Source organism: Ylistrum balloti, unplaced genomic scaffold (assembly GCF_031769215.1).
Source record: "Ylistrum balloti isolate Yb309-2 unplaced genomic scaffold, AGI_CSIRO_Ybal_v1 Utg369688, whole genome shotgun sequence".
NCBI lineage: Eukaryota > Metazoa > Mollusca > Bivalvia > Pectinida > Pectinidae > Ylistrum > Ylistrum balloti.
Window position 1 is genome coordinate 415,187 of NW_026781925.1, and position 68,599 is coordinate 483,785.

General features: G+C 35.5%; 2 protein-coding genes across 2 annotated transcripts; one reads left to right on the forward strand and one right to left on the reverse strand.

Annotated features, from left to right (window-relative positions):
* The first annotated feature begins 25,401 nt into the window (after nucleotides 1-25,401).
* On the forward strand, nucleotides 25,402-47,815 carry LOC132565033 (protein unc-13 homolog D-like). The gene is made up of 27 exons (XM_060229639.1): nucleotides 25,402-25,773; nucleotides 31,451-31,558; nucleotides 33,966-34,025; nucleotides 34,647-34,716; nucleotides 35,118-35,331; nucleotides 35,615-35,749; nucleotides 35,884-35,977; nucleotides 36,090-36,197; nucleotides 36,382-36,474; nucleotides 36,962-37,065; nucleotides 37,223-37,382; nucleotides 38,096-38,217; nucleotides 39,235-39,325; nucleotides 40,004-40,213; nucleotides 40,583-40,743; nucleotides 41,394-41,520; nucleotides 41,814-41,882; nucleotides 42,375-42,449; nucleotides 42,682-42,786; nucleotides 43,405-43,686; nucleotides 43,922-44,062; nucleotides 44,443-44,475; nucleotides 44,760-44,918; nucleotides 45,460-45,547; nucleotides 46,355-46,517; nucleotides 47,063-47,279; nucleotides 47,669-47,815. Exons 1-27 carry the CDS (start codon nucleotides 25,402-25,404, stop codon nucleotides 47,813-47,815), a joined length of 3,708 nt encoding a protein of 1,235 aa, XP_060085622.1.
* A 5,646-nt stretch (nucleotides 47,816-53,461) lies between these two features.
* On the reverse strand, nucleotides 53,462-59,588 carry LOC132565022 (3 beta-hydroxysteroid dehydrogenase/Delta 5-->4-isomerase-like). Its single transcript, XM_060229627.1, has 5 exons — nucleotides 59,505-59,588; nucleotides 57,781-58,009; nucleotides 57,041-57,205; nucleotides 56,589-56,810; nucleotides 53,462-54,525 (listed from the first exon to the last, which is right to left on the reverse strand). Exons 2-5 carry the CDS (start codon nucleotides 57,920-57,922, stop codon nucleotides 53,966-53,968), a joined length of 1,089 nt encoding a protein of 362 aa, XP_060085610.1. The 5' UTR covers nucleotides 57,923-58,009; nucleotides 59,505-59,588; the 3' UTR covers nucleotides 53,462-53,965.
* Between the last annotated feature and the right edge of the window lie 9,011 nt (nucleotides 59,589-68,599).

The following is a 68,599-nucleotide window of genomic DNA, read 5'->3' on the forward strand; positions in this document are numbered from 1 at the left end:
GGAGAGAACCCTTTAGACGTCTGACAACGATTTTCTGTCAAAAATAAAAATGACATTGACCTTGATCCAACAACACCGAAAACTCAAACTTGTCCATGGTGGTTGCTTGGTTGTTGACTGGTTTTCCGTGTCCGTGAGTGCCCCGTTACCGGGCATCGTCTCACCGATGAACGTCAGAGTACTGGCGACGTGAGGGGGAGGCCTAATTCCCTTCTGAGGGTGGAACCGTCTGTAGCGGTGATCGTTTGATTATGCTTGTTTTAGAAGATGGCTCCTGGGTCTGATAATGCCTTATTCTAACTCTAGCAGCTTGGAACATGTTCAGAATGGGGGCGTACATAGATTTTGGTTTAAGTTAAGGAAATTTTGATGTCTGTCAAATGCTTTGAAAAAAATGTTCAGCCTAACACTTCCTAAACCCATGGACTGGCGTAATGACGCCTGCTCTTTGTTTTTGAAAAGCCACAGAGGGATCTTTAACGTGCTAGAGTGGAAAGTCCTCACACGGACCACCATTTAACGCCCCATTCGCCGGACTATGATTATAACACTTGTGTTTTGGTTGTCCCATCTCGAATAATTTCCATTCATACCGACTAAATTACTTGATCATTTTACAAATGTTTGCTTTCTGATAATCCACTCCACTGCGACTGCCTACGTCTGTTCTTTATTCTGACTTTTTATAATTATAACTATAGAGCGCTGACAAACTTTGTCACAGATGGAAGGAGGGACAGAGAGGAAAGCTAAAGATCCCACTCCTTCTCTCCCCGACAATAACATAAGCAACCTCTCCACAAATAAACTGTAGAGGTCATTTACAAGACCATTATACAGGTACTTAACATCGAATCAATTGATATTTTTCTCATTTTAGAATTGCTAGATGTTACGCCCAGTTCCGATTATATGATTCGAGATCGTATGTCCTGCATTGTGAGTTGAAGTAATGTTACAGATCCTGTGGCTTTTAGGAATCATGGTTTGAATTAGGATGAGGGCTTTACATAAGTTTATTAAGGTAATTTATGTTAGAACAAAGGAACTCCCACAGACAGTCTTTCTTGCGGCATACGAGGGCTGCTCGAGAAGTCGTAAGTCTTGATTTTTGGCGAACATATTGTATTATTTCAGCATAATTCCTTTCACTATCTATACACGTTCAGAAAAAACTTCCACTGCATATATGACGTCATCTTTTGATCGAAAGTGAGTACCGAAAATGGCCTTTTCAATTTCTGATAGAACAAGATCAGGCGAGTAAGGCGGATGCTCAATCAACTCAAAGCCACAATCGTTAATGGCAGCCATGACAATGACACAGGCATTGTACTGGTAGAACAACACACTTTTACTGAGTTTAATATTTTCTGTGCCTAAGAAGTGATATGTACCATTGATTTTATGTCTCATTTGCAGATAAGCTACCTTCAGAATACCATCAGCATTTCAGGAAACCGAGGTCATAACCTTTCCAACTGATGGAACAGCCTTTGCCTTTTTGGCGGGGGTGAACCTGGGTGCTTCCATTGTTTGGACTGTTGCTTGGCCTCCAGGATGAAATGATGGGCCCATACTTCATCCATAGTCATAAAGCTCTGCAGAAGGTTAACAGGATCACATTGGCACACGACAAAGTCTGTCAGATGTGCTTCTGACTAACTGTCGGAAATGTTGGTACACATTGTAAGATCTTCCGTAAGAATAGAATGCACTCTTTCCTGTGATATCTCAACTTTACTGGCTATACAGCTCTCTGTAACTCACCCGTCAGCCATAACAATATCATGGATTTTATGTGCCATTTCAAGGGTTACAACAGAAACAGGTCTTCCAGGTCGGGCGTCATCCCCAAGGCTCTGCCTGCCACGCTTAAATTCCGCCTCCCACCTTTTCATTGTAGCATGCGACGGGGCATCATTCATCAAATATGTCCATTTTGCAAAAGTCACTTGTCTTTATTTTAAAGTGCTATCTCTTCGACATAAACTGACCAAACGACCACTCTTCATGTACACAACCTTAAATAGTTATTGAATAGAGTTGAAAAAGGACACCCCTGCTTAACTTCTCCAATACAAGGCTCACAATTTCTCAATGAGCCCTCGTTTATTTTTCTGTAGTACAATTCTCGGAGTACCCGGGATATGGATATATCTCATTTGAACTTTTTTCTTTAGCCAAAACATGTTGTTGTTGACTCAGTTACTTTAGTTTTATTTCTATTACGACTATCGATTAATCATGATTATTCATTCATATTGAGACGCTGTGTAACTCAAAATAATCAACATTGACTTTCAATTTCTGTAGCATGATTCTTCATACTGCATGATACCATAGTTCTCCAATTTAAAAATCTGGTGTTTTCTTAAGCTAGAAGTTAAACGGCTCTAAAAACCGCATGGTTCTAAAGAAATTTTGAATCACTATATGAAAAGGATGACGGGAATGAGAGAATAGCTTTCGTTATACATAGCTTCGTCGATGACGCTGTCTTGTATACTCTATCTCATGGTCAATTGAATTTTTAATCGTATGTAGATTTATCAATCTGATAGCTTACAAGGACCGAGGAGCAATTACCTTTGTCTCTCAGATACCTCTACCTAGTAGATTACCGGGATAGATAGCAAAGACATTGCCAAACTCCTACCTTTGTCTCTCAGTGATACCTCTACCTAGTAGATTACCGGGATAGATAGCAAAGACATTGCCAAACTCCTACCTTTGTCTCTCAGATACCTCTACCTAGTAGATTACCGGGATAGATAGCAAAGACATTGCCAAACTCCTACCTTTGTCTCTCATATAAAAAGATGACGTATTGTCTTCCAACAATCTTAATTGACTGATTTGATAAACACTGTATAAGTATCGATTATCGAATCCAGAAGTTTCACGAGGGACATTTGTGAAGGTTCTCAATTAGGGGTATCGTCAGGCAGCAGGTGCCGATTGCATGTCTATTACATTTCAAACATAAATTTAAAACAACAATCTGTATATGGAAAATGTCACGTTATGCTAAGAGCTGAAATGCGATACACACTGAATTAAGGCCTGTATACCGGGTACAGAACCATTACGTTAAAGCCCAGTCAGCTTAATCATATCACCAATGTTACTTCTGTTATCATTTTCTTGCGCTTTGTTTTGAATATAAACATACTTTTGTACATCTTTTTGTTTTTGTGTGACACAAAATTAGTGTATGTATCATGTTAATGATATCTTCATTGTTTTTGTGATTGTAAACGTGTTTCATCGTTAATTAAACTCAAGAATGTGAACCCTTGTCTATGGTCACTCCTGTCCGAAATATACACGTGTTATTTTTATCTTAACGTCTAAATTTGACCACAATGACTAACTTCAGGTGTATCATTAGGCAGGCAGAGTGAAAAATTAAAAGCTCCCCTCAGGTCAAGTGAAAATTGTGAAACGCAATGACCCAAAAAGATTTGATAGCTGCCCTCGGAGTGCTAGTCCGCGATGGCACTACCCGAATATACCTCAAGTATATAAAGATATTTCAATGTATTGACAAGTTCGTAGAGGGCACATAGGCATAATTTTCTCTCTCTGGGATTCAGAAAACAGAAGACATATAAGTAAAAATTATTATCTAAAATTTTGAAATATCATCTGTACATCGTTATTGTTCTAAACAAGAGTTGATGTCGGCTGTTCTCACCTTACTGGAGACGGAGATGGCTTAACACCCGCTTCTGGACTAACTTCCTCTTGTGGTGGAACATTGTGTTCGGTTTTTTGTCGTCATAATGAATTCATTCTCCCGTGAAAGAGCAGCTTGGTGCACACACTGCAGAGGTTTGACCTCATTTGATATTATTACATAAAAGTATCCGTGATTTAAAAAAAAAAAGATAAAAATGATTAAAAAGAGACATCCACGACAGATTACTTTCTAGTGTCAACAATCGGTGTAGCACTTCAGGAACTTCGTCATGCTAAAAGGAAAAATGGAAAAGGTAAAAAAGAAAAACAAACGAGCAGACGATAAAAACAACCGATCTCGTGCTCGTTCACGGTTTATGAGTACTCCAACACTTCGGATCGACTTTGCAGACGATATGATTGTGGTGACTACCTCCAACGAAAATGAGGAGGATGGGGAAGAAGAGGAGGGTAGAGGAAGTCGTGATAAGATGGACCTTCCTAATACATTCCTTCATCCCAAAATGTGTCGTTCTAAAGCCCTCCATCGCCAGTGGTCATACCAGCATGCTAGGTCAATTTCCTACCCAGGCATGTGGGACGGGAGCAGGAAAAAGGTTTGTATAGATATTACACGGTTGTGTATATACCTTAATCACGCAATCGTGTTCACATGACATCATAACTCTGTTTGGATTTTTTCACTTAGAATTAGCATTCCAAAACTTGAGTGTTGAACTGTCGATACTAAGCGATCGGTATTGATATTGTCTACCTGTATGTATACGTGTCTTACCTGTCGATTTATTTGTGTTTCATTTTTTTATCCCGACATATTTTCAATGTTATATCAAAACCTGTCGTAAGGTGATCTGATTTTACAGACTTGTTGTGTACATGGAACACAAAGGACCTAGCTAGCTACACACAGGTATACAAGGTAGAATATAGAACAACCTTTGTGGCTATTTAAGTACAAACATGTCTTAGTCCCGCCACCTATCATATATCAACACAGCCTTGTTATTATTTAGGGCAGGATGCTGAGAAAAGTTCTGCCTTATAGAGGACGTTTTGGAATGTGATGATGGTTTGGTGTGGATTTAAAGATCTCTTCCAATGATCTTAAAGAGAAATGATATTTTGGGTCTTGACGTGAACTCGGTTCGGAATTACATAATAATCTTAAGTAAAAATGATATAATTTGGTCTGAGCGTAGAGTTGGTGTGGGGTTTGGTATGGATACTTCCTTTTAGAAAACAATGGTCTATTCTTAACCATGGCGCTGTTTACTTAGTATAAAAATTGTTATGTGGGATTACAACAAACCTCGACAACTCCAGTCCACAAGGTTTACGTGCCCTCAGCAATCTGAAAGAAGCACCTGTATTTGCAGCTACTTTCTATAAAATGAATAATGCTAAGGATTTTAAAAGATATACTGGTGAAGGTAAATAGTATTTTTTATACTAAAATGGTGATGGGTGGGGGGTGTACATAGATTCGTTCTTTTGAAAATCAAAACACGTTATATTATAAGTTGAAGCGTCGACATCAGTTTCCGTTGTGCTCTCCTCTACTTTCTCCTCATTGACGATCTATCCCACACCTACTCTTCCCACCCTAGTCTGGTCCTAGTCTGGCCCTGTCCCTAGTCTGTTCCTAGTCTGGCCCTGGCCCTAGTCTGGTCCTAGTCTGGTCCTGGCCCTAGTCTGGTCCTAGTCTGGCCCTGGCCCTAGTCTGGTCCTAGTCTGGCCCTAGTCTGGCCCTGTCCCTAGTCTGGTCCTAGTCTGGCCCTAGTCTGGCCCTGGCCCTAGTCTGGCCCTAGTCTCTGTTCCTACTCTGGCCCTGGCCCTAGTCTGGTCCTAGTCTGGCCCTGGCCCTAGTCTGGTCCTAGTCTGGTCCTAGTCTGGTCCTGTCCCTAGTCTGGTCCTAGTCTGGCCCTGGTCCTAGTCTGGTCCTAGTCTGGCCCTGTCCCTAGTCTGGTCCTAGTCTGGTCCTAGTCTGGTCCTAGTCTGGCCCTGGTCCTAGTCTGGTCCTAGTCTGGCCCTGTCCCTAGTCTGGCACTAGTCTGGCCCTGGCCCCAGTCTGGCCCTGTCCCTAGTCTGGTCCTAGTCTGGCCCTAGTCTGGTCCTAGTCTGGCCCTAGTCTGGCCCTGGCCCTAGTGTGGTCCTAGTCTGGTCCTGGCCCTAGTCTGGTCCTAGTCTGGCCCTGGCCCTAGTCTGGTCCTAGCCTGGCCCTAGTCTGGCCCTGGTCCTAGTCTGTTCCTAGTCTAGCCCTGGCCCTAGTCTGGTCCTAGTCTGGTCCTGGCCCTAGTCTGGCCCTGGCCCTAGTCTGGTCCTAGTCTGGCCCTAGTCTGGCCCTGGTCCTAGTCTGGTCCTAGTCTGGCCCTGTCCCTAGTCTGGCCCTAGTCCACCATATCTTTTTATTATAAACTGAGTCCACCATATCTTTTTATTATAAACTGAGATGTACTCCATACTTCCCATGTCCTTGAAGTTTGAGGTTAGTGGCCTCTCTGTCTGGTTTTGACAATTGCTTCGATAGATATGAATCTTTCGCAGTCGCTTCATAAGTTGGGCCCGTGGTATAATTGGCGAGCCTAGCAGGATGAAATGGCTGTATGATGCAATTGAATTCTTTATTTGGCTTTACTGTATATTATCTAGATTTGTATGAAGGATATTACTTACGTGTGTCTTTTGTACAATTTTTTTAGTCTAAGTGTACTCTAACTGTCCCAAGTCTAAACCACGAAACTTTCTAATACCCCTCTATGATTCCCTTACTCACAAACCACCTTCTATGTTATTTCCTTTGGATCGTAACTTATTCTACGTCTTTTCTAACTTTCATATTATAAACTTGCTCTGTTTTCATAGTCTGTCATTTTAATCGTCCCTAGCTGAAAGTATTCAATACTTATCTCCCTTTTGTTCAATTCAATTCCCCACCCCAATTGATCTAAACTTTATCTGTACCTAGTTCACGAGTTATCTCCCTTTCCAAGCCAAGATTATTGGCATACCCAGGGCAACTAAGTGCACTCTTCTGTTGACTGACTTGTTTTTTTCTCTTTTCATACGAAGCTGATTTATTGAAAAGTTATCAAAACAGGTCAAAAAGACCTTGCCAAGTCGTTTAATTCCACTTTCAGATATATTGATGATGTCTTGTCTTTAAATAACAAGAAATTGTCCACGTTCATCGTAAATATCCACCAGAAATGGAAATCAAAGACACGACAGACTCTTTTTCATCAGCTTCTTACTTCGATCTTTTCCTACCAGCATGGACAGCTTCCAGCAAGATATATGATAAACGTAACGATTTCAATTTCCTTATTGTGAATTTTCCATTTCTGGTTAGCGATATACCGTTGTTTGCATGTTGCAGTTTTTTCGATATTCAAGGACGTGTTCCCATTTTCACGATTATCGTGCAAGAAGTCGTCAACTGACGGACAAACTCGTAACATAGGGTTTTAATAAATACATGGGAAGTTTTATGGTCGCCATAGTGATTTCATTGAGAAATATTCTATTTCTTTGTGCGATATCAAGCTGGACGCGTTTGATGCTCTTTAGTTTGTCTGTTGGTGTATACCTTGTTCTCATTTGAACGTGAACCTTTCGCGACAAAGGTTTACATGGCGCGTGTCGTCGATGAAGCAGAAAACTCTTACATTTCCGGAACGCCTGGTCTAATTATCCTGATATTTTTAGAACTCTCCGTGTAAATCTTTTCATTTATTTTTTTGTTTTGTTTTGTTAATATTTTGCCTTAGATTTATGAACATTGAATTTGGAAGACTTGGGAAAGCGTCTGACCACAGGGGCCTGCTACTATTTTTACAGGGGATCAACGAAATACAAAAATATCGAATAGAAGGGAATTCCAACGGCGTTTTCATTTGATACTAGCCTTATTTGACTTAGACTTCAGCGGAAAGACATAGTTACACGGGGGTATTCGCCGACTTGTTTACAGTGAGAGAAAGGTTTGTAAATTTAATCTTACATTTTTAGTCGAGTTTTTATTGTAGGTAATTAATTTCTGATCATTGGTGCTTCGTTTGTTCTCTTTATAAGTTATAGTATACCATACAAACCCTCATTCCCCCGAAACAGTGTTCTTTGCCAATATTCGTTTGGCTGTCTTCATCATTAGCTCTCCACCTCGGGGGTTCCAGGTTTTCTTGGGGTAGTCGCCAGATACTGGCCGCAGGTCAGTGGTTTTTCTCCGGGAAATCAGGCTTTCCTCCACCACCCAAACCTGACACATCCTTAAATGACCATTACTGTTGAAAGGACGTAAATCAATAATAAAAGAAATATTTCTTTTCCCTTCCAAGTCTAAAGATCCTTCCGATTCTACTGTTACTGCTTTTTAAAGTCTACGAAAGGTTATATTGTAATATAAATTACTTCAGTCAAATTGAAATAGGGTCGATCGGAAGGATACATTTATTATGTAAATTACCTCAGCTACATCATTTTGTTTTCATTTACAAGATCTGATAAGCTATAAAATATCTCGCACACAAATTGCCTGTGAGTGGTATTACAACACACACTACATCACGGTAGATGTGTACATTCTGTATTTGTAGCCGGGATTTGTATAGTTCATTTTCTACTCTTTGCTCGGTAGGTCCCTACATGTAATAGTTAATACAATATAATGTATTGACAGATTAATATGTATTAACACTTCCACTAGTCATCAATTTCTGTGACGGTCACAGTCCTGTCGGAGACACCAACATGTTAGTCCACTATAAAGTCAAATATTATATTTACTTGTAAAATTAGACACCAGACATAGCCTATGTAAGTCCTCTCCCTTACATAACATCACAGTGGTACATATATAACACAGGGATTAGACCCCAGACAGAGTCTGTTTAAGTCGTTTCCCTTACATAACATCACAGTGGTACAAAATACATATATAACACAGGGATTAGACACCAGACAGAGTCCATTTAAGTCGTCTCCCTTCCATAACATCACAGTAGTACAAAATACATATATAACACAGGGATTAGACACCAGACAGAGTCTATTTAAGTCGTCTCCCTTACATAACATCACAGTGGTACAAAATACATATATAACACAGGGATTAGACACCAGACAGAGCCTATTTAAGCCCTCTCCCCTACATAACATCACAGTGGTACATATATAACACAGGGATTAGACACCAGACAGTGTCTATTTAAGTCCTCTCCCCTACACAACATCACAGTGGTACATATATAACACAGGGATTAGACCCCAGACAGAGTCTGTTTAAGTCCTCTCCCTTACATAACATCACAGTGGTACATATATAACACAGGGATTAGACACCAGACAGAGTCTGTATAAGTCCTCTCCCTTACACAACATCACAGTGGTACAAAATACACTTATATACAATATAGTCAACAGATTAATAATATTGCAATATGACACAAGGGAAGTAACTCCTCTCTACCAGTACTTATTTAACATTGTGAATCATGAACATACTGGGTTAAATATGTATTTTATTAATAACCAGACTATTCGGAAGTATTTGTCGGGATAAAATTCCTTCACTACATCAGTTACAGGCCAAAAGTATATTTATCAGCAAAGAAACCAACTGATGAGGCTGTTAACATTTACAGTAATTAAAACATAGATCTGAGTTGATGTATATCCTTACTTGTTTATATATTAACGTGTTGTTTCCATACTGAATTAAATATCAGAATAAATCGCTACTTTGATCTTTGATCCACACTTCCCAGTGATAACATTAATGATAAATTGGAAAAGTGAAATTAATAAAATCAAATAACACAAATTTCAACATTATATCACATGTTACAATGTTAATATATACCTTCTTCGAAACCTGTTGAGTCTCTAATAAAATAGGGGACAGCGAGACGATTTCTATTTTCGTTGCAATTCTCGCAACCAATGAAGATAATTTCTAATGATAGATGGTCAAGAGTTTTTTTTTACTTCACAGAGAAAACTAGCACTACAAATGTACTTACTTGTAGCTTTCTAAAGTTAGTATTCTGCATCCATTGGTGGGCTATTTGACCACATCCAAATGACGCTCTAGAATCTGATGAAAAGTTCAGACACGTGGCTTTGAGACAAAGTAAATATTGAATAAAGACTTTAATAAGTACTCTTGTGGTAAAAATCGTTAATTCACTACACTGTCACCTTCATTAGACAAACAACCACTGTGAAGCACTGACGTAGATAGTGTACGAGATGGCAAGGAATCACCCGACTTTTCGGATCTACATAACCCTATCTACGATAAGGTAAAATAGGTGTGACGAGATGGTAAACAGATTGTAGAAAAAATACACACGACAGTAACACTGTACTGTAGTCGACTCGGCTACTCTTTAACACATTGTCACAGATGTACGAAAGTCTGTGAGTAGGCCCGATGAATACCATCGATGCTAGAAAGTTCAGAATGATGTAGCGAGTGAGATTACTTATCATCAACAACAAAATAGCTGTGTAAGTAGGTCATTTACATCTCTAACAAATGGCGACAAAACACTACTAGCTAAAGGGTTCAATTATGCCATCGTCCCAGACACAATTCCAGTAGTTGAGAATTCATTGTAGCCACAGAACGTTAATAAAATGAGGTTAATCAACTTAGTTCACGAGTAACAGGTGTACTCCTAAAAACTTTAAAATTACCAGCAAACAACATACTGCATCACAAGAAGAACGCATTGCACTAAGACAATTAAGTAGGGACAGACCTATCGGCAGACATGGGGAAAGCCACAGTTGTCAGTGACACTGTCGTCATTGACACTATTGAATATGGCGACAGTGTCGTGGTTAAGCTCGAAAACAACAAAACATGAAAATCTCAAGAACAACACTACCCAAAATTTCAAAATCCGCCTGGTAGTTATCTTATAAAAACTAAAGCAAGAAAACAGCAAGGGAATACTAACATGGCAACATAATCATTATTCAAACTGAAATTCATTTAAATTGGGGCCAAATATGAACAAAAGAAACATTTACATGGAAAACTATGAAACAAGGGGAATGAGACGCGGTATTCCGGAAGAGTAAGCGTCTTCTGCTTCATCGACGACACGCGCCATGTAAACCTCGGTCAATCCAGGTATATAATGTCACGTTCTCAAATGAGAACAAAAAACACAACAAAGAAAGCAACAGGCAAACTAACGAGCATCAAATACGCCCAACTTCATGTCACACAAAGAAATAGAATATTTCTCAATGGGATCACTATGGCGACCTTAAAACTCCCCCACCATTTTCATCAACCTCAATCAAACGGTAAAAGGGTTGCCATTGACAACGCTATAAACTGAAGGAGAGAAACCTCTAAACTGATAAATTCCTATATAATATGTAATATCACTAATTGTATATGACGACAATCTGTTATTTTAATGGCGACCATATTGATTGACAAGATCAATAGATCTGAGTGATTGAAATTCTATACGTTTGCGAGATTATTATCAATAAATGGTTTAATCAACGAACTGTCGTTCTACATTTCAAAATCTACAGCATTTGTACTTCTCAATATACATGTCAATTGTGAACAGTTATTATCATTTTAAAACTATTCCCTGTCTGTACATAAAAATGAACATTCAGACTGATTTGAAATGACATGAGATTCAAAGACACATGACATGGTATAGGGTGTGTACAAGAAATCGTCTGCTATTTAACCATCATCAGTGAATGGGTGACAGATAAAGAGATAATAATTTATCTGACAAATATGTTTCATTCATATCGACAATAACTATAATCTGACAACAGTTCAATAATTATACATTGTCGTGTCTATTATATCAAGTTTATAATAAGTTTTCCGTGCATCAGCAAAATGATTTTTAAAGCTAACTTGGGTTATCGGAGACGACATGCAAAGCGTTAATATAACACGGATCAATATTAAAAAAGCGCCAAAATGACGTCATATTTTAGGTGACCGCAATGCCAGAAAACTAATAACTTGTTATTTTCATAATATATCGTCATAATCCTTCTACAACAACGGATACTGTCAATTATAAGGGTTTGTTGGGAATTGACTACAGAACGAAACTGTCTCCCTGGACATTTCGATCACTATTTAAGGATTTTCTTTGTATTCTTGCTAAAAAAGAAAGATGAAAACTCTCTACTCCAGCTGTAACATGTTTATACAAAAGAATAGAACGTAAATAATCCATGTTTCTAGAGACCTACTGACTTCTACCGAGAATGTCATAAACGTGTGTTTGTTCATCCCTACACAAGTGGGACAACATCCGTGCTGGTTACATTGATATGTAGTTGTACTACTACCACGCAGTTTACGATATTTAATTCGCATCGCTGTCATTTTGCAGCGGAATGGGGATAATGACAATAAAACGGAAGAGACAGGACCTCAATACCTTGGTAACGGTATCTACGTGAACAGATGAGAGATTTACATAAATGTCAGCTTATCATTTAGTTAAATAGCTTACTCAGATTTCAAATATCGCTTGTCATTTGAAATTTAGTTGTTTGCAGATTTGGTGAGTGTATCCATATATGGCCAGATAACAAATTAGTTATTTAGGTCACAGATTTTTATTTTAATGTTATTTTTCTTTTTGCCGATGATTGTTTTGGTAAAATCGTAAATAATTCTAAGTAATCAAGATACCATGGTTATCCTAAATGATATGACGTCACTGATGGTTCTTAGCAGAATGTTCCAGTGTATGTTGCGTGGTCAATTAAGCGGGAAATAGCAAACATGATAAATAGGGAAAATCTACACGATTTTGAAAAAGTAAACATGTTTACGTTCTTTTAGAACATTCGACGTTCTAAATACACAAAATGTAAACGAAAAAAAAAAAAATGACAGCATAACATTATGTTCGCCATGTATATCCTACTTCTTTTCACCTTTGTTATTGTCCAACTACCACGTCACAAATATGTTGTGTGATCTACGTGAAAATGGGTACACAAACCATTTAATAATCGTCGCCGGTATAGATGATACAAGTATTTCTAATAAATCATTTCCAATTCATTTCAGGTGAAATTCGTGGTTCATAATTCTGTATCGAAAAACGTCAACTATACAATACAGTAAACATGAAAACGTTGCGTAGGAATACATCATTTAAAAACACTAAAATTGAACAATTTCGTGTCATCATGTTTTCAATTTATGCAACGGCATGTCGTGAGCGAGATGAAGATAAAACGTATTACATTGCCCTTAAACAGTCACGCACCACGTCATCTGACATTAACTACCAGCTGTTCTGCTTCAATAGTGACTGGCAATAATTGACTGGAAAAAAACTATCCATACATGAGCCGATAAGTATGTCTCCTTGAGCGCATGGTGTGATAATTTGCACATATAAATAAGTAGACGGTGTCAGAGCGAACTTCGGACAGGACTTTTGATTGAGGCTGCACCATCGTATGACAAGTTACAGATCACCGACTTTTTACACAGAATACCATGTGGCCGGAACTATGGTTTATTGTAGTAAGTTTATAAAGTTTATTGTGTAAATATATATATGTAGACTTAGAACCTTAAAGTCGAGCATTGTTTCGGTAATTTAATATCATCGTCAAATTTCACTGTTTCATAAAGTGAAGTTTTCATTTTACGGTTTCCATTCTCTATTTTTGAGGTAATTACTTGTCTCTCGAAGACTTACTTAGCTGCTACATGTGTTTTGGTTTCTTAAATCGTTCATTAGCCACTGAGATATTTCAGCCACTTGAGCATCGGTCTGATTGAAATTCAGGTGTATGGTTCGATCATTTGTGTTTCTCATGTGAAGATCTTAGGTTTGTTGTGCAATCCCTACCCAGAGTGGTTTCTTTTTCTCGGGTAAAGATCTGGGGTGTGTCGTTTGATCCCTACCCAGAGTGGTTTGTGTTTCTCGGGTAAAGATCTGAGGTGTGTGGTTCGATCCCTGCCCAGAGTGGTTTGTGTTTCCAAATGAAGATCTGAGGTGTGTGGTTCGATCCCTACCCAGAGTGGTTTGTGTTTCCTAGATGAAGATCTGATGTGTGAAGTTTGAACCTTATTCAGGATAGTTTTTATGTCTCAAGTGAAGATCCTATGTGTAATTTGGGTTGTTTCCTTGACTACAATTTTTTCACCAGTTGGATAGCGTGTGACGGACCTCATGTATGGTGTTTAGTTTTTTCAAAAGAAACTCCAATATTCAATTATCAAACAATCATTGATGTTATTGACTGATGTTCAAGAAACACGGTGCCTTGTGATATGTAGCGAGCATTTATCAAAATGTATTTTCAAATTAGCTTGAATAGATTTGAACCGTATATAGGGGTCTGACGCAAAGGGAAGTAATTCCAATAGATCAGAGTGTCTATATCATAACAAGGATAATGGCAAAGGTAAATTTGTTTGTTTATGTGCAATGCCCCGTTAAACAGTAGTGTGTGTAGAGCTTGATAAATACGAACAAGTGTGACTAATTATTCAATACTATCATTTAATTAAACAAATTAATAATCAGAGTAATTAATTCTGAAAGTGCTCAATGTCTCGATAAAACTTTTATCTGATCTGATCAGCTTCAAGTTCATACAGCATATCAGTTGTGTATACATGTATATTAACACAGGTCTCTTTTAAGCTTCTACGTCTATCCTAGAGGTGTAGAGAGACATTACCCACTGCTTACCAAAATTATAAATAGATAAAATAGAGTATTATAGGTAAAATATAAAATAGAGTATAAGTAATACATAAAGTAAAAAAAGTAATAGAAATTGAGTAATATACCAAATACATAAAATAGAATATTACAGGTAAAATTACTGGACCTCGTCCTGTTCAGTCAGCTTATCTGTTTGACCGAATTGTTGATTTTTTTTCATTTGCTGTGGACAATAACTGGATAAATCCAAAGGTGCACGTTTGATTGATATACTATCTGTGTAAATAAAAAAAAATGGATATTAACAGAATAAAACATAATTTATCCTCTGTATCATTTAAGTTTTACGACACACAAACTTTATCTCTGATTTCAACACCATTTTATCTTCGTGTTTCAGTGAGGTGATTTATGACACACTGTTCCTGGCTTTACTATCATTTATGTCTGTTTTTATAATCATTAACGAAATTTTGTCTTTTACAGTAGAAATTAGCAAGAAGTGCACGCATTTAATTTTTCTGAGAGTAAATCTTGTTAATAAATTCTGAAGTTTTCCCTTTACAATGGTTTACGAATATCGTGTTGTTTCCCCTCTTTTAATCAGATATAAACTACCTTTGAAAATATCCTACAGTTGTCTATTTTCACATTGATATCAGACTTTGTTCAGTCGTTTTGAATTTTAATTATTCAGGTCAATATAACTGAATAATCAATACGACTTCGATTCATTGATTACTATGACTTACTTATGTCATGCTATACAGAATTACGGCACGTGATTACGAAATTTTGGCGGTTAATTTCTCTGTATCAGGGGAGACAACTAATACTTTCCCCAGGCCCAGTGGATGCTGACGGATGAGGATTGCTACAGGGGCCGGGACAGGGTGACATGGTACAGGTATTGATATCAACATTCAGAAACTGATTTAAATTGACACGAAATCCTAGCTTTAACTTTGTCCTACAGTTCTTCGGGGTTACCACGACAGCAATTTGTGACCTTTGATTTTATCTGCTTGATGCTACGCCATAGGCCTGCATTGTATGATGGATATGTGTAGTTTTATGTGTGTTACAGCAGTAATCTGATAAAAATTCAGACCCTATCTCTCGTCCCATCACGTTCCACATAACGGAGCACTGAGATTTTTGTGATCGCTGTTAAAACTTTGATATCGAATCTGTAAGATTTCTGTTGAAACCATTTATTGATTGTCGAAGTGGCAGGAATATATTACAAACAGAATACTGAAAACCTGGGTACCTACATATACAATTTATAGCCATGCAGACTCCTTAGATCTTCCACTAATTTCGTCTGTCTCAAGATTTGTGTCTTGTCTCTCTGTCTGTCAGTTTCTTAAATTACATTAAAGGGCCTAGGAACCTACCATAAATTACCTTGTGTATTACAAACATACAGGTGAATTAGAAGTATGTACAAGTAGCTTTGTATTATGGTATCTTTGGCACATGGTGTGGCCATCATACTATAATTTATCATCACTTGGAATTTGAGAATTTTTGACAGAAGTGTTTGTGACAGTAGAACATTTAAGATATTTATCATCTCTATTAAATTCCATTCATTCTCAAAATTATTCAAATGTTTAAGATACTTAACATTGTAGGGTATGGCTTTTTGTCTGTATTATGCCCGGTTTACTAAGTATTGTCAGTCTGTACTGTACAAAGCTGTTGAGATTTAACAGCCAGAGGTAAACCCCTCGTACCCAGTATCAAGTTTAATCAGGATTGATTTGACCATGGAGTTAGAATTTATTCTAAGTCGTTGATTTGACTATTGACAAAGTGGATAAATTATTAAGTTTATTAGGTACACAAATGTTTAACAAACCCAGGTGGCAATTATAATTGATTGTATAATTCATAAAATATTACTCATATGGCCAAGTTATAACTATATTAAGCATAAATACATATTCTATTATAAAAAATGTACTGTCATAATTCATGCACAAAAGACATCAAGTGTACATGAATATGTATTCATTTTGTGGTAATTTGAATATGTAACCAATGAATTGATTTATTTTCAAATTATCTGTTATACCTTATACTTGTGTAGTATAGTTACATCAGATCATCACAGTCCCATCAGCACATAACTTATTTCTATCCATGTCAAATATCAGACGAAGGATCAGGAGTCCAAATTATATAGACTCCAATAATGTTTTTCAGTAATACAAAGTGACAAAAATTTATTTAAGTCTATATTACTGAAGTCTATTGAAGTCTATATTATTGGAGTCTATACAGGGCTCTTGATCTGCCAGATTTGGGGCCGATATATGGGGTGTGAGAGCCCTGCTATATTACTGAAGTCTATATTTTTGGAGTCTATATTACTGAAGTCTTATGTTACTGGAGTCTGTATTATTGAAGTCTTATGTTACTGGAGTCTGTATTATTGAAGTCTATATTATTGAAGTCTATATTATTGAAGTCTATATTACTGAAGTCTATATTACTGGAGTCTATATTACTGAAGTCTTATGTTACTGGAGTCTGTATTATTGAAGTCTTATGTTACTGGAGTCTGTATTATTGAAGTCTTATGTTACTGGAGTCTGTATTATTGAAGTCTTATGTTACTGGAGTCTGTATTATTGAAGTCTTATGTTACTGGAGTCTGTATTATTGAAGTCTATATTATTGAAGTCTATATTACTGAAGTCTATATTACTGGAGTCTATATTACTGAAGTCTTATGTTACTGGAGTCTATATTACTGAAGTCTTATGTTACTGGAGTCTATATTATTGAAGTCTTATGTTACTGGAGTCTGTATTATTGAAGTCTATATTATTGAAGTCTATATTACTGAAGTCTATATTTTTGGAGTCTATATTAATGAAGTCTTATGTTACTGTATTATTGAAGTCTATATTATTGAAGTCTATATTACTGAAGTCTATATTTTTGGAGTCTATATTACTGAAGTCTTATGTTACTGGAGTCTGTATTATTGAAGTCTTATGTTACTGGAGTCTGTATTATTGAAGTCTATATTATTGAAGTCTATATTACTGAAGTCTATATTTTTGGATTCTATATTACTGAAGTCTTATGTTACTGGAGTCTATATTACTGAAGTCTTATGTTACTAGAGTCTATATTATTGAAGTCTATATTATTGGAGTCTATATTACTGAAGTCTTATGTTGCTGGAGTCTGTATTATTGAAGTCTTATGTTACTGGAGTCTGTATTATTGAAGTCTATATTATTGAAGTCTATATTACTGAAGTCTATATTTTTGGATTCTATATTACTGAAGTCTTATGTTACTGGAGTCTGTATTACTGAAGTCTTATGTTGCTGGAGTCTGTATTATTGAAGTCATATGTTACTGGAGTCTGTATTATTGAAGTCTATATTACTGAAGTCTATATTTTTGGATTCTATATTACTGAAGTCTTATGTTGCTGGAGTCTGTATTATTGAAGTCATATGTTACTGGAGTCTGTATTATTGAAGTCATATGTTACTGGAGTCTGTATTATTGAAGTCTATATTATTGGAGTCTATATTACTGAAGTCTTATGTTACTGGAGTCTGTATTATTGAAGTCTTATGTTACTGGAGTCTATATTACTGAAGTCTTATGTTACTGGAGTCTATATTATTCTATATTATTGAAGTCTATATTATGTCTATATTACTGGAGTCTATATTACTGAAGTCTTATTAGTCTGTATTACTGAAGTCTTATGTTACTGGAGTCTGTATTACTGAAGTCTTATGTTGCTGGAGTCTGTATTATTGAAGTCTTATGTTACTGGAGTCTGTATTATTGAAGTCTTATGTTACTGGAGTCTGTATTATTGAAGTCTATATTACTGAAGTCTATATTACTGAAGTCTATATTTTTATTCTATATTACTGAAGTCTTATGTTACTATATTACTGAAGTCTGTATTATTGAAGTATATGTTACTGGAGTCTGTATATTACATATGAAGTCTGTATTATGTCTATATTACTGAAGTCTATATTTTTGGATTCTATATTACTGAAGTCTTATGTTACTGGAGTCTATATTTAGTCTTATGAAGTCTATATTATTGAAGTCTATATTATTGGAGTCTATATTACTGAAGTCTTATATTTATTGAAGTCTTATGTTACTATATTACTGAAGTCTTATGTTTAGTCTGTATTATTGAAGTCTATATTACTGAAGTCTGAAGTCTTATGTTACTGGAGTCTATATTACTGAAGTCTTATATTACTGGAGTCTATATTATTGAAGTCTTATGTTACTGGAGTCTGTATTATTGAAGTCTTATATTACTGGAGTCTGTATTATTGAAGTCTTATGTTACTGGAGTCTGTATTACTGAAGTCTTATGTTGCTGGAGTCTGTATTATTGAAGTCTTATGTTACTGGAGTCTGTATTATTGAAGTCTATATTATTGGAGTCTGTATCAATATATTAATGAGGTATGTAATTATTTATCATTTGAATATGTATTTAATTGACTTTGCCCGGTTTGTAGAATTATCAAAAACTGTGGCCTTGTTTGTATTCAGTTGATTCCAAGCCCTAGTAAATAAACACAGTAACATACTTGGTAAGTATCAAATCGGATGATAGCTCTCTACATGTCAACTGCCTTGTGTCCGGGACAAGAGGAAGTGATCTTTGGAATTCGGAAGAATCAATCAAATACTTTACCAGCAAATCAAACAATTCACAAGTTAATAAAAGAGTGAAGGAATGTGGTTGGTGTATCGTTGATCCCTGATGACGTAGGAGAGATGTTCGTCAATCAGTGTCCTCCATTGATTCCCTATAACTACAGTGTTTACTTTGTAGTAGGGCTGTCGTTATCTGACCTCTAAGTCACATAAATTTTGGACTAGCTTATCATAAGGCTTTATTTCATACCAAATTAATCACAGGTAACCTTAATGGTTAACAAGATTTGACAGGTAATGTTGAGAATATAGACCAGTGACCATTTCTGTTCTATAAATATCAATCACAATCGCATATCTGCGTATGTGTTACTATTTATAGTTACCAAAATCTTTGTTGCAAATCTTGTGTAAGCCTTGCTGCCTATGAATGCAGACATTTGACAAATTGGTGAAGTTATATACTGTGGAAATGTATGGGAAATGTACACTAAATACATGAAAGTCCTTCCCTCATAAATTTATGCACATTAGATTTTTTGACAAATATTACATACATATCGAAGTATACACAAGATACACGAAGGTATATTAGTTGTAAAAATAAACCCCATGTATATAGTTTGTCCCCAATTAACCTTCTGTGGAAGTAATCTCGACTTCAGTATAGCTGTCAAAATCAAATCAGAAATCTCCAGGAGTAGAATATGATCATCAAAGTGACTGAACAAATCAAAATCTCCAGGTTAACTGTATATACACTTATTTTATAATAAAAACTGACATGGAATTTCATACAAAGGATTTTATAAGTGCTGTCAATAATTAAAACACAATTAGAAAATGTCTTGAACAGACTTAATAGTTAAGTAATGATGAACTCCAGTAGAGGTCATTAGGGGTTATTTCTATTGATTCATAAGCAATATTAGACAGTACCAATGAATGATAGGTCACCACTTGTTGGGTCAAAGGTCAAGGTTGGTGTGATTTTAAATAGATAATTGGTTTTCACACGATGTCTTTAGTTCTGTCGGGGCTATTAATTCCAGTCAAACTTCACCCTCTTTGCTTTACATAGATTGGGTACAGAATGGTTTAGTGAGTAAAGACGTTACCTTTGGTAATAACAGGACTTTTTCTGGCTGCTCTGTGGGGCTGAATTTGGGCCCCATTCTCAATTCTTTTTATTTTATGATATTGTCAAATTCCCAAAATATGTAAAATTTACTTCCCAACTGATAAGTTTTCTTCCCAAAATAAAATAAAAGTCTTTGCCAAGTTGGTGGAAAAAAGTCCTGAATACATGTATTAGTCTGATAGAGGTTTAGAGAGCATTAGCTCTAAAGTAGTATGTTTGTTTAAATCTGTACAGTGTAGTCACCCCTTTTAGTTAGGAAAGTTGATATTTTATTTCTCCGTACCATTTTTTTATCCATATTTTTGTGGTACAATATTGAAATGTTTGGGACTTACTTTCTAAACTTTGTAACATTGTATTAAAATAATACTTCAGATCAACCTTTCTCAGGAAATGTCATTATTTCTAGGGAAAGTTGTTGGGAGGTAACGCCATCAAAAAGTCATATGTCATTTCAGTTGATAATCCCAGGACAAGTATAAACCATTTTGGCTAATGTCACTCATGTGTTCTGCCATGTAAATGAAGATTTGGGGAGAATATTTCCAGCTTTGTTTAAAACAAACATGAATAAACAAAGGTGTGACCTACATAACAATAACTGTTAAGGTTTCTAAGTAGGCAGGTAATATTAAAAATATTCATATGCAACAGGTGGGAATATATCTACTGCTGGCATGAATTTCAAACATTGTGATATGAAGTGATGGCTATATTGGAGGTCAAGGGCGTTGGTTAACTCTGACACTAAGTATACAGTGTACACTGGTATGTTGTTCTCTTCTTAAATACAGAATTTTATAATGATTTGCTAGTTTGTTGATATAGATGAAATTAATCTTAAGAACTTCTTTTATTTTTCTATCAGCCTTTGGTGAGCTCAAAGTTCTATAGGCTTCTTTAAAATTGTCAAACAGTGTATAAAATGGAAAGAAATAAAAAAAGATTTCGTTCTCTGCACCCCTGGAACGTGTCATGGCAAAATTAGATGTACAAGCAAAGTAATTTAATTGGTTTCAGGGGGAAAAAAACTGACCAATCACAGGCTGATGCCCTCTTTTTGAAGATTACAAAGATGAGTTACCCAACTTTAAATTCATTACAATATACCATCATGCAACCCTAGATTTGTTTGATATCAGGGCTCTTGATCTGCCAGATTTCGGTCCCATTTCCCAATGCAAAACAGTATCTTTTTTTCCCAATTTAGACCCCAAGTTTTCCCAATTCTAAGGAAAACGTCACTATTTTCCCCAATTCTAAGGGCCCCGGGCTCAAGTCCCAAAATGGGGTGTGAGAGCCCTGGATATACATCAAAGGATCAGACAGGTCTTTATGTCTTGTCTACAAGGTGTCGCACATTGAACCTTAGATTTTGCCTTAACATGTTCTAAGGGTGCAGAGAGCAAAAGGAATCGTAATCCCAGGAGTATCAAGGATGAAGAGAGTGAAAGTGATTTTAACATATGGAGTATCGAGGATGTAGAGAGTGAAAGTGATCGTAAACCCTGGAGTATCGAGGATGTAGAGAGTGAAAGTGATCATAAACCGTCGAGTATCGAGGATGTAGAGAGTGAAAGTGATCGTAAACCCTGGAGTATCGAGGATGTAGAGAGCAAAAGTGATCGTAAACCGTGGATAATCGAGGATGTAGAGAGCGAAAGTAATAGTAAACCGTGGAGTATCGAGAATGTAGAGAGTGAAAGTGATCATAATCCCAGGAGTATCAAGGATGAAGAGAGTGAAAGTGATTTTAACATATGGAGTATCGAGGATGTAGAGAGCGAAAGTGATCATAAACCGTCAAGTATCGAGGATGTAGAGAGTGAAAGTGATCGTAAACCCTGGAGTATCGAGGATGTAGAGAGTGAAAGTGATGTAGAGAGTGAAAGTGATCGTAAACCCTGGAGTATCGAGGATGTAGAGAGTGAAAGTGATCGTAAACCCTGGAGTATCGAGGATGTAGAGAGCAAAAGTGATCGTAAACCGTGGATAATCGAGGATGTAGAGAGCGAAAGTAATAGTAAACCGTGGAGTATCGAGAATGTAGAGAGTGTGAAAGTGATCGTAAAAACCCGAGGATGTAGAGAGCGAAAGTAATATGGAGTATCGAGGATGTAGAGAGCGAAAGTGATCGTAAACCCTGGGGTATCGAGGATGTAGAGAGCGAAAGTGATCATAAACCGTGGAGTATCGAGGATGTAGAGAGCGAAAGTAATAGTAAACCATGGAGTATCGAGGATGTAGAGAGTGAAAGTAATTGTAACCCCTGGAGTGTAAAGAATGCATAAAGCTAAGAAATCTGACTGTTCTCTGCTGTCTTGTCAGTGTTCTTACACAAGATTCTTAACCCTAATTGCTCCAGGTAGCATGTAATGTATCTCCCATATCTTGTTCAGTGAGGTATCCATGAAATAGTCAACAATCAACCCATTAAACTGAAATGAGTGTTACGACAATCATATACTTGTAATATGTGATAAAGAGACTGGTAGAACCCTAGTGCTAACAATATAGTCATCATAACAATGATGTTCTCAAATCTGGCATAATTTTATCTGTAATGTATACAGATGCCACTTCACATTCTGTGTACAAGGTCTGATGAAATGTATGTGAGGTATTGTGAATGGCCACTCCTAACATTTAATCTAGTATTTGACTTTGAAACACTCCCAATTTAGATAGAGACAAGACATGATTCATTTAGTTTCTTCATTTGTCATATGAATTTATTACAGTAAATGTGCTTCATTACTCTGCATTAACTAAAAAAAACTTGCTGATAAAAAATAATTTTACAATTAGATATTTGTATTATGATTGTAAATATGTTAATGATATGCCTTTACTCTACCTAGCCAAAACAATTTGTCCATTCAAAATCAGTTACTTCTAATCAAAGTATTTGATAAATTTCCATGAAACTCGGATATGTTGCTATCATTTGAATCTAGACTATAGGCTTTCTTTGGTGTTTTTATTCCCCTTTTCAAGAGTTATTGCCCTTGTTAATATTTTGTAATCTTATGCATAATAAGATATCAGATGTTTTATAGCTGATAAAAAATAAAATCAAGAGAAATTAAGACTTTTCTGTAGTATTGAGCTAATGTTTTTCCAGGTATTATCTTGTGAAAAACTACATATTTTACAAACGTATTAATATTTTCAGTATTCAGATTTTACAGATATTTACCAGAGTATGGCGTACTTTAGCGTTTCATGTGCTTGATTTTGACCAGAGGAAGGGCCCTGATACAACTTGTTTAGATCTGTCCAACCAGTCCTTTAAAATAGTTACTCTCATGCTGTTCTGTCAAAGATTACAATATCAAACACATATCAAAGTTAATATCTGGACTTTATACAGGTTATACTGGAGTCCTAAACCTACATGAAAATGTATAAATGGTATGACTTGATTATGATAACATGCCCCCACCTACATCAACCATTGACAATTGGATTTGAAGTGTAGAATTGGTTCATACCTTTTATTTGAATATTATACAGGCCAAATATTCCTTTTTTATTTTGTGTATTGGTTTATATCTAGTTCTTTTGATGAAGACTTAGAATCTAATCAACTAAACTCAAAATATATCACCTTTCAATTTTCGATGCTTAACTACTGGTAACAACTGAGGGACCAGTTTTCCTCTCCGTCCGTCCATCTGTCTATGTACATATGTCATCAGCAAAGTTTATCAACAGTCCAGAGCAGTTCCATCCCTATAGGGATTCATTCTGAACAACACTTACTTATACAGCAGCAAAATGGCTTGGACAAGTTTGTGTTTCAGGGTAGTTGGTTCAAGGTCAAGGTCATTGTTACTATTTTTCAGAAAATCATTATCAGCACTTTAATGGCTTAATTCCATAAGGGATTCTCTCACACACTTCTACAGTGTGCTTATTTGTCCTTCACTTGGATGGATTCTGGGCAGAAAATGTTTTTTGAGTATATGATGCAGTAAACAAGCTAGACTGTCTAGCTCGACTGTTTGCCAACTAGGTGGATCAGTAGTAAATTGAGGAAACTGATGAGCCCTTCTGGAATTCTTTTGATTTCTCAGTTGCTTCCCCTGATTTATTTTAACTTGAGATGATGTAGCAATTATCAGAGCAGCTTACTGAGTACTGTTTGTTTTGCTTGAATTAAGTAATTTCCAACAAATCTGACTTATAACAAAATTAATAATGTGACTTATAACAAAATTAATAATGTAACAATGTGGTTACTCGCCACACGTATCTCACATTCACTAAAAGGACCAAAACTGTTGATGCGAAAAAATAGATTGCCTGCAGCTTTCCTGCCCAGAAGATGAAGATTTTATCAGGGTTTTTTTTGTGACCTATATCTCTTGTCTGTTTAAACTCTGTTATTTTAGTTAAGATATTTTTGTTTTGATTGAGAATTTGATTGGCTGATATTGATTGTGATTAGGGTGTGTGATTGTTGATATATTTTCTATAGCAGCTGTTATATCTTGTTTATATGGCTACACAGTTATAATTTAGGAATGTTGTTCACTGACTGGTTTGATGGGGTCCCACAGAAGGAGAGACAAAAGCAAATTTCAATCCCTTACAAAATATGTATCCTAAGTCATGAATTAGAAATTTTTAGAGATTTTTTTTAACAGGAAATGTTCTAACAACCAAATAACTGATTTGTTAAGGACACTCAACAGGTAACTTATATTGTTATGGTGTACCATTGATCCCCCTAATTCATACATACTCCATTGTTAAAGGTAAATTTCAGCATACTCCACGACACTATGTTGGTTGTTACCGGTAAATATTGTGGCCTATCGTGAACTTCCAATCACAACTTTACTATCTCTGAAGTATTTTACCCCAGTGTGACCTACAGGGTACAGTCCCCATGATACTCCATACCGCCTATATATACAGCTGAACGTTTAGCTTATCAACACAAGACTGAACGTCTTACCAGGGACTGGTAAATCTTAGTGAATTAACAGCTAGTGTAAAATTAATGGAACCTGTATTTATTAAAGTTCAGTTTTATTTCATTGTGTTGGATGATATTGAAATTATAATTTTATGAAAGGTTGAGAGTGATTGGAAAAGTGATCTTAGAAAACAATTATCAGAGTCAGAAAATAATACTCCAACAAAAGTATCTTGAAACCAATTACGATGGAAGTGGAGTCCAGCCATAATCGTCCATTAATGTGCCACAGTCACAGTGTACCTCTGTACCATGTTAACTACAGTGAGCCCCCTACCCCTACATCTGACAGCTGTCTGTGTGGAATAGGGGCACTACAGTCAATACATTCACGCTCGCTGCCAACTTCTCCCTCAGAAAGCATTCTCTCAGAACAATTCAGAGACAGCAAGGGACTATTTTCAAAGTTTAGAAGGCGATTATCGGAGAAAAGAAGAATATTTTTTGGTAAAAGAAGGAAAAGTTCGCAGGAATCGGCTTATCACTTGGATACTTTATTTGATGATGTTGGAAGGCGACTCAGTAATTCCTCACGAGACAGCGTTTTAGAGGAGTTTCAGGTGGGCAATATTTTTAGTATATATTGCAGTAATTGAAGTTTCCTGTAGAATTTAAGCTTAACATTCTTATACTCAGTTCTGTTTTCAAATTATTTTCGCAAAGTCATTGCCATCTTTGTGCATATCATATAAAACATGTTTTGTCTATTGGTATGTTGATGCGTCTCAGAAAACTAGACTTTTGTGTGTTATGGAAGAAAAATTCAAGTGAAATTCCATTAGGATTTGGCTATATTACTAGATATGATTGATTTTGATTTCTAGATACAGTCGAGGTTTGTTATCTCCAAGTCAGTGAGACCATGGGAAAACTTCTACTTATCTCATTCTTCACTTTAGGTAAAACTGAATGTTAGTGTAAATTTTGGCCTGGTGGTGTAGTATGATAAAGTGAAGCCTATGGTAAAGTGAACTGCGGTTCATTTCACCATTATGGTATTTTGAGTTTAAAGCATGGTGATGAGAGTTACATGGTCCTATAGTCCTCTACTAGTAACTGAAGGAATCTATTCTGTTTTTGTCTGTAAATTGTGTACACTGTTGTATGCAGTGTAAACTAACTTGCCTCTGAGCAGTGTTTCTGTTTAATGTGAATAAATAACATTTTGAAAATACATTATTTAATTGGCCTAAAGCATTTAGTAAATATCAGATATTTGTATGTACATCTGGTTTATTTGAGGCTGATTATATTTATATTCCTTTATCTATCACATGATATATAAACTTGGTTCATTTTACAACTGTGAAATAAGTTATACAACTTAAACTAATGCTTGTTGGACCAGATTGAGGTACACGAACAGTCTGAGAGGAAATCAGAATACTTGGGGAAAACTCACATGATCGGTAGATGACTGCTTACGTTTCTACATCTCTGCAGGGAAACAATGCTTGTAAGACAACCTATGTTCTCTACTTCTATACAACTTCCTCCTTTACAAACTCTTCAATCCCAAAGACAACAACATCCCAGATTCAGTGTCTGCAAGGAAGCATCTCCATCTCCTATAGCTTCTACCCTTAGAGTGGTCAACAGCATCAAATCTGTAATAGGAAGGAGGAATGAAAAACACCTTGCTATCGCTGGGGTTCGAACTAGTGACACTTCTTTCTCTAGCGAGAAACTCTACTGCCGACCTAAACGGAAGTTTCTACTAGCTAATTATAGTAAGGTAACCTGTGTTGGGGTTCAAACTAGTGATACTTCTTTCTCTAGCGAGAAACTCTACTGCCGACCTAAACGGAAGTTTCTACTAGCTAATTATAGTAAGGTAACCTGTGTTGGGGTTCAAACTAGTGATACTTCTTTCTCTAGCGAGAAACTCTACTGCCGACCTAAACGGAAGTTTCTACTAGCTAATTATAGTAAGGTAACCTGTACACTCAACATTAACACTGTACGATGGCAAACACATTACTTCTTCCTCAAAGTCAGGTCTCATCAAACAACAGTGAAATAGCAATGGTTGGTAATTGTGCTGAACAGTAGTATCGCTGTGTGGGCTTATTACTAGGCATGAGCTTATCATTTCATAAGTGGATTGACACTTACTGCTTCACCATTCCACCACCCCCCAAAAAAAGGTGGTGAGGATGTTTCATGTTTACGATTTTTTACCAGAAGGAAATTTCATTCAGATCAGTTTTAAAATGATAAACTGATTTTTTTGTTTTTTTAGTTAATGTCTTTTAGCTTAAGTTATCTGCTTTGCATTGTTCCACTTGTCTAAGCTATCAAACAAGCTGACATATATATAATACTGGACTGATTCTCTAGGGTCACTGTACATTCAAGTGTTTACTCCCAGTTGGTATGGGCTGACATGTTAAAAAGCACATTTATATCCAATAGTGGCTATATTTTAGATTTTGCTGTTGTCGTATATGCTTGGATATCTTGGTATGTTTGCACAGGTCATAAATGTTCCCATTGCTTTGTCAGACAGTAGTAAAAACAGATATAAATCATTACACTTGATAGAAATGTGTAATAGATTAAAGAACAGTCCACTGTATAAAGTAAGATGGAACAGTTGGGAAGATTGTAGCTTACCACTCTTCCCTAAGGCTTTCGCAGATAGCAGAGATCCTTGATATTGGACATCTCGTAGGAAGGAAACTGCTTCCTTATTCCTAATGTTAAAGCACTGACATTACATTGTCTACAGGAGTACTATATACTGTGAACTATAAATGTCATTTATGTACTTAGGTTTAGTGTCCTCACACTCTCTCTCGGTCAAAACTTGATAAATTATTTGATATTAACCTTAATCAGCTGTTACCATGGCAATGGTTGCCACTGATGTGGTATTGCCACTTGACTTACCTGATAAGGAGTTATTGACATGGGTAGCTATTTCTGCTTTTATCCCAATACCAGTGCCACTGAAGTGAAGTACTGTATCCCCGGGATTTAAAGGCGATTCCAGCTGTCATCTCGTGTGTCAACTGTATGTGACATATTCAATACATGTACTTGTTTCTATCCAGGCTAAAAGAAGACACTTTGAGGCATGCCTAAGTCTTGCCTGAAATGTACCTCTGTCTAAATATACATAGATGGTCTTATTACCAGGCATTGGGTTATTGACAGAGAAAATATACATCGATGGTCTTATTACCAGGCATTGGGTTATTGACAGAGAAAATCTACATATGTGGTGTTATTACCAGGCATTGGGTTATTGATAGAGAAAATATACATACATGGTCTTATTACAAGGCATTGGGTTATTGACAGAGAAGATATATACATAGGTGTTCTTATTACCAGGCATTGGGTTATTAATAGATAAGTAGGTAACTTTTATAAACACTGCACCTAAGCTTATTAACGATTCTTGTTATTGGTGTGGTGTCTCATCCTAACAGCTGAGTTAGATATAGTAAGTTTATTTGTTCGGTGGGTTTTATCGCCTCATGAACAGCCATGCTAGTTTGGAGGCAGTGTCTCTTGTAGTACCTGGTGGCTACCTCACTGAACGCCATACAGGAGGCCATTTACATGTTTTCAAAAGCAATAAGGGTAAAGTTCTCAGGGATACAACCACAACAGCATAGACCAGTCTGTTTCACAACTTCCTGAGAAACACAAACTTCCATGGATGAGGCACAACAATTGAAATTAAAGTGGTTCTTTTTAGGTATTATGTAGGTCAGAAAACCTTATTCTGAGATAATTGGAGAGAATTGATTGGATGAAATATTCTTTGTTACTCTAATCAACCAGATGGAATTTCCGATAATGGTCTATACCTGACTGTTGTTTGTTAAACACTCAGACATTTGAGTATCAGGCTTCAGAATTGTTTTATGAGTGTAGACAAATGACCATCCATATGATACAGAGGCTGGTTACACGTGTTACTATGGTGAGATTGGCATGAAATTGGCTTCTTTTTATTGACGTAGCTGTAGTAATTTTCCAATAACTTGGATAAGACTTTCCTGTTGAGAGTTATTTTCCCATGTTTATGTAATCTTGAGTCATCAGTAGTAGACTCCCTCAACTTCCTTTGCAGTTAGGACGGGCTGACTAGAATACATGTTAACATTTCCATGTACCTTTGACATTAGTGGCAGTTTGATGTTTTACTCCTAAATGAAGCATTCAGTGAGTGCTTAATTTGTCTTTAAATGTTTGATCGAATGTGATTGAGGTGTTGCGGTAACTCCTACTCCTACACGTACGGAAACATACGTTGCCGGCAACAACAACTTCCGACAAGATTCTACTATCACTTGACAAATTGAAGTAGTGTAAGCAAACTAACCACGCCATCGTGTTGTGGGTATTAGGGTGTATACTTGTTTAGGTGTCACTACCTAGGCTGTTGTACCATCCTTCACCTACGTGTTGTTTCGCAGACATCAGATATTGTGTGTTATATATAAAGCGATATGGCTCTCTCACTCTTAGCATTATAGAGCTTTGACTTGAACTTTCAAAGTCTGTTTCATTTGTGTTGAAAGGTTTTAGATCTTCGAGGAATTCAGAGTAGTTTTATAAGTGAAAACTTTTAGTGATAATCTGTGACTTATATTCTCTCAAAAGGCAGAAAAATATATTCTTTGTCTGATATTGTGATGAAAGGTAAACTAAAGAAGCAGAAATGTGTTCGGCCATTGTTACACAAGAAAGTGGACTTACTACCTAAATCTGTGATAATGGTAAGGACAACAGTGTTGTTTGTCAGCTGTTGTTGGAAAACTTTTTGTTCTGGAGCAAGCAGTCATGTAAAACCTGATACTATATATGTGGTAAGACTGTAGTAACTTAGACATGGTTGTAAATGATTTGGATAGAAGGGATATTTATTCTGTGTGTTCATAGCTCTGATACTGGGGTAGGTATGTTTGCAGACTTCATTTCAAGGTCACAGTGCACATATTTATAACCACTGCTGACAATTCTGAAATACTCCTAGATAAGCTGTATACACTCGTTAAGCATTTTTACTCTAGAAATTAGGCAAATATTTCATAATATTAAAGATTAAATAGATACCATTAACCTGGAGGTTTTTCATTTAGGAAGCATCTGTCCTATACTGTCACAAGGAGGAGAAACTAATCTAGTTTGCTGCTGGTGATTATAGCTTGAAATGTTTGAGTGTCTTTGTAATGTTGGGAACACACAGAGCGTCTGTGTAGTGTTCCCAGATGTACACATCATTGGTAACACACAGAGTGTCTGTGTAGTGTTCTCAGATGTACACATCATTGGTAACACACAGAGTGTCTTTGTAGTGTTCCCAGATGTACACATCATTGGAAACACACAGAGTGTCTGTGTAGTGTTCCCAGATGTACACATCATTGGTAACACACAGAGTGTCTTTGCAGTGTTCCCAGGTGTACACATCGTTGGTAATACACGGAGTGTCTTTGTGGTGTTCCCAGGTGTATGCATTGTTGGTAACACAGAGAGCGTCTGTAGTGTTCCCAGGTGTACACATTGTTGGTAACACACAAAGTGTCTTTGTAATGTTCCCAGGTGTACGCATCATTGGTAACACACAGAGTGTGAGCATCAGGACCTTGGGTTACCAATATTGTGGTCCTGGGTTGGAAGTCATTTTCTCTCCTGTTAAACAGGAAATTTGCTTCAGATTAATAGTGATTCTGTTACATTAAGTTCAGGACAAGAATGTTTTGTGTTTAGTAAACTTTGTATTGAAATCTTTGCCCTGAAGCGTATTCACGACAAGAAGTGTGCTTTCTGCATCCTTATTGACCGTTTCCTCCATTTGGAGATGCAGATACGGCTGTTTAACAATTGTAATGTCTTTAAATTCCTTCTTATAAACTTGATTGTTGATTTCCTTTAGATATTCTAAATCTAAACACAAGACGCATGATTTGTTTTTGGTGAAAGTTAGAGAGATCAGAGAGAAAAAACTTGATAGCTGGAATCAAACCTAGGTCTCCAGCCAATATCTGTATGAGCCAAAGAGGTCTGCTCTCTCAGCTGAGTGACAGAGACCGTATTTAACACTACAAGCCATACTGACCCGTCAGTAGAGTGACAGAGACCATATTTAACACCATATATGAGTCTCAGCGACCTGCTCTTGATGCAGATATTTCTGAGTTGTTTTAGAATAAGGAATATTTACCCTCAGTAGATTATAAGCCTGACTCTATTTTACACTGTACTTCTTTATTTCAGAATGAGAATATTTACCGTGGGTTGTTGAGGAGCCTGCTCCACCCACTTGGAGTTCCAGACAAGACAGTGGGACTGCGCCCAGGAGACCTGGTGGACCATTTGAGAGAGGTAGTTTGCCTTGATCATGCATTATAAGAATGAGTATCATATATATATATCAATATTATAAACACATCAAAGTTCATGTAGTGTAGAATCCCCTTCCTCTTGCTGTGACTTAAGCTGTTAGAGTTAGGTTAGAGCTATAATTAGGCCAGCATTCATCTTCAAACTTAAAAGTCAAAAAACAGTTTTGGACAGCCTCTCTTTACCTCATCTCTATCACTTCTCTCTCATCACTTTATAATATTTCCTGTCTACTCATTTTCTTTTCTCGTCTGCTGAAAGCCCTAATAGTGGATGTAAAACCAGTCAAATAAATAAAACAGGCAATTTTAAGAATGCCTGCAAACAAGTCATTTATTACTTGTGATTTGTATCTCCTTTTCTGGATAAGCAAAGGGGAGCTAACTCATGGCCCTGATCTAGTGTAGGGGATAAGTTTATTAAAAAACAATTAAATAGTGTTTGTTGGTAATTCTGCTAAAAGCACTATGTACAGAATGTGTGGGTAGGCTTATTACAAAACATGAGCTTATTAGTGAATAAAAATTCAGTATAAACAGGGTTTTCCATTAGAGCCGGTCGCCGGCCAATTTGACCGGCTACTTTGATCATTTGGCCGCCTACACCAATCCAGTTCCGTAATAATGTTCCGTACACGACTACACGTACACGGCAGGCCAGCCTCCTACTTTCACTACACAGCCTACTACTAACAAAATTATGGAAAACCCTGATAAAACAGTAAGTGATATTTTAAATGTCCACTTAATATCCAGAACAAAGATGTTTAGCTCCATCATTTATGATGTTTGTTGTCTAGGTAATATTTTGTACCTATACATCATAGGAGTTAATTATCTTGATCAGTAGGAAATCCCTGATTAGACATTGGTCACCTACCCAAACAATTCTGTCCTTTGGTTTTGATATATGTTTCACCTTTTTTGGGGGAATAGTTTAGAGTGTTTTGTGACTGAGTAGGTGTTGGTATCAAGAATACATGTAAACTTAGGTGGTGTCTCCTACAAAACTGACCACTTACATACTGATAAGACCAGGTGATTGATTCAAGGGCGGTGTTAGTTGTGTTGGATATGTAAGCCAATGGCTTCCTGTTGACCATAGACTTAGTGAAGGACATCCAAGATAAACAGGTGTGCTTGACCTACCCCCAAACGTGTATGGTATACATACCTGGTGTACGCCCCTGGTGTACCTAATCACCTGAATGACCTTACACCAATCTTGGCAGCCATTAATCTGGCAATATGTCTTGTCTGTTGTAATAGTTCTTAATTCATGTCTCGTACCAGTAGCAGATCTTACTGAGGACAGATTTAAATATTAAACTTTATACATGACCATCGTGAGGGCAAGCTAGTTGGACCAAATGTATAAGCATAAAAGACAAGACAAAAGATCAGATTTGATTGAAATTGGCCATTTATTAATATAAAAACGACGAACTTGAAATATAAGAGTTTCAAGCATGAACAACAAATTTTACATGAGAAGACATTTGGTCCTAGGTGGGGATCAAAAACGTCCACACCTAGTTTATAACAAGAAATTAATACATATATGTTTTATAAAAGATGGACACATCAGAAAAACATTTTGTCCAAGGTGTGGATCAAAAACGCCACCATGGTGTTATTAAACTATCTTTATTTCTTAGATATACATATTTCTATATACTCTGTCATATTGAAACCAGCTGTATTTCAGGGATATGTACTAGGGACGTAATGTTATGTATATTTTCTATAAAACTAGCTTCCAGTCCAATTATGACAATTCTTCAGTCATTAAAAATGTTAACATTTAGACCTTGAAAGACCTAACTCTGACTGATCAGGTAGCAAAATAAGATCAGATCTGTCCTTATTTCATAAACAAACAACTTTGATCAAACTGTTTAAACCCATTAACAGAAACAGCCAAGATAATTCACTCTAATTGTTATTACAGTATTTTATTTACATCTAAAATCAAGGGATGGGCTTATTACTGGTAGGTAGCTTAAACAGGAACATTTTTTCCACAGATTTATTTCATCTTTATAAAACATGACAGTGATATTACTTGTATCACCTACTCAGAGTCAACCACTTTTCCATCATCATCATCATCATCATCATCATCATCATCATCATCATCATCATCATCATCATCATCATCATCATCATCATCATCATCGTCATCATCATCATCATCATCATCGTCATCATCATCATCGTCGTCGTCGTCATCATCGTCATCATCATCATCATCATCATCATCATCATCATCATCATCATCATCATCATCATCGAACATGAAAATATGTTAATAGACTTATTAATTTCCAATATACAAATGTTCATTGCCTGTTACAGTTCAAACACTTGGTATGTATTCTTTTCTTCAGGTGTTTGAAGTCGACCGAGATGAACATGAATTCTTTATCAAGGAAGAACTCTCCAACAAGGTAAGACTGATATGCAGTAACAGGTCAATTTGGCCTCTTGTTACACATCAATCACCTTAACTTCTTATATATAGAACGATACTCTCATATAATGTAAACAAGTTTTACTCTTTTCATTGAATATAGTCATAAGTTTTGCTCTCTGGACCCCTGGATCATATCAGGGCAAAATCAAAAGCACAAGGCAAATCACAGGCTGATACAAACTAGTTTTTTCATCTTGTCCACAAGGTGTCGCATATGGAACTTTCTAATTTGCCATGACATGTTCCAGGGATTGCAGAGAGTGAAAGTGATGGTAACTTTTGAAGTATCGAGGATAGTTTTGAATGTTACTTTTTAAGTAAATGGGTGTTGATAGAGTTTGGTTAGTTATTTAATTTTTTTCAAAAATGAGATTTATGCGGATTTTAGAGTTACATCATGCTGTTGATTGTTAGGCCTGCAAAATAAGGGTATGAGAATTATCTTCTTTGTCATTTTAGTTTTTGATCTTGGGTAGAATTAACTGTTATGTAAAGTTTTGAATTCTTGCTGGGAAATTTAAGAGAGATCCATTAGCTTAACGAAGTGAAATTAAAATGGAAACATTCAATAAAATATTTTCTGCTTTACCTTCAGCCAAAGTGTCTGCAAGCAAACATCACAGTCTTGGAGGGAGATGGGCTGAAAAAGCTGGATGGCTCTAACGGTAACTTATTTGTAATATCAAGATTTTACAAAATCCAGAAATACACTGAGTCTTGTTTGGTTATTATGTGTGGATGGTGGTTCAGACTGGAAAGTTTCCTGACCAGTATGCCACCTGATCTGCATACTATCCTCTCCTATTTATTTTTAGAACATCAGTAAAATTTAGCTCATTCATGACTTGATTAACTTACATACCAAGAGCAATAAATAAGATTTGAAATAGTACGAGGTAAAAACAATATTTAGTAATTCGACAATGATACACTTACTTACACTACCTCCTGATCTTTTATTGAACTCTGACATCATGACCTTTTATGTGACCCTATCATCAGACTTTGTATTTAATCATGAGTTCCTGACCTTGTGTTTGACCCTGACCTTCTGACCTTGTTTCAGAACTTGGTGACCCCTACTGCCTTGTCAGTATAGTCCATCCAATGCAGCGTAACCTCAAGGTCTCCCCAAAGTCATCTCCTCGGAACTCGCCTAAAATGTCACCAAAGAGCCGGAAAACATCTAGCAGTCTATCTACTGAACAACAGGAAGATGTACTGCGTACTGCTGCGGTCAAGAATTCAGCCTCTCCTCACTGGAATGATGAGTTCCAACTGTATGTTTTCTCTGTTTTGTATATTACTTGTTTGCAGTTCATCCACATTTATTTTTTAAGGAAAATATAATCTTTTGATTATTTTCAGTGATATTGTTAAAATTATATTTCACATTCTATTCTAAGAAAAACAATTTTCTGTCTACTTCTGTTTAAAATGCAAGTATGAAGAAAACAGGAAGATCTATTATGAAAACATGAAGACACATAGAAGGATGAAAATATAATTTTGATGACATGACTTGTAAAAGTGATGACAGTAATGTGAAGCATTGGTTTACAGATTATTGGATGAGCTGCTGATGGATGAGATACATGTGTACGTCTGTGACCAGGAGGAGGAGTCACATAGTAACGGAGAGAGTAAACACACCACTACTGACAGTAAACATTCTGACAAACACCACGGAATCAAACAGTATGTAAAATCATAGTGATGATCATCTGAAATAACCGTTCTTGTGTTCCTACATCATAACTTTGCCTTATTTTAAGCAGATATCTAAAGAATCACTTTGTTAAGTTATAAATGATTACCACTGTCTTTTTCAGCAATGTGACCAGCCTTTTCCGAATAATAAGGCAGATGGCTGACCATAACAAACATCATGATGGGTGTTGGGGACGAGTAGTAATACCTGTAAGAGTAAGTATTTGTCAGTCTAAGATTAATACTTTTCCTTAAACTGATATTTTCCTATCTGTGTAAAGCTTTAACAGATGTTTACAACACATTGACTCTTTGGTATGTTTTACAGGACATTCCAGCTCATGGCTGTGATTGGTGGTGGGACATCCATCCATTGTCTGGAAAGTCCAAGTCTGCTGGCCGTATCAGGCTCAAGCTTGACATCTCCCACAGTATGGTAGGTGTATACATGCCTTGTCTTCTACTTTAGGATATTGAACCAGAATTTATGTTCTGAAACAAAACCTCAAAGAGTTTAATGTCCAAACACTGTAACCTGTAATGATGAATGTGGAATCCGTGAAGTTTCTTTGTGTCTACTAGTGGCTTGTTGCTACATGTCAAAATTACCTCTGTTATAGGAGAATTACAGTGAGGCAGAGGAATGTTTCTCTGTGGAAGACTATTACCAGGCAACACAGCAGATATACGACCATATAGCAAAGGCTGCCAAGGTAGATAATCTATATACCAACATCACAATACCTTACTGAAGTACAATCAAGGTAGATAACTCTATATACCAACATCACAATACCTTACTGAAGCACAGTCAAGGTAGATAACTCTATATACCAACATCACAATACCTACTAAAGCACAGTCAAGGTCGATATACTATATATCAACATCACAATACCTTACTGAAGCACAGTCAAGGTAGATAACTCTATATACCAACATCACAATACCTTACTGAAGCACAGTCAAGGTAGATAACTCTAATTGTACAAACACTTTGCATACTATTAAGAAATGATCATAGAGTAAGAGAAAGTCACTATATGCAGTCTCATCCAAGGTAGATAACTCTGTATATCAACATATGATACTGATATAGAGTGTGGGTGAATCACAGCAAAATTGAATAATTCTCTCTCTTTTCCCTATTTTTTAAAGATTTTTACCTTTTGTCTATAAATGACTTTGCTATGATTTTAGGAGTCGGAAACAGCAATGGACAACCATTTACCAGCCAAGGAAAGGCGAATCCTGGATAGCTTTGCAATTTCACACAAAATTGGCAAATTGTCCCAGGCTGTGGTGTAAGTTGTACATTCCAAATAATACACAGCATTTTAATAGTTATACTTATCAACACATTTATCAATCTCATAAAAGATATTTATGATTATTTGTCTTTATTTTTTTTTTTAATTTCATATTTTGTTTTTTTATTTGTTATTTTTCTTTTTTTTTCAGCCATGTGATTGTCCTGCTGGAATGGACCACCACAAATGAGGATATTGTCCACACTGATCATGCCTTAACTACAGCTATCCATGACCTACAGATGACCTGGGTCACTCAACAGTTAGACGTTTCCACAGTCTCACAGAAGATGCCACTTACAGATGCAGAGGTGGCTGTTGGTTGATTTTAACTATTTTTGTTCAGTAAAACAAATATTTCACTAAAGTTAAAATGCTTTATCCATAATCTTTTGAATTTGATAAAACCTTGAAAAAAAGAGTTTTACCTCAGTTGCCAAAAAGATAGCTCCATCAAAGAAAAACTTAAGTTCTTTACATAATATTTTTGCACTTTTTTCCTTTCATTCAATTTTTCCTGTCACTTTACCATGGGCTTCACTTTATCATACTACATTGGTATCGTGTAATTTTAGAGTACTTTGTAATCAAGTGAAAATTAACATAATCTATATTTAAGTTATTCCTGGAATCTGTGTTCTCAAACTTTGCATAAAAAATGATTCAGCAGATGTTACGATTAGCTGGGTTTATTGCCCTGTGAACAGCACGGCCATTTTGAGTTTCCTTGTTTTCACAGCAATAAAGGGAGTTCACAATTTGCCTAAGAACTAACCAATAACATACTTGTCTGTTTTTCTGAGCTTCCTCAAGAAATACAAACTGCCATGGATTTTAAGTTTCTACTTCACTAATGAAATTAACTCTTAGATTATGGCACAGCTCCTCTATATCATCATGGCTATATCACATGTTTGTATTGATGGATATGAACAATGATTATCTTATAATTCCAATATTCTTTAATTTGTTATAATCAATTTACAAAGTACATGTATGATAGTGGATGTATTTAACGTTACAGATCTCCATGTACAGGAAAGCTGCCACCAAGTACATTGTTTGGGTGTCGGATCACCTGGAGGAACTGCCTGTCCTGTTTCCTCCCTCACTGGACAATATCAACATTCTTAAGGCCAAGTTAGGGTAGGTAGACCAGTCAACTTGTGGAATTAAAGGCCAAGTTAGGGTAGGTAGACCAGTCAACTTGTGGAATTAAAGGCCAAGTTAGGGTAGGTAGACCGGTTAGTTTGTGGAATTAAAGGCCAAGTTAGGGTAGGTAGACCAGTCAACTTGTGGAATTAAAGGCCAAGTTAGGGTAGGTAGACCAGTCAACTTGTGGAATTAAAGGCCAAGTTAGAGTAGGTAGACCAGTTAGTTTGTGGAATTAAAGGCCAAGTTAGGGTAGGTAGACCAGTCAACTTGTGGAATTAAAGGCCAAGTTAGGGTAGGTAGACCAGTCAACTTGTGGAATTAAAGGCCAAGTTAGGGTAGGTAGACCAGTCAACTTGTGGAATTAAAGGCCAAGTTAGGGTAGGTAGACCGGTTAGTTTGTGGAATTAAAGGCCAAGTTAGGGTAGGTAGACCAGTCAACTTGTGGAATTAAAGGCCAAGTTAGGGTAGGTAGACCAGTTAACTTGTGGAATTAAAGGCCAAGTTAGAGTAGGTAGACCAGTTAGTTTGTGGAATTAAAGGCCAAGTTAGGGTAGGTAGACCAGTCAACTTGTGGAATTCAAATCCAGTTTGAATGTCTATAATTGGTCCAATTCAGAATTAGTTTGGATAACTTCTAAGTCAGGAGGTGGGCTTATTACTGGATAAGAATGTCATTTGTTGGATATTTTCCTCTAAAACAAAAATATGGACTTATATGTAGACATGACCTTATTGGGGTTGTCATTACTATAATAATCCTCAGAAATGATTATATAGTAAAATATCTTGTCACATATTCATTCATTAAATATTGTGATACTTGAACAAACTTTAAAGAGTTTTACTTTGTGTAGGGAACATTGCGAAATGCACCTTAATTAATCAATATGAAAATATCTAAGATAATCATAAGACTTAGGTGGAAACCAAAGAGCATGCTTATTGATTATAATTTTGATGTATGAAATACTACGATATGAAAATAAGAGTATTTGTTTCCTTTCCCAGGATTATTATACAGCTAGTTGAACTTGACCTTTGGGAGACAAGGTCAGCACCATTGAATAACCTTACAGCCAAAGTCCTTAATAAGCTTCAGGTAGGTCAAAGGTCAAGCCAAATCAAAAGGTAAAGCTATGATAATAACAATTCTTATAAGGAAACGGAAAAAGAATGTTTTCTGACCTGAAATCAATAAAATCTCTTTTCAGGTATAAGGGGAGATCACTCCAAATCTTAGGGGGAACAGTTTAAGTGTTGATGGTGTATATGTGTATTTACTGTAGTAACCAAATTGTAGAATGCTGGTTATTGTGCTTACCTTTGTAAATTTGTGTCCATCAACACAGAAAACTCTTGAACAAATGGATTTACTCAAATACCTGGTAGACAATTATCAGAATATCAAATGATGCATAATATGGATTTTTCCGAAGAGAAAATTAAAATATGTGCACCAGTATTTTGGAGATATAATGATGATAAAAAACACCAGGGATGAGATTTTTTATTTTGTGTTCTTAATTTTCACATTTCTTACCCCCAACATCACTGAAGTCAGTCTCTTAATAGATTAAACAAATTGTATGATGCAGTTTATTAATCATGTGGTATATGTTGTATCTGCTACCAAATGAACATTTAGTGGTGCTCTTTTGCTTAATACATGTCATCTGTTCACTATCTATATGACCATAATGTCATTGATATCTTATTAGCTAGATATTGATTTGTAATCTACCTCAACGTCTCTAATATTTTGTCTTACCTTTTACAGGAGGACGTAGATGAATGGATGGACATCAAAGTGGCTGCTATCAAGAAACATGACCTTGTTAAGGATGCTGTCATCCCTGAACTGACTGCCCTTGGAGAGTTAGTCAACAGTGTATCATCACATCTCAATTCCATGGGCATTGTCAAGACGTTCTTCACAGCATTGGGCATTGTCTACTACAGAGTGGTGTCCTTTGCAGTGGAAAAAAAGGTAAACATCAAATTTCCAATCATTTATTTTAATTAAAGTTAGAGAAGGTTCTGGTAATATATTAGGTCCATATTTAGACATACATGAAAGCTCCAAATTCTTTTATCTAAAATATGAATAACTGTTTAGTAGCTGTTTTAATAATGCTGTGAACTGATTGAAGGTAATTGTGAAGTTTGGGCACTCAAGCAATTTTCTGTCTTAGAAATAAATCAAATTGTATGAATTGACTTATATCCAGGTGACCCTGAATATCGATGTATGAAAGGTATGCCTAGTTACAGGAAAATATGTAATATGATATGTGCGTGTAGTTGAAGCTAAGAATATGATAGTACGAGTAAGATAATTTATGTGTATTATGTAAAGGTAAGCCCTGTGATGAAGGAGCTGATGATGGAGATGGACAAATATCAGCGACGTTACCACAATTTTCCAGTCAATGTCACCGCAAGTAGTCGTCTCTCTCTCAGGGTCTATTTTGCTGTCCGGAAGTTCTACAACATTATCCGTGACAACATCAGTCGACGGTAGGTGCATAACAATTTGGAACTCTCAAACTAAATGGTAGGGGGTGAAAGCTATGAATCTGCTGTATACGCTGAGAATGTAACTGGTAACAGACAGAAGAGTGTTTACTGTATGCTCTCAGAACTTAAAGATGGAAACCAGGGATGGGTGTCTACTGTATACTCTCAGAACCTAAAGATAGAAACCAGGGATGGGTGTCTACTGTATACTCTCAGAACCTAAAGATAGAAACCAGGGATGGGTGTCTACTGTATACTCTCAGAACTTAAAGATGGAAACCAGGGATGGGTGTCTACTGTATACTCTCAGAACCTAAAGATAGAAACCAGGGATGGGTGTCTACTGTATGCTCTCAGAACTTAAAGATGGAAACCAGGGATGGGTGTCTACTGTATACTCTCAGAACCTAAAGATAGAAACCAGGGATGGGTGTCTACTGTATACTCTCAGAACCTAAAGATAGAAACCAGGGATTGGTGTCTACTGTATACTCTCAGAACCTAAAGATAGAAACCAGGGATGGGTGTCTACTGTATACTCTCAGAACTTACAGATGGAAACCAGGAATGGGTCTTGTGTAAGGTTTTAAATAACCCATTCCGTAAAATTAAATACATGATATTAATAATGATTAAAATTCTGCTTACAGGGATGTGTTTCGACTTTCTATTTCCCACTATCAGCAGTGGTACCAGGAGGCTCTAGTGTTCTGGGTACAGACCTTCAGGACGGAGTGTACTAACCGTATAGAACGTGCCTTGGAAATAGACAAAGATGTGTGTACTGCTTATGTAAAAGTATCATGTAATAATGTCTACATTGTATATCCAGAATGCTCTTTTTCCCTAAATAAGAATATAAAATCTAGCAAAACAATTATTAGCAGTATGCCTTTATAATTTATTTTATATTTGCCCTTAAATTTTAAGTTTATTTTGAAAGTTTGTTTCTTCAAAAAATATGAACTTGTCAATTTTTTTGAAAATTTGTATGCTTTTTGAAACTTTCAAACATTTAGTTTTCTTTTATATGAAAAGTTAGCTAGATAATCTATCTTTTATACTTGCAGGTGGTTGTTGCAACATCTCTTGTGAAATTTTCAAATTCTTCGGTTGATGTTCTTTCATGTTTTGCCAAGGTGAGCTATTAAAAATTATAGAATAAATGTCATTTTTAATTTTTTTTGTTTATCTGTTGTAAAGTAGTGAAGATAGGAGAGAAATATCAGTATAATTATCGTTTCGATACATTGTTGTCAGATAACAGAATATATGACACATTAGATTTATCTGTTGTAAAGTCATGAAGATAGGAGAGGAGAGATATATTGTTGTCAGATAACAGAATATATGACACATAGATTTATCTGTTGTAAAGTCGTGAAGATAAGAGATAAATATCAGTATAATTATCGTTTCGATACATTGTTGTCAGATAACAGAATATATGACACATTAGATTTATCTGTTGTAAAGTCATGAAGATAGGAGAGAAATATCAGTATAATTGTCGTTACGATATATTGTTGTCAGATAACAGAATATATGACACATTAGATTTATCTGTTGTAAAGTCGTGAAGATAAGAGATAAATATCAGTATAATTATCGTTTCGATACATTGTTGTCAGATAACAGAAGAATGGCGGCAGATAGACTTCCATGATCCAGACTCAGCTTTGATGGGGGTGACAAAGATCACAGATGTAAGTTAGTAAAAAAAAACTTTCACCAGTTATTCGGATCTGATCAACATCATATTTACTTTCAAATTCAAATAATACTTCAGTTTAAAGCAAAAAAAAATCAATTTTATGAATTTAAAACAATTTTTCATTTTAAAATTTAAAGCTCAAAATTTGTTTTCGAAAGGTACCAGTAAGTTTGAATAATAAACTACTGAAGAAAGAATAAACAAGAAAAAAACCTTCTTTGCAGTTGATTTGTGACGGTGCTCGGATGTATGGAGAAAAGATACATTCCATTTTAGAGAGAAACTGTTACTATGATGACTCGTTGGAGCAGTTTGATGTAACAGAAAGAGTAAGTGACCTTTATCTCACGTACTTGACAGGGTGATCCCTGTTTGTTAGTGATAGGACAGCTCAGTGGATATGGAAGGACGGCTGGCAGGCACTGTAACGCTACTCACAATACAGTAGCATCATCATTTTATGTAGTGTAACCTTGTCGACAGTGGAGAACGTAATCAAGGACGTACATCTCATGGAACATGATGATGGTACAACAAATATATTTCAGTACAGCATACTATTTGTTTTTGACCAGTCAAAGTCTGACATGAGGGTTGTCAGCCTCGTGTTGACCAGTCAAAGTCTGACATGAGGGTTGTCAGCCTCGTGTTGACCAGTCAAAGTCTGACATGAGGGATGGCAGCAATACAGACTCAATAAAAATTCTATTTATCTCATACTATCACATTATGAGTAAAACTGTTTACAAAAGTCTTTTTACCACAATCACAACAGATGCTGCTGTGTCCTTTATTATCAGATCGCCCACAGACTTAGTATTCTGTATTTTCTGAACGTTTTTCAAAGTGTTTTTGCATCAAATACATATCTTGTTAAGATTTTTCTGAAAGTTTTACAGTGTGCGTGTTAAAACTGTTTTTGTAGCAGCTGTTTGTTCCTGTTTCAGCTGTGTATCACCCTGAACAACATTGAACATGTCCGCCAGTACCTCACAGAACTGCCTCAACTCTTAGACTGGGACTCTGTAGTCATGCTTATATCTACACGATATGAAAATGATGATGTCGGACATCAAGCCATGTCAACCTTGAGGAGACTTGTGGACACAGCAAACAAAGAGATAATTTTAAAGAGTTCGCTACTTTTACAGCAAATAACGGAGAAAATGAGAGTTGATATCGCACGGTATATGGAAATATTTACTATACAACAACCGGAGAAGGCATCAGTAAGTTCATAAGACTGTTTATCTGTGTTTCAACAATTAATTTCAATGTCAAGGCGCTGTTTTATGTAAATTGTAGAATTTTGTGATAGTCATTTCCTTAAAAGAAATGTTTAGCATCTTTCTTTTTTCTTTCCCTCCCCCCATCCCCTTTCCCAAACCTCAAATTTAAAAATAAAATAAAGAAGAAAAAAAACATGAAAATTCTCATAAGATTTTTCTTATTTGTGTGTTTTAGTCAGTAGACCAGCTGATTGGCTACTTATCAACCAATCTGATGACGCTACATGACCGTCTGATGTCATCCATCTTCCCTCGGGTGGTCCTCCAGCTTTGGGGTACAGTTGTAAACTTGCTGGACCAACAAGTTCAAGTTGGGGTAAGTATGATAGGATTCTGGTTTAGTGGTCTTGTACCACATTTGAAGTGCTTTTAAAACCATATACAAAGTGCTTATTTCTTTTGTTGGTCTTTTCTTTTCTTTTTTTTTTCAATTATATCAATTTAAATTGAAATGAATTAAACCATTTTCCTGAGTGTAATTATCCCTATAACAAGTAATAGGGTTATGTTGAATAACCTTCAATGCAGAAAACTCAGGTGTCAAAAGAAATGTTTCATTCTATTCATCACAAAACTGCTTCATGTATGAAATGAACTAATATGGAGAATTTCTAAAAGAAATCCTCTGAGAACTCACATATCTTATGGTATATCATGTACTTTGCATTAATTCTACTTTATTTTTTTTTCTGGCAGAAAAAACCAGAATATTATCAGCAAATGAAACAGGTAAGTGTCAGAAACCTGTTGTAATTTACTCTTGGTCCTGTGAGGACTAGGTTGAAATATTTTTTACAAAGATACCAAATAATTTACCTAACTTGTAATTGTCCAAAACCAAAATGAACTGGTAAATTGAAGATTTAATATTTTGTTTGATTGTAAATTGATGATGTTTTCATTATATAATTGATTTGTCAAACAGCATTGAGAAGATATAAAACTATGTGTTCCAGAAGAAAGGTTCAATAAGTTACATACCTTAAAGACATCGCTATATATCTTTGTTTCAGCATGTGCGAGCGTTGACCTCCTATTTTGTTCGTGGTGGTTGTGAAGATGACAAGATTGATACGTGTCATTTTGAAGCACTGAAGCAAAGGATTGACATAAACTGTATGTCTACTGAGGAATTAATGCTTGCCTATCTCAAATCACTTGCTGATAACTTAGTAAGTTCTTACCTGGAGTTTTATTATGCTACCCTAAGGGAGAGCATGTTGTTGCCACTTTATCCATTCGTCTGACTGTCTGTCTGTTCGTCATAATTTTGGCCCAAGCATAACACAAAAATTATAAGAGATATCATCATAAAACTTTCTTGGTAGATAGATCTCAACAAGGAGAAGTGCAATATACAAGAGCTATAACTCTCTTTTGCATAATATAGAAGTTATTGCCCTTTGTTAATTTTCATACTTTAATTTTGTCCCGTTCGGGGAGCAAGACTTGTCTCTGACAGCCCTTGTTGTCAGATAAAAAAACTAATGACATCTAAAAAGAAGGTACTAATTTTGAGCGCTGTTTATCATCAGTTAGATTTTTTGGTCTAACAGGCCAAATAACTGGCCCCTTAAAACCATGCTGGATATTGAGACAACTGCAGGAATTAGTGTGAATCCCTGTGAAATAAAGATATGGTGATTGTTAAAATACTACTGTATACACTGACTAAGTGTTGCAGATGATGTAATTTCTGTTATTTTTGTACAGGAAACACCAGTGGAATATTTTGGCCATCTTGCTGTAAAGACAGCCTACCTAGAGGAGACAAGAGGCAACATAACTCTTTTTGTCAAAGGTACAAAACTCAGGTCACTTGTTATACCTGTCAAATTGTTATAAAAATGTACAAAACTCGGGTCACTTGTTATACCTGTCAAATTGTTATAAAAATGTACAAAACTCGGGTCACTTGTTATACCTGTCAAATTGTTATAAAAATGTACAAAACTGGGTCACTTGTTATACCTCTCAAATTGTTATAAAAATGTACAAAACTCGGGTCACTTGTTATACCTCTCAAATTGTTATAAAAATGTACCAAACTCGGTTCACTTGTTATACCTCTCAAATTGTTATAAAAATGTACAAAACTCGGGTCACTTGTTATACGTCTCAAATTGTTATAAAAATGTACAAAACTCGGGTCACTTGTTGTACCTGTCAAATTGTTAAAAAAATGTACAAAACTTGGGTCACTTCTTAAATGTTTGACAAATATATTTCAAAATGTACAAAACTCTGGTAATTTCTTAAATCTTTGTTAGATTTATTTTAAAATCTCACAACTTTGTGAAAGGAGTACTTAAACATTTTGTTTCTGTAAACCTGGAATTTTTTTGCCTCTTAAATTTCTGCCCTTTTCGTCCATGAAAAGTGATGGCAAATTTAAGATGGGGGCAGAATTGGTTCACATATATGCCCTTTCATATAACAATCAGAGGGCAGAGTGAACATGAGGTGAATTCATGAATAGTGATATATATAGGGAGGAAATAACTTCGACCAAAATATCCTAATATACAGTACTGAATCTTCACATAAAATAATTAACTCATTACATTGATGTTATAGACTTTTGACATATCACTAATTCTGTTATCAGTGATTCGAGCGACGGACCTGCCTGGTCTGGATCCATCTGGACTCAGTGACCCCTACGTAGTGACCAGTGTCCTCCCTCAGACCATGTTCGGTCACCACAAGCCGCAGAAGACACGAGTAGTGGAGAAATCTCTTAATCCTGTCTTCAATGCCACATTCCAATTGTAAGTTTGTAAAAAATTTATCACATCAGATGGATAGCACATAATGCTGAGGTAAAATTGAGTAGATTGTCTGTTTAATGGTGAGGTCAAATTTAATGGATTATCTGTTTGATGGTGAGGTCAAATCAAGTAGATTGTCTGTTTAATAGTGAGGTAAATTGAGTGGATTATCTGTTTAATAGTAAGGTAAAATTGAGTAGATTGTATGTTTAATGGTGAGGTAAAATTTAGTGGATTATCTGATTAATGGTAAGGTAAAACATAGTGGATTATCTGTTTACTGATGAGGTCAAATTTAATGGATTATCAGTTTGATGGTAAGGTAAAATTGAGTAGATTGTATGTTTACTGGTGAGGTCAAATTGAGTAGATTGTATGTTTAATGGTGAGGTCAAATTGAGTAGATTGTATGTTTACTGGTGAGGTCAAATTGAGTAGATTGTATGTTTACTGGTGAGGTAAAATTTAGTGGATTATCTGATTAATGGTGAGGTAAAATTTAATGGATTATCAGTTTGATGGTGAGAAATATCCTGTTTTAACAGCCCGAACATTCCTCAGGAGTACTTGACCACAAAAGGTGCGGTCATTCTGCTAAGTGTATTGGACCATGACCACTTTGGACAAGATGACTTTGCTGGGGAGGTTGTACTTCATCTATCTGGGGTAGAGCGCATCAGTATGTCTGAGACGGTTGATGCAAAACCTGTTGTCATGATGGCCATCAAACGTTCTGTCACACCGACACAAGGCCCATATAAGGTAATCATGTGACCTAGATATTTCATGTATCAAAGAGAACATTTAAAAATGTAAATTGCTGTCATAAAATAAAATTAATTAAATTGAAATATTGGTATTCATAATGCATACTTAATTGATACTATCAAGTTAAAACAACATACAGAAATGTAAATATATTTCAATTATATTTTTAATACAATTATTTCTGTTTAAAAATTGGTGAACAAGATTACAGCTAAAAAAATTTCACTCCAATTTTATAAATCAAATTTAAATGATAACTTTTCAATGGTATATATAGCATTGTTAGTCTGTCAGACTGCTTTGTGTAATTCACATCCCTTTAGTGTAATAACTGGAGGTTGTCAGACCTTTGTATAATTGTATAATTATGATTTGTCCAATAGGTATTATTAGAGAGGGCCTCTTGGGATCGATCAGCTAAACATTACGTGGCAGAGAGGCGACGATACCTAGACGTGAAAAGTGTGAGGACAGACCAGCCTTCTAAAATGTCTAGCTTCTTCTCCTTCCTCAAAGGTCCGAAGACGTGAACTCACCATTACACAATACAAGCAGATGTCCATTCCTGCAGTAGACCTGACATCCATTAACGATTATGGAAGTCCAACGACTGCACATCGCCCTCAAACTCTCAGGAGAGATGCTAGATGACGCCTTACAGTGTTTTTTATACCCTCCTGATTTAAAAACCATCTTTCTCAGGTCAAAGTTATACAAGATTACAGTATAGCACAGATTGGTCAACACAGAGAGGTTACATACAATAGCCAGATAGTAAAATTACTGTGACAAGAAGACAACATGGATATGTGTGTCACTCTAATATACTACTATCTAGTGGAGATGTCAGACTTTGAGGAATGTGTATTGGCAGTTAAATTTGAAATATAATATAACCTCTGCTTGCCTGGTGAAATCAGTCGCCTGTAAACATATGTTGTGTGACAATTTACAACTGGCTATCAATAACACATAGCAATTAGAAGCAGTGAAGTATACTGTACATTAGTACAAGTATTTCACAGTATTGAGTTGCTTGGTAGTGCAATAACAACACCCAACACATTTTCTACATTATATTTAATGCCTTTAGATATCAGATTTGTCAATCATTATACCACTGATTCATTGTATATGTATTTTGTGATGAATACCAAGGATACATGTGGCATTTTGTCGGCATTATCTGAGGTAACTAATTGTTATAAGGTCAGGTGTTGTCAGAGGCTACAACTCCTTATAATGCCTGGTGTTGTCAGAGGCTACAACTCCTTATAATGCCTGGTGTTGTCAGAGGCTACAACTCCTAATAATGCCTGGTGTTGTCAGAGGCTACAACTCCTTATAATGCCTGGTGTTGTCAGAAGCTACAACTCCTTATAATGCCTGGTGTTGTCAGAAGCTACAACTCCTTATAAGGGCAGGTGTTGTCAGAGTCTAATATTACTTTAACAAGGTATTTAAAGTAAAAGCTAATTTACATAATAATAGCATTAAGAATTATAGAGTGCAATAGACGAAGTTCTTAACTAACAATGTCTGTGTATATGTATCATGCAGTAAAGGTTGTGATTACTGGAGGTGCTTTCACCATGCTACACCGGCTCCTTGTTTTGACAGATATCTGGTGTTCTGCTCCACAAAATGTGACACCTGGTAGAGTAAACTTGGGCTACTGTAAATGTCATGGAAGCAAAGAAATACAAAAAAAAAGAAAAAAGAAAACAAAAAATACAAATATAAAGAATAAAGTTTGTATGATGATAAAAGAATGTACAACTTACCGTATAAACAGTGTATGTCATTGTATTACTGCAGGGTTTGCTAGCATGTCCACAGTGTGGCTATTCTTTGCTTATCAGTGCAATATAGGAACATACATAAAAATTTACTATGTATTAATGTTAAAGTGTTGTTAAAATAAAGAAAAGCAACACAGTCATATCTATCCTGCAATAAGTCAGTTACCAACACAATAATCTGACTTCAAGTCAGGGAGTGGACTTATTACAGGGCCCAGTAAGGCAAATACATTATCTCTGACTTAAAGTCAGGGAGTGGACTTATCACAGGGCCCAGTAAGGCAAATACATTATCTCTGACTTAAAGTCAGGGAGTGGACTTATCACAGGACCCAGTAAGGCAAATACATTATCTCTGACTTAAAGTCAGGGAGTGGACTTATTACAGGGCCCAGTAAGGCAAATACATTATCTCTGACTTGAAGTCAGGAAGTGGACTTATTACAGGGCCCAGTAAGGCAAATACATTATCTCTGACTTCAAGTCAGGGAGTGGACTTATTACAGGGCCCAGTAAGGCAAATACATTATCTCTGACTTAAAGTCAGGGAGTGGACTTATCACAGGACCCAGTAAGGCCAATACATTAGCTGTTTCTCATTGTCAGGGGATGGGCTTATTATAGGAGCTTTAGTTGTTTTAAATGATTAACTGAACAACAGGGAAGATCTATTTCCAGGTTTATTTGTTGGATGGATATGGTAGTATCAGAGTATGATTATGGTGTAAAATTGTACTGTAAAAGTATTTTTGTGGGACTTAGTTTTTCATTGTTTATCTAAAGATACGTATCTTGTTTGTACTGATTTAGTAGATGAACTGTACTCTACTATTGCTATATAGTGGAACTGGACTAAACTGGACCAGCAACATGGTAGCTCTATTGGTAGACTTACCCATTAGCTTTGTTGCGAGTTCAAATTCTGAGTTGGTCAGGCATTTTTCACCTCCTGTCAGATTTGGTGTCTGTGTTGATCCAGAATCCTATTTATTCATCAGCACTTTCAATGTAGCATTTCAGGCATAAATTGGGATGAACTTTCAAATATTAATTACATGTCTAGGAAGGCATAGTCCAGGTTTGTCAGAAAGCATAATAAGATTAGTGGGTTTGTCCTTATTACAGAAATGTCAGACTTGTAAACAAAAAGGGTTCCTGATTACTATAGTGATGTACACTGTCAAGTTTCATCACTTTACAATTTTGTGTTAAATTACTATATATATATATGTGTGTGTGTGTGTTTGTACCTTTATTGTTTTGTTATTAGCAACAAATATTAATTATTTAAGTATTATTTGTCAAAAAGCTTTTATTATTATGTTCTGTTTTATTATTTTGTTAAATAAATGAAAGAAAATTTTGAAAGTTATTTTTGTTGTTTTGTTGCATGTTATAGGAAATATGTGTTTTATCAACTATTGCTAATGTCACAGTGATATCTATTATATCAATTTATCAACTACCGCTAATGTCACAGTGATATCTCTTATATCAATTTATCAACTACCGCTAATGTCACAGTGATATCTCTTATATCAATTTATCAACTACCGCTAATGTCATAGTGATATCTCTTATATCAATTTATCAACTACCACTAATGTCACAGTGATATCTCTTATATCAATTTATCAACTACCGCTAATGTCACAGTGATATCTCTTATATCAATTTATCAACTACCGCTAATGTCACAGTGATATCTCTTATATCAATTTATCAACTACCGCTAATGTCACAGTGATATCTCTTATATCAATTTATCAACTACCGCTAATGTCACAGTGATATCTCTTATATCAATTTATCAACTACCGCTAATGTCACAGTGATATCTCTTATATCAATTTATCAACTACTGCTAATGTCACAGTGATATCTCTTATATCAATTTATCAACTACCGCTAATGTCACAGTGATATCTCTTATATCAATTTATCAACTACTGCTAATGTCACAGTGATATCTCTTATATCAATTTATCAACTACTGCTAATGTCACAGAGTGATATTTTTAGTCAATTTATCAATGACATTTTACAGATAAAAGAACAATAGACTTGTACTTGTAACAATGGTGTTAACAATCCTACAGCCAACATATTATTTTATGTTCATTTGAAGATATCCTATACATGTGTAATGCTGTGACAAATAGCAGCAATTCAACCAATTGTTATCTTTTTTTAATCGAAATCTTTCCTTCAGACATTTTTTTTTACAAAATGATGTAACTCTATCCAGCAACCAGTACTTTCAGCTACTGCATGTAGATGGTTTCCTTTTTGTCAGTAAGATAACAGTCTATAACTTTCTATAACAGAAGAATGAGTATGAGCAAAGATACTGAAGAAATAATAAGCAAAAAAAGTCTTCAGTTTTATTATGCATTTAAGAAGTTTATCTCCACAGCCATATGTATATAAATTGATTGTTTAGCATGAATTGTCTGGCCCATGAATTCTATTGTAACATATCATGTTATTGATATACATGAAACAAGTCTTAAAAATAATATCTAATATATATAGGGTAAGAAATATACTGCTGGTCACCAGCTTAAGAGTACACTCATCAGCAAAAGAATATAAACAACACTGATCACAATGTAAAGAGAAGCAATAACATTGATCACCTTTTAAAGAGTATAGATAAAACTGATAATCAGTTCAAGCATAAAGATAGCACTGATCATCAATGCAAGAGTATAGATAACTCTGGTCATCAGTGCAAGAGTATAGATAACACTGATCATCAGTGCAAGAGTATAGATAACACTGGTCATCAGTGCAAGAGTATAGATAACACTGATCATCAGCTAATGAGTATAGGCAATATATATGTATATGTATATATATATTCTTTACACAAGCAAGAAATATAGATACAACTGATCACTAACTCATGAGTATTGATAATAAGTATAGATAACACTGATCACCAGCTAAAGCATATAGATAACATTGATCAACAGCTAAAGAGTACAGATAACATTGATCACCAGCTAAAGAGTATAGATAACACGGATCACCAGCTAAAGAGTATAGATAACATGGATCACCTGCTTAAGAGTATAGATAACACTGATCACCAGCTAAAGAGTACAGATAACACTGATCACCAGCTAAAGAGTATAGATAACATGGACAATCAGCTAAAGAGTATAGATAACGTAGATCACCAGCTAAAGAGTATGGATAACATGGACCATCAGCTAAAGAGTATAGAAAACATAGATCACTAGCTTAAGAGTATAGATGCCACAGATCACCAGTTCAAGAGTATAGATAACATAGATCACCAGCTTAAGAGTATAGATATCATTGATCACCAGCTAAAGAGTATAGATAACACAGATCACCAGCTAAAGAGTATAGATAACACGGATCAAAAGCTAAAGAGTATAATAACACGAATCACCAGTTAAAGAGTATAGATAACAAAGATCACCAGCTAAAGAGTATAGATAACACGGATCAAAAGCTAAAGAGTATAAATAATACGGATCACCAGTTAAAGAGTATAGATAGCACAGATCACCAGCTAAAGAGTATAGATAACATGGATCACCTGCTAAAGAGTATAGATAACACAGATCACTAGCTAAAGAGTAAAGACAACACTGATCATCTGCTAAAGTGTATACATAACATGGACAATCAGCTAAAGAGTATAGATAACACAGATCACCTGCTAAAGAGTATAGATAACACGGATCACCTGCTAAAGATAATAGATAACACAGATCACCTGCTAAAGAGTATAGATAACACGGATCACCTGCTAAATAGTATAGACAATGACTGTGTAAAACATTGACAATGTCCCTATTCTAATGCTATACCGATACTACATTATATTTTCAGACTTACTTGATAATTAAACATCAAATTGAATACTTGAGACTTCTTATATGCACAGCTGAATAATTCTCCAATCCATTAAATACCTTCATTCTCATTCAATATACACAGATATGGTACTGCAAAAACAGATGTATGTATTTTTATATACAATAACATTCTTCTTCATGTTGTACCTTGTACCTTTTCAAACACAGTTTAATACCTTTTGTAAATAAAATACTAAAATTGTGTAAAAACCAAACTGGTATTGAGATATCAGTATACTTGAACCACTTGAACATGATTTTGATTACCTGTTTAACCTGATGACAACATTGAAAAATTTTTTAAATGCAGTCAGATGTAATATTTTGAAAATTCAATATAGGAAACATGAAATCATTAATTCACATTACACAAAAATTTCATTTTGACAAAGAAAATTTCCAATTAATTTTCCTGTATTGATATAAGGAAGCACATTTTAATTGAATTATTGTAAAGAACGTTTACAACTCCTATTAATATATCTAGTAGAATCAAAAGTAAAATCACCTTATATTCTTAGTTAGGTAAAAACTCCTTAAAATATAACGCACTTAACATGAGTGTGAATATAAAAAGTCAAATTAAAATTGTTATTAAAATTTAAATATAAAACAAGAAAATAATGTAAAACAAAATCTCAAGTAGCTTCATGTGTATGCTTACTTACATCAGTATTAGTATCGTACAATATTTATTATTGCACAAAGACATAACAGTTATTATATATTTATATATACTTTATAAGGTTAGAAACATTAGTTTAACTTTAACTTCTAGAAACTGACATTTTTCCACTCTTACCATACAAAATTAACCGCTAACCATTCAAGTTACACATAAAGGTACAACAGTTGTCTGTAATTTTTCTTTCAGGTTCAACAATTCCTTGTTTTTTCAATCTTTGGTATGAAAATGGCCTAATAGATATTTCCTACAAGCACTACATATGATAGACAACAGAGTTACTTCCCTTTAACATTGCTAACTGAGGTCCATTGTAGAGTAATACTGCTTGGCTGCTGTAAGAGATTTCTCCACACTGTAAAGAGGTGTGTATGATAAAATATTCTTTGCTTTTTGGTAGGTAAAATAAAATGACCTTTGGGTGAAGGACACTCCAGGGAAGGTAAGGTCCGAATCCAGCCTGTAGACTGGGTAGAGTATATACCCTAATATGGTGACAATAATGGCCAAGAAATATAGAGCTAAGTCTGGTATTTTATGACAAGTATACTTCATTCCACAACATTCCAGGAATTCTTGTTGCAGTCTGGACAATGGTCCGTTGGGCGTGTCATCACACAGCAGGAAGTGTTGTCCAGCCACCTGGTCTGGCTGACTAATCAAAGTCTTCAGCCCACAGATAAAGCCCCAGGCAATATTTCCCACATAACCAAATTGACAGAGGCTTGTTGCAGAGCCAGACTTGGGAATGGAACCATTGCTTTTGTAAGCCATCCTCAGACTCAATGTAAAACAGCCATGGTCAAGTTCTCCATACATGGTGGTAGGTATCAGTGCCATTGTCCACATCTGATTGCCTAGAAATACACAAAAAATAAACACACAATATACACACAATATACAAACAATGAACACACAATTTACAAACAATATATACACAATATACAAACAATATACACACAATAAACACACAATATACAAACAATATACAAATATACACACAATATCCAAACAATATACACACAATAAACAACCAATATACAAACAATATACAAACAATATACACACAATATACAAACAATATACAAACAATATACACACAATATACACACAATATATACACAAAAAACACACAATATACAAACAATATACAAACAATATACACACAATATACACACAATATACAAACAATATACAAACAATATACAAACAATATACACACAATATACACACAATATACACACAATATACAAACAATATACAAATATACACACAATATCCAAACAATATACACAATATACACAATATACAAACAATATACACACAATATACAAACAATATACACACAATATACACACAATATACAAACAATATACAAACAATATACACACAATATACAAACAAACAATATACACACAATATACAAACAATATACACACAATATACACACAATATACACAATATACAAACAATATACACACAATATACAAACAATATACACACAATAAACACACAATATACAAACAATATACACACAATATACAAACAATATACAAACAATATACACACAATATACAAACAATATACACACAATATACACACAATATATACACAAAAAACACACAATATACAAACAATATACACACAATATACAAACAATATACACACAATATACACACAATATACACAATATACACAATATACAAACAATATACACACAATATACAAACAATATACACACAATATACACAATATACAAACAATATACACACAATATACAAACAATAAACACACAATATACAAACAATAAACACACAATATACACACAATATACACACAATATACAAACAACATACAAACATACAAACAATATACACACAATTTACACACAATAAACACACAATAAACACAATATACACACAATATACACACAATATACAAACAACATACAAACATACAAACAATATACACACAATTTACACACAATAAACACACAATAAACACAATATACACACAATATATACACAATTAACACACAATATACACACAATATACAAATAATAAACACACAATATACACACACTTGTATGATAATTGATATCTCTTCACACTGTTACATTGTAGGTCTTCATGTTACTGACATAACAATTGATAACAGGATATATCCATGGCTTCTTAAATATACAATTGTTACTGTGATATAACCATAGTTACTTTGGATATCACCATGGTTACTGTGATATAACCATAATTACTTTGGATATCACCATGGTTACTGTGATATAACCATAATTACTTTGGATATAACCATGGTTAATGTGATATAACCATGGTTACTGGGATATAACCATGGTTACTGGAATACATAACCATGGTTTCTGGGATATAACCATGGTTACTGTGATATCAACATAGCTACTGTGATATAACCATGATTACTTTGATATAACCATGGTTGCTGTGATATAACCATGGGATATAATAATCGTTACCACTTTATAAATATTCTGAATGAATATCAGCTTCCCTACAGAGTATCAGTCATTGCAACTATCTATGTATTATTGGATGTTAAAAATGCTGATGTTGTAATTTATGAATATGCTACACGTTTCAACTTTTCTTTGAGGTGTTTTGGATTCAGTTCCAAATGTTTGTTATATCTGGTACACCAGAATTAATTACTGACTTACATAAATGTTTAAAATCACTACAGTAGACATCAGCTATGAGAAGTCTTATTCTCAACTATAGAAATATTCACTAGTTATTGTATTTTCAGTATCTGGCTGATTTTAAATTAAATAAATATTAACACTGTCCATTTAGAATAGTCTAGGTTAGTTGACATCACCAAAGCATCACAATAAAAAGAAAGCTTTTGTCATCATAATACTTCCTGAATAGTAACAGTACATACCATTTCCTGACTTGTCTCCATTAGAGTTGAGGACAATTGATGTTGCCTTCTGTTTACTGCTACCATACTGTCGGAACATGAGTTTGTCATGTGGGAGGAATGGGAGGGTATTTTCTGTCCCTCCGAGGACCTCATCATAACCCTGTACACACGTTACCGAGGAACAGTAGATAAAATAGGACACGCCTTCCTCCTTACTGATGTCCACCAGACACTGGGTACCTGTAATCATTAAACAGTAGATACAGTTGTCCACCAGACACTGGGTACCTGTAATCATTAAACAGTAGATACAGTTGTCCACCAGACACTGGGTACCTGTAATGTCCACCAGACACTGGGTACCTGTAATCATTAAACAGTAGATACAGTAGATATACCTGTATTAACTTGAAACACACCTTTAAAGCTGACCTGGGACAGTTTAGTGTTATATACCCGTATAACCTCACCTTTAACGTTGACTTGTGTGAGTTTAGTGGTATCAGGGAAGAGTTTGGTATCTATATATGAAGCTATGTGAAGGACAGCTTGTACACCTGTACATGCTTTATGTACTGTCTCCTCATCTAACAAATTTCCTTGGTACAGCTTCACTGGACGAGTCGGCTTGTATGCTACAATAATAAATATACCTCATTTCAGAACATGTAACTCACTTCCAATGATAATGCTCGTTAATTACCCTGGTAACTGAATAATTCTTGTTATAAAAGACATACAATATTTCTATTGATATGATTTTCATCAGTTTTCTCCAGGTCTTTTAAAATAAATCAGTAACATTCATACATTAATTGATTCTAAAAAAGTAAGAGCTGGAAGTCTCGGTTTTATTTGTTGTAGTCTACTTGTTTCACTTGAACTTTGAGCTTCATCAGGACAGTGTGATTACTCAGCATGAGGACACAATTGTCAACAGTTCTACCGATTGAGGAAAAACTGCTATTAAAAGATAAATGCAATTTTCAATCAGCGTATCTGCTTGATCTTGTCTCTGCATAAATCTGGACTTTTAGAACAGGTCAGAGACCATAAGTATAACAAAGAGCAGAAACATACATTTCTGAGATTTGAGGACAAAGACCATAAGTATAACAAAGAACAAAAACATACATTTCTGAGATTTGAGGACAAAGACCATAAGTATAACAAAGAACAAAAACATACATTTCTGAGAAAACATCTTTACCTAATTTATTTGTATAAGGCACAAGGTCAAGAACTTTAATCTCACTAAGGTGAAGGTCATCAGCCGCCAAGTGAAGGTGTTTTATAATGTGTTGTCCAAGGAAACCGTTGCCACCAGTAACAAGAACAGATATGGTATCCATGACAACACGTGTTGTCTCCACTCAGTGAACTACAGGATACTTTTTTTTGATGCTATCACACTTGTGTTTGTATACCATCCATCATACCTTAATAAAATAAATACATTTATAATGTATATAGATTCCTGATAAATATTTTTATTTAATGAACGTCAGCTAAAACTTGATATACAACCCTTAATTTACATCAACTTTTCTTCCAAACCTCACGAGTGAATTCTGATGTTTGCTTGGTAAAGATACATAGAATCGTTCACCTCCTTTAAGTTGTGATAGTAAGATCTCAACACAAAAGGAAACATCAAATTTGCATGAGGTTTTCTTAGTGATTGCATATATAATAATCCCTTTCCTTTCCCTGTATCATTTTGGATTTGCTTGGAATTGTGTCAGGACATACATTAATGGCTGCTGTGATACCATTCTCCTGACACAGGAATCCAGGTCTCCCACTAGTGTATAAGAAAATCTCTCCCCAGTAATAGTGTCCAGAGTAAGAGCAAAGTATATGTTACACTAGGGAGTGGACAGCTCATTGAAAAGGCAACATCACTGTGATAAAACCATGTCACACTGGAATAACTTCATCAATTAGGATCCATATTTCACAGTGCACTTATGATGTTGATAGTTCAGAACAACTTCCAGAAGTTTAGAAGATTTAAATGTAAACTGTTGACTGACCATAGATGACAAATGTCAGATGCTTTTTATCCCATAAGGTAACTTGGTCCTTCTGATTATAGGTAAGCTAATAATCAGTCACCTCCATGTGATGTAGCTAGACTTATCTCAACCCTGTGGATAACGATTCAATCTCAACAAAGCCTACTGCTAACTTTTACCCCCTGGAGGAGAGAACTATAAATCTTGCACATTACCCAGTCCTAGAATTTTCTGTCTGGTACCTGCACACAATATTTAGCAAAAGATCGATAAATCTCAGACTTGGGCTGACATTCTGTAATATATATGTATTACTTTGTCAGCTTTGTTGCAAATGAGATTTTGTTACAGACTCTCAGTCTTCTGATAACAGATCTGGTTAGACAGGATCACACGGACATAATTCATTGTCCATCCATTACTTTCTGATAAAAGATGAAAACAATATTAAGATACCAAATATAAGATGGTTACCAGGATTCACCCCTCCCCCTAAAATCAATACTATATTTTTTTTTCAAAATCCAATATGGCCGCTAGTCGGCCATTTTTTCTGATCTCTCCCAAAGCTGAACACACACTACTAGAAATTAGAAATTTGGGTGCAATAGGGAACCTGCTTATTAAGATAGTAAGTATTTCTAGATTGAGTCATTCTAGATTAAAATTTTAAATAATTGAAAATGCTCATTATACCAGCCAATAGACTGTTTATATATATACAGTAGAGAGAATATAAGTCCACAAGTGCATCCATCTTGGGATGTAACAATCTTTCAACATTTAAGTCTGGATGATTACAATATTCAGGTTAACGTTATTTTCATTTTCCATGTACATGATCGTGGTAAAGTACGTGTTGTATATCTGATGACGTCTGTTGTACACATGTATGTCATAAACATGGAATTCTTACACCAATGGAAAATGGTTTGCAACGATCCTGCAAATAATATTATCAGTGTGGAACTGTGGAAGGAAAAGATGTTCTCGGACGGATAAAAAACAAAACACAGGAAGTTAGCCGTAGATACGAAAGATAACTCTGATCATTTAAGGTAAAAGGCACACGAGGCCTGTTCGCACGACGTATTTTGATGCAGTCAAACACAAGTCCCAAAATAATTTTGTTATTGCACTGATATCTAAAATAGACACCACATCGATATATGTTAAAAATGCATCATTATATATAGTCATGCATAACATTAACACGTGCAAATTAAAGATGATTATATAAAACTGGGTCGTTTAATATCGTCCGTGTATACGACTAAGAATTCTGCTTCTGTGATAGGCCCATTCTGTGATTGGCCCATTCAGTGATTGGCCCATTCTGTGATTGGCCCATTCAGTGATTGGCCCAGATGTTTCCGGCAAGTTTCGGCATAATACTATATTACAATGACCCGACTTACAAATTGATAATAAAGTCTATACTAGTGTAAAGGGAATACATGTTTAAGAGTTGTGTCCCTTTTATACGAATAATAAGGTATTTCTGTATTTGTGTATCTATTATTTAAAACCTAAGTGAAATATTATAGTAAGATTTCAGGTGACAAGAATGTATGGCATATAAACATCCATGTATTGTGAGAGTATTTGTGTACTTTGGAGGTGTTGTGATTGATAGAAGTTGAGTTGTATGTGTTGTGATATGGGTTTAACCTAATTCATTTATTTTAATGTGTAATCATTATTCTGAATGTGCGATTGAACATATGTGAAAGAATTAAAGTGACAAATGTGAGGGAGTGGGGAGAGTGGAATGTTTACAGAAGTCATTGACTGGTGTTTATCTATGTTGTATGTTGTTACTTCCTGGTTAATCAGTAGTGTTGGTTGGATTGGTCCTGGTTCATATCACTTTGAGTTGCTGGAAGTTGTATATATCGTTGTGTTTAGTAAATGAAGAGTGGCGACTGTATAGACAATTTACATCCGGTATTATGTATATCATTCATTACATAGATTCTCAGGAGGCAGACTCAACCCTGGATAGCTCTTAATGATGTGGCGGTATTTCAAAGTTGGGTGGTCGTAGTGAAAAGCAAGTCTCCATAAGTACATCAAGTCTCCATTAGTACATCAAGTCTCCATAAGTACATCAAGTCTCCATAAGTACATCAAGTCTCCATAAGTACATCAAGTCTCCATAAGTACATCAAGCCTTCATAAGTACATCTAGTCTCCATAAGAACATCAAGTCTTCATAAGTACATCAAGCCTTCATAAGTACATCTAGTCTCCGTAAGAACATCAAGTCTTCATTAGTACATCAAGCCTTCATAAGTACATCTAGTCTCCATAAGAACATCAAGTCTTCATAAGAACATCAAGTCTTCATAAGTACATCAAGTCTCCATAAGTACATCAAGTCTCCATAAGTACATCAAGTCTCCATTAGTACATCAAGTCTTCGTAAGTACATCAAGTCACCATTAGTACATCAAGTCTTCGTAAGTACATCAAGTCTCCATTAGTACATCAAGCCTTCATAAGTACATCAAGTCTTCGTAAGTACATCAAGTCTCCATAATTACATCAAGTCTTCGTAAGTCCCGGTAGGGAGGAATGATAAAAACAAGAGCAGACAAGCAATGTGATAGAATGTTAAGTCAACACATTTAAGGCTATGGGCACTTTATACATCTGGCTATACAGAACATCAGTCAAACATCAGCTTATCACCGATGAGAAAAGGCTGGAGAAGTTTCTTAGTGCCAATGAACAAGGGAAGAGGACAAATGCACATGTGGCTGAAAAATGTCGAAGATTACAAACAAAATTTCCATGTAAAGACCACATGTTAGGTGTTGGAGGCCAGGTGGACTGATTTGGTCACTGTCAGCAGGTGGTATTTAAGTGAAGATACCCAATTAAACGCATTCCACAGGGTACGGGTTACCATAGCGAAGATCACGTGGTAGTCCCTTGGAATGGATGGAAGTTATTGGACAATCTGTTTATATCATTAACCAAGTACCACTAGTTTTGATCTGATGATAAGATATATAAAATATTTAATTGGAAAGTCAAGGCCGCGGTGGTCAACTGATCATGGCGTCTGACCGTCTTTATCACTAGGTGATGACCCCTGGGCCACGGGTTCGAGACCTACGTGGGACAGTCGCCAGTTGCTGTCCACGGGTTTCCTTCACCACCCAAACCTGTCACGTCCGTAAATGATGTGGCTGTTAATAGCAATACTTAGCTAAGATAATAATAGTCTACATGATAGACATAGCCACATTTGTCTCCATGTCCATGTCTTGAAAATAAACATAATGACATTTTTATAAGCAAGTTCCGATCTTGAGTGTGTTGCTAGCGACATGATTTATTTTCAGTATGTTTTGCTACCAGCTGTCAATAGCCTATTTGTAGATACCCGTATAATGGTCTCATGAAGGCGATTCAATTTTTCGATAAAAAAAATGGAGCGTCCAAGCAGTGATATTATTTGTCCAGTTTCTGTGAAAGGCTTCTCGTTCTAAACGAGGTATAGATCTCGGACAACCTCCTGTTGGTGAGTGAATATTCCAGTTGCTCAGATGACTCCTATGATAGCTCCTTGTCCCAGGGACTAACTCTGTGGTCCTTTGCTGAACACTCTCTATCGTTTCCGTATCATTTACTTTTGATGTAAACATGTTTTATTGGTATCAAATGTACAGGTATGATTGGGCACAGTTTTCTAACTTATATTAAGTCCTTTCCTATAAAGTTTGACAAAAATCATATTAACAAGATAAGACGACATGTTTAAATATAATTACTATGCGAAGAGAGAGAGAGAGAGAGAGAGAGAGAGAGAGAGAGAGAGAGAGAGAGAGAGAGAGAGATCTATATGAGTTAAGTATATATTGCTGAGTGATTTGACATATTTTTATACGAGTAATCAATGCTACCATATAGAAGTAACCTATCCCAAACTTCACAACAGTATTCTAGTAATGGAAATAAGCTTTATAGATTTTAACCAAAGTGTGTCGATTTAACATGTATTTAAGTTTACGAAAGATACTTACCTGTTTGAATGCATCTTTACAAATATTTTCTATGTGTCTTCCCCATTTACAATTTTCATCTAAAGTTATCCCTAGATGTTTATGATGGTTTACAAAGTCGACACTCACATTATTAAATTTAATATCTATGACATGATCATGCTCAATGTTTGAAATAAATAAAGTTTCCGTTTTCAAGGGATTAAATTTAACAAGCCACTTTTCTGTCCAATTTTGAATTTTAGCCAGGTCGTTATTAATTTTAGTTTCGATGGCCAAAAGGGAAGTACCGGAACATAATAATGAAGTATCATCGGCAAACAGTTTAGAAAGACTTTCAAGGTTATCAGCTATAACATTAATATATAAAATAAAAAATAAGGGACTCAATACCGAGCCTTGTGGAACATCTGCATTTGTAGATTTAATTAAAGATTTACTATTTCCTACATAGACTTGCTGTTTTCTATTACTGACATAATTGTTCAACCAAACTAGAAATTTTCCACTTATACCACAATTAGCTAGTTCTACATTCAGTCCTTTGTGCCGCACGCTATAGAACGCTTTAGAAATATCACAGAACACTGAACACGTTGACTCCATATTTTCCATATTTTCACATAACGTATGATACATTTCTATAATTTGATGAACAGTAGAATGACCAGGCTGGAAACCTGACTAGTATTTAAAAATCAAAGAATTATCGAGTAAATAATTATTTAGATATTTTACAACCAAACGTTCAAAAACTTTGCAAAGAGTACTAAGTAGAGCTATTGGTCTGTAGTTAGAAGACTCATTTTTATTCCATTTTTTAATAATGGCATAATTAAAGCTAATATCCAGTGTGGCGGGAAGATACCAGTCTCCAAGGAAGCTCTAAGAATTAGCGATAATGGATAAGCTGTGGACTCTGTAGTATATTTAAGCTTAATGTGACTTATTGTGTCACTGCCAACAGCTTTATTAGAATGTAAAGATTTAAGAATGTCAGAAATGTCGTCTAATTGGCCGATCGACGATTTTTGATTGACAGCGCGGTTTAGCCAATCAGATCGCGGGTAGTATTCGCCTCTTTGTTTACGTTTCGCTACTCCGACATTCTCCGACAAAGGTGAAACGTTGCTGCTGGGGAACTTGCAACACCGATTTCGCTACCCAATGCGATTAGAGGGAGGTGTTGTGTTCATACCGTTTCCCAAATCTCAGAGGAAGCATGAGAAGTGCAAATCTTGGCTCCGATTATACGGACGGCCTAAGTATCAACTTAACGAGGAGATCCTGCGGTGTCCTTCTAGATTAAAGGATTTTTTAAAAAAAATTATGTCTGCTCAAAAGTGCGTAAATATTCACAGACTCACGTGTACAATATTTCAATGAACATCAGTATATTTTTCACTCAAAATTTTGCTAGCATAAGTTTTATAATCCTCTCTCATGTGTTAATAAGCCGCATGTTAATGTGTGTATTTATAAACAAGCTTGATTTCGGACTGACCATTTTCGGATATTTATTGACTGGATGGAAATGAAATTATCTGGACATGTTTCTGCTCGTTTACAAAGTTTTACTTTGTGAATGGTCTGTGATAATATGAGTGCTTACTGTTATGGTTAAACAGTTGAAATAAAATCTTAAAGTTTTCCAATAAGGTATTAATATTCTTGATGAAAAAAAAACAATAACATGATATACTTAAAAAAAACCCAAAATTTAAGAATTTAATGCCAGTTTAGAAAGTAGAGATTATAGAGAGAGAGAGAGAGAGATTTTAGAAAGACTTTATATGACTGTAAAAGCAAACTTGTTTTGTTGTTTCTTTGGGGTTTACCACTTCATTCCCACTTGAAACAGAGGTGAGAGGTGAATTTTCACGGGAAAGAAATTGCTGCTGCCGGGATTCAAACCCACCCGGCCCTCTGCACCCTTCTGGTCGTGGAGTCTATGCTCTACCAACTGAGCTAACCCTGCATGGCGACTGTTTTCATTTTTATTTCATTAATTCTGCTCCATAGAAAACTATCACACCATTTGAACTTTGTTTTGTTTTTATCTTTTTAATTATTAGCAAAAATGCAAAGAGGAAAAAAACACACAGATTCAACATTGTGTGGTGTTTAAAGGGTATCTTCAGCGAAAAATATTTTTTTTTTATATATATATGAAAATATAGGTTACTGTGACCAGTTTACAAGAAATAAAAATTTTCAAAGATGAACAATAAAAGCGAAATTGACCGTTAAAATGGCAAAATTATCGATTTCACGGAAACAGTTGAGTAAAAATCTGGAAACCCAATAAGTGACCAGTGACGTCACAGTGTACCAAAAGAGACTGAAATCGACTCGATTTAACATGGCGAGTATAGGGAAATGAAAGTACGTGACTACTTAAATGGACTGTTTTAAGTCTTTCAAGGAGGAAAAGGGCTAAAATATATATATACATAATTTTAGGTTATTAAATTCCCTAACGACTGGTATATTTCTTTATTTAATTATTGCACTGCTACCACACATAAACTTAGTTTAAAAAGTAAAAAACCGTCTCAGTAATACTCGTCTGAAAAAACGGGTCGTAGTAATGTGGCGACTTATGGGTTTGGCAATATGCGTCAAATGAAAAAGACAGTTTTTACTCCTTCAACAATGGAAAGGGCTGTAATCCATAGATACAAATTTAGTATTTTGAATTCCCTATTGATTGGTGTATATATTGTCTTTGAATAAGTGCAGTGATTTGCCATGTTAACCTTATTTGAGAAGGAAAACCTTCTCATATATATTCGACTGAAAACGGGTCGTAGATGGTATTTATCCACAAATTTTTTCGCTGACTGGCGAAAACATGGCCATTAATTTCAACTGTATCATCGTCTCTTGTTAGGAAGGACGCTCGTTGAAAGTATGACCAAGAAACGAAACCGTTCGCTTTTAATCTTTTCTTCAACGATACGTTAGAAGTATAATTAAGTCCGATATTATCGGGAAGACTTAATGTGACATTTTGTTTGTCGGACTGCCAACAGCTTTATTAGAATGTAAAGATTTAAGAATGTCAGTAATGTCGTCCAATTGAAATGGTATATGTGATATAGTAGCGTCCGTTCGAAGATCTATATCTGGTATGTCAATGTCAGTATCGTCAATAGTAGAGATAGAAACAAAGTAATCATTTAGAATATTGGCTTTACCTTCATCTGTCATTTCAAGATTTCCAAAATTGTTAATAAAGGGAGGTATGGTATTTGTTGTGTCAGACGTTTTTAGAAGACTGCGGACAATTTTCTGGGGTTCGAATCAAGGGTCAAGTAGTGTAGCGCTCGTGCGTCCAGTGCCTATAATGTTAGTCAGGCGAAACAAGTGAACAAGTGAACAATGTCAGTAAGTGTGTGTTTTCTACGATCAGGAGAGCAACATTAATGTCACCTACAATTACGATGTGTAAAGTTTCATGAAAAGAGGATTCTAGAGAAAGTCGAAAGTGGTTCCAAAAGGCGTTCGAGATGTTTGGAGGTCTGTACAAGGTACACAACAGGCAATTCCTCCTTGGAAACTGGATCTCCGTCCAAATAACTTCACCCACCTGAAATTCTAAATCATCATTTATTTCTTAGGCTAAGGATGTTTAGGTGAAAGATAATTATTTTCAGAGGGCAAGGGTTAGGATGGACGTCATCGCGGGCCAGGAGGAGATGCAGTGTAAACAGAAGACTTACTGGTTATATTTCATGGTGAAAATCTCTCAATTTTTATAAAAATGTATTTTCTATATATTTTCTTAATTTTCACACATATTGTATCAGTTCTATTTTAATTATTTTTAATCTCAATTTAAATATTTTAAAAAGAAGAGACTATATTACCGACGAATTAAATAACAACAATGTCAAACTAGCAAAATCTATGGCTTCTCAGGGTCACCAACTAAAGTCCTTCATGTCTCTATTGGATGAACGTCTCAATAACATTGTAAAAGCTGTTACAACCAATCATGATCAAACGGTCACATTATCAGAACAATTTAATGCTTCTTTAGATGGCATTAAACATGAGTTTGTACTTTTTGAGAACCTAATGCTGTCTTAAATTAATGCTACCTCAATACTAGACATTTGGAAATGCTAAATTAGCAGTTCATAATTTAACAAAAGGAAAATTATCTCCCTTTCTTCTATCTCCTGAAATCATGACCATGATGACGTCAACTTTGAAAGTATAACGGATTTAGCATAATTTATAAGGACCCATTATATTAGTATCATTATGCTAACTTTGTGTATGCCAGACATCATTCTATGTTATGTTTACTCTTGAAGATATCTATTTCATCATTTATACAACCTCTGCTTGTATATAAAGTGTATTCTGCACCTGTCCCACTCAACGCAACATCTACTCATGCAACGCAGTTGTTACATGTCCCTGATTACTTTGTTCTTACCAATGACAATCAACACTTTTCTACACTGTCTCACAAACAATTACAAGACTGCGCAGGAACAAATATTTTATATTGTAAGTTCCACGTAGCTCTGTCTTCAGTTGCAAAATCCAACTGCATATCGGCTATTTTCTACAACCAGAAAAATTCGGTTTAGGATAATTGTGATTTTCAATTTTTACCAAATGTATTGTCATTAACCATTACAGAGTTAGCTCCACCCACTTTACTCATGTATCAAATACCTATGTTAGCACTAGATCGTTCAAATGGTCAGAAGATCATAAAAGGATGTCCTTTTTGTGTAGTCAGTTTACCATGCCTGTGTGAAGCAGGCAATCTTTTTGTTCCACCACGTTGAGGTCAGTGTAAAAACGATTCCAGTGATATTTCAGTTATTCACCCAGTCAACTTGGTATTTCTTCAGGAATTTTTTTCCTGACTCACTACATGCTTCAACTTTTGGTGACACATCATATCCAGATTTCGTCCATATTAATCTCCCAAACTTGAAAATATATAACCATTCCTTTTCAGAAAAAATTAACTGTTGATCAGAAGTATCATTTGAGTTTAAAGAAAATTGTCAAATCAGCTAAAAATGGTGAAGTTGAATTTAAATCACTAGCTGAATCAATGTTAGAAGGACAAATTCCATTTACTTCAGGATCATGGCTGGTGTAATTGCATTAACAGGAACAGCTACCGCAGGCATAGCAGTTATTTGTCTTCTGTATGTACTCAAAATAGAGGAAATATCTACCTTGTTGTTACCTGTTCACAAGTCTCGCGCAGTTCAAGCTTTTACAGTCTCACCTAACACTCACTAGTTTTCATTTTCAAGGTCTTCCTGATCCAACCACATCTTACACCATAACAGAAAATGTGTACAATTCACTGATGACTCCATGACCCTATGTCACACTATCACTTCTAACTACCATTATCATCATGACGTCCATTTACTGTGTTCGCAGAAAATTTCACAACAGCCTTAGGCTGCATACACTTCGGTATGTCATAATGGATATTTCCATCCACTTTAGTTTGACTTTCAAACCATTCTTCAGGCGACCTATCTAGCGACATGACTCGCAACACTATGGATTTTGATACTTGTACGTATGTTATTTGTATTTCAATTTTACATTGGTTTTATTACCATGCTTATGGAATTCATTTTATGCCTATGCGTGTTTACTATATGTCAACTTAGTAACACTGATGTTCACTCATGTCAGTATTAGTATTAGTTTCTAATACCGTGTTCAGATGTTATATGTGTATGATAGATTTTTCTGATTCTATGTATAAACGTTCGTATTTTTTATGGGTACATGTCAATGTTTACATCTTTTGTAACATGATGATGATTTATGTTGTACAAAACCTTTGTCTTTGTGAGGTCCTCCGTAATATAGATGTTTTTTCCTGGTCGTGCTTGAGACTTCGTTTGTTCCGGAAAACTTCATTTTTCACATTCCACCTGCGGAAACGACAAATGATTTGGAATTTCCTATCACGGTTTTCTTTCCCAATGATATGCGA

Coding starts and splice junctions, on each gene's coding strand:
- LOC132565022 (XM_060229627.1), bottom strand. CDS start 57,922: ATGGATACCATATCTGTTCTTGTTACTGGTGGCAACGGTTTCCTTGGA. Junction 56,811..57,040: donor CACACAAGTCAACGTTAAAG/GTGAGGTTATAC, acceptor TAATGATTACAG/GTACCCAGTGTCTGGTGGAC. Junction 54,526..56,588: donor TGGAGACAAGTCAGGAAATG/GTATGTACTGTT, acceptor GTGTATTTCTAG/GCAATCAGATGTGGACAATG.
- LOC132565033 (XM_060229639.1), top strand. CDS start 25,402: ATGGAAGTGGAGTCCAGCCATAATCGTCCATTAATGTGCCACAGTCAC. Junction 36,198..36,381: donor TTGACATCTCCCACAGTATG/GTAGGTGTATAC, acceptor CCTCTGTTATAG/GAGAATTACAGTGAGGCAGA. Junction 40,214..40,582: donor CCTTTGCAGTGGAAAAAAAG/GTAAACATCAAA, acceptor TATTATGTAAAG/GTAAGCCCTGTGATGAAGGA.